This window comes from Podarcis tiliguerta (genome assembly GCF_965153285.1).
Source record: "Podarcis tiliguerta genome assembly, chromosome: 3".
Lineage (NCBI taxonomy): Eukaryota > Metazoa > Chordata > Lepidosauria > Squamata > Lacertidae > Podarcis > Podarcis tiliguerta.
The window spans coordinates 21888163-21960251 of record NC_139536.1 but is presented as its reverse complement, the minus strand read 5'-3'; the positions used below and the strand labels follow the sequence as shown (position 1 = coordinate 21960251).

The 72089-nt window shown below is 44.2% G+C and overlaps 1 long non-coding RNA gene across 1 annotated transcript; it reads right to left on the bottom strand.

Annotated features, from left to right (window-relative positions):
* Positions 1–19189: 19189 nt before the first annotated feature.
* On the bottom strand, positions 19190–61034 carry LOC310674233. The gene is made up of 3 exons (XR_014509459.1): positions 60681–61034; positions 52012–52070; positions 19190–19463 (listed from the first exon to the last, which is right to left on the bottom strand). It is a non-coding gene; the product is annotated as an uncharacterized lncRNA (long non-coding RNA).
* Positions 61035–72089: the final 11055 nt, after the last annotated feature.

Here is a 72089-nt window from a genome sequence, read left to right as displayed (position 1 = left end):
TGGGACCGAAAGACAGGAGCTCACCCCGCTGCGGGGATTCGAACCGCCGACCATATGATCGGCAAGTCCTAGGCACTGAGGTTTTACCCACAGTGCCACCCGCGTCCCAGGGGCGGGAACCTATTGGACTCCAACTCCTATCAGCTCTAGCCAGCATAGCAAATGCACATTGATGATGGGAGCTGTAGTCTAGTAACCTTTGGACCACCACAGGGTTTCCCAAGCCTGTTTTGATGCCAACTCTCATTGAATGGCTACATCTAGGATCAGGACAGCAATTCAAGATGAGCTCTGATGTTACAAAAACCACAGTGTGCCTGCCAAATATCGCATCCCAGTGTCAAGTCTGTCCCTCCCACCCCTCACAAGATGCTGGATTAGATGGGCTATTAGCCCTATCCAGCAAGTTCTTATGCTTTTATCTTACATTCCAACATGCAGAAGATGTGTTAAACTGATTCTTTTTTTAAAAAGGAGCTGCTGAAGATCCTCCCCTTTCAGATATATGACCCCTTTACGATTGATCCCCAGCTTCTTCTGTGCCAAAGTATGCTTGCACTTTCTCCTTAACCCAAAGAATTCTTGTGGGGTGGTATGAAAACCATTGTTTACATGATTAGTCATCCTTGGTCTCTTCTAAATAGTAGGACGTATCATTTTACATATTTCAGATGTGCACCATTTGTTTTCTTGCGGTCACTGATGGCTATCTCTCCCCAAACCAAGATAATTCTGTTTTCTAATAAAAATTCTCTCAAAATCCCAACAGTGTCCAAAATATGAACCAAAGAAATGTGCTCTTGATCTTATTTTAAGGGCATAGACCGGTTGTTGTAGAGTGAACTGCATTCTAGCAGAACTCCAGATTTATAATAAAGTTAAGTTATGACAAGTTCTGGGACCGAAGCCAGATTCAGACCAAATCTAAAGTTTTTACAGGGGTGAAAAGGGTTTTGCTAGGGAGTCTAAATCTCCCGCAGAACGCCTGCTTTTTTTGCATGTAAACATTCATGGAAACAAATGGCAGGGCTTCCAATAAACTATCAAACCCCAACCTACCCTTTTTCATTTGTGACAAGACCATAAAAGAAAGCTTTATAGGGGGGATAGACAAGGAGAAATGAGAATAAAAATGAATTCCATGATACTCACTTAGACCTCCCTATTATTTTGATAACCTGATATTGATTCCTAAGTGGAAAGGACTCTGGTCATGACGACCTGTTTCTGTATGTGGGATGTCTCTTGCAGTGGCTGTACTTCTTGGAGTATGGGGGATGTACTTCAGTTTATATTTAAAGATGAATGTACTTGATCTGCACCTTCTGAAACAATATGTGAAATGAAATGAACCCATTCTCTGATATCCACGCATCTCTGGGTGTTTTGCCTTGCAGTCCTCCAGGCAAATCATGCATAAGAAAAATGCATATACTAAGGTAAAGTGAGCATCCAAATTAGCATATATCAGTGGGAATAACATCCAAAATGCACGATATTACAGAAAGTGTGACTCTAAAGAGAAAAAATATGCTTTGCAAAAATGTGAATATTAGGCAGAATTGCACAGGAAGAAAATGTGTATGGTAGGAGAAATTTGCAGTAAAGTGCTGATGAATGTTCACAAGTTGTGGTCATGTGAACTGAATCTAAAATGGGAAAAGTAGAAACAGACACCCACAGTTTCACCGATCTCTATTGCACCTGCTGGGGAATGCTATTCAGTTGTCTTCCGGGCACAATTCAATGTCCAGGTTTAGGTCTATGCAGCCCTTAACAGCTTGAGTTCCTAAATACTTCTGTTCTTTTGAGATTGAACTAGGAGCTGTGCCCCTGCTCTCACCAACCCCCCAACCCCTCCCTTTCCTCCTTGTCACCCCCTCCCTTTTCTTCTTGCCAAAGCCACCCCCTTGGGATAAAGGAGGGAGAGAGGATTGCTTTCTATCATTTTAACCTCACTTAAAGGAATACGTATTCATCAGTGGCCGGATATTAAGAACCCAAGCTGAGAAGACTTGACCAAACGTCTCTATGTAAAGAAAGGAAGGATAGGTTCTGAGCAAAGGAATGCAACTGGGAGCCAGGTCATTATTCAGCACGGGACAAAATTGTGAAATACATTTTCTGTTTCTTTTGGCATTGGACACAATAAACACCAACTGGGAACTGGCCCTTCAAAAGACAACTCACTGGGATGCCAGGCTTTGTTAGTGTCATTCCAGTCTAGCACTCGCACCAGAGTATGTCATGCAAATCAACTCTCTCAGGGTAGGATTATGCCTTCTCCATGTTTCGCAAATATGTGCCTGCCAATCTTCATGAGTTCTGAAGGCACGTTTAGAGGGCAGAAGCAGTGGGTGAGAGGGAAGGGGAAAGTTGCATAGCAGGAACACGCTGATGAGAAGCCTTGAGTAGTCACAGGGTCTTCAATTGGCATCTAAACAATAACAATGTTGATGCTAGCATTGTGCACCAAGTTGTGCATCCCAGATTCCAAAATGAATTCGGCTGATATGGGATTTGCCCAGAGCAACTCAAGGCAGCCACAATTTGCCCTGGATCAGGTCCACCAGGCCTGTGAAAAATGGGGGGCAGCAAGGAGAGCTTGGAGAGGGAGACGATGCTTGGATGTCTCCTCTCTCCCCCCCCCCCTTGCCGCCAACCACATATTTAATTAGGGATTATGACTGTGCAAGCACCCCAATTCAAATTGTGGGTGGATCTGTCCGGTTCAGTTTGGAGGCTAATCGGGATCACCAAATTGGGCCCTGAACCAAATCAATGGTGCTATAGATGCCTCATGAATCTGTTTAGGGAGAATGGAAAGGCCATCTCCACAGCATACAGCGATAATCAATTGTTGCACATGCATGGGTGAACCAGTCCTGGAAGAGAGGCATTGAAAGACTCTGGGAATCTTCCAACTTTTCCTACCCTCTGCATGTGCAAGACACAACCGTGGTGGTCCAAAATTAAGGGACACCTAATCAATGATTTGTGACCCTGTTACGGCTGCCTTCCTTCCTTTTTCCTGCTCAGAGTCACCCAGCTCTTCAATAACACTGATAAAGATTTTGCAGATCCTCTGCTATTTCCTCAAATGCTTCAGTTTTTATATGGGATCCAGATTTGTTCTCTGGTGATATGGTTCTTCTAAAGAATGATGGGTGGGAGCAGTCAGAGGCTGTTTAATTTCTCCTCCTCCCATCCCATGACTACCTTGTTAGGGAGATCTTGCCTGTTGTAAACAAAAGAGCGTTGCCAAGGAATGTATCTGCCTGTTTGGAATAAGTAAAGGAAATACAAAGAACAGTTTGGATAGAGAGTAAAACACAGATCAGGGAGATCCCAAGGGGGAAAGGACCTATATCAAGTTTCATTAGCCGTGAGCTTGATTTCTGTGGAAACAATTCGCTCCCCAAGACAGGAGAAAGGAGAATTATGTCTGCACCAATAGGAACAATGAAGAAATCTGCTTCGGTTCACATTTTAACACAAACCTAACTAATCTGCACTTCCTGAAACAATGCATGAAGTGAAACACTGGTATCCTTTGAAACTTTTCCAAATTTTGTAATTTCAACCCAAGAAATGTGCTTCAAAAAACCAATATGAAGGGGAAGTGTGCACAAGGAAAACATGGGGAAAGTAACATTTTTTTAAAAGCCTTACAACAGAGGAAATTTCTTGGAAAGAACGTTTGCATTAAGAGCTAGGTGGAACATTGGTTGCTTGGTGAATGGCAACTTCCTATATTCCTTGCTATTTTAGTAAACATGAACATAATTATACTCCACAAGTTTTGTTTGCATTGTTTTCTTCAGCTGTCATTACAAGGAAGAGGGAAATCAATAACAATTTGCAAGAAAACTGTTAGGCACTTAAGACTTCTTAATATTGTACTGCATTCCTAATTGAGCATATAGTTGTGCTGTTCCTTGTAATTTGTCATTCCAGTACATGATAAACAAGCAATTACTTCAGAATTTTCCTTCTCAACATTTGTTTGGCCATATAAGCCAGAGGTTGTGAAACTGAAGCCTGCCTGGCGGATGAATGTGGTCCTCTCTCCCCCAGGCCTCATCCCTCCCGAAGCCATATTGCAAATATTAATATTATACAGCTTGAAGAGGCTGGATGTACCAATGCAAGCGTACTAGACAAGGCCTTCCAACTCTGCCATTCTAAAAATGGATCTACATATTTTGCATAAGGAAAGTCCTGCCCTTCCCCCACTTCAGCGCTATAAACTGTGCTCTTATTCATTATTCTCATGATCGATTTTTTACTGTTGTGTTTTGATCGGAGAATCCAAAGCAGCGTTTATGGAATCCACACGTTCTGCCAAGAGTTTAGCTTGTCCTCCTCCAGCTGGCAACCAGTGCTTCTATATGATTTATCAGAATAATTGCTGCACAAAGACAAGAGTTCAGTACTCTCAGGCTGTTCATGAATCGCAGCTACTATTGGCAGAGATAGTCCATGATTGCTGGATGCTATTTAAGTCTTGGCTGCGCCATAGGCCACATAGGAAGGACCACCCACGGTCATGACTAGATCCCACTCCTTCATGGATCTATGGTCAACTCCTACATTTTCTCTCACAAATGCATTGTGAAGCCAACTTTCTGGCTAGGTGGATTCATCCAGAAGACAGTCAACATAAGAAGAGACCAGAGGTCCATCTGGGCATTCATCGTGTTTTTCTTAAGTAGCCAAGCAGATGCCTGTGGGAAGCCCATAAGGAGCCAATAGTCCTTTTCCTTCCTTGTTACCAAGCAGCTGGTAGACCTACCCTCTGTTATTTTCCTTTCTTAAAACCACAGTGGCCCTTCCTGTGGATGCCATCTTATGGATCCCATGAGTTAATGGTGTGTTCTGTAACAACAAAAGCATGCAGAACACAAAACAGTGTTGTCCTGATTTAGAGAACCTGTTGTTGTCCTGGCCCTTACACCCAGGTCTGAGTGTTGCCAAAAAGAGGACTCCTATTCAGATTATTCACAGATCAATCCCCCTTAGGAGGGGAACACCCCCTTGTACATCATCCCACCTTCCTCAGACTCTGGGGGTTATGCCTTCTGCTCCACAGCCATGCAGGAGCAGGCAATTGCAGAATACGCTACAGGTCCTTTAGGGATTGCAGGCATGACACCAGGGGGTGGAGGCACTGGAAGTAAAGACCTTGCCAACCTTCTTCAACCTTCAGATTACTCTGGTCCTTTGCTGAGACAACCTCTTTCCAAGAGCAACTGGCAGAGTCTACTGGGAACTGGCCAGAGACCTGATTTGTATTTTAGGGTGGGGTTTTTGTTTTGTTTTGTTTTGTTGTATAGTATTGCATTTTCTTTCTTAGATGTAGTGTGTCCTGGGACTTCATGGTGAAGTTGAGGAACAATTAGGGGGGTTGGTTATTTTGATTTGCCTCACCTCACCTTGACTTCAAGAAGCTACCATCTCATTGCTACCAGTTCCTCAGCAAAGCTCGAGCAGAATGGGATAATTATGGACTTCCATAATTCCAGTCTGAACATGGAGCTCTGATGTCTGGAATGGCTTCCTCATTCATTCCAGTAGTGGAGTCATTCACATTTTAAGAATTAGCCAGGCTATCATTTTTATGACCTCTTTACAAGGCAGCAGTGGTTGCTCCATGATGGAGCTTGTGTTGGAAACTGTCTATTCAGCTCCAAACTCAACACTTTATTCATAAACCAAGGATGGTGAACTCCTGTATTGTCATGGGATATGCAGTTCTCCAGAAAACAGTCTGGGGATTGGAATTGTATTTTGTTGCACAATCTGACTTCTTCAAAATGTTGGGATGTGAATAGATGCTAGGAGATTATATATATTTATTAGATATTATCCTTCCTTGCTCAAATTTGTGAGTTCCCTTTGTGGTTCCCTTTGCAGTTTAAAAGGGAAGCTTAGGCTAGTTTTAGCCTTTTAGTTTCAATAATCCAGGATGCTTTAAGGCAAACTGGATTTTCCTGTTATTTCCCCCTTTTCTCCCCACAATCACACAGTCTTGTAAAAGGTAAAAAAAACATTTACTCACTCAGAATACTTGCAACAGATGCAGCAGCTTTGTTCAAGCAGACTTAAAATGGTCATTTGGTTACAAAGATGGACTGTACAGTGGTACCTCGGTTTACGAACTTAATCCATTCTGGAAGTCCATTCTTAAACCAAAGCTGTTCTTAAACCGAGGTGCGCTTTCCCTAATGAGGCCTCCTGCCACTGGTGCCCTTCCACCATTCAGCTTCCATTTGTAGACCGAGGTAAAGTTTGCTAACCCGAACACTACTTCCAGTTTTGCAGAGTTCATATACTAAATAGTTCATAAACAGGACTGTTCTTAAACTGAGGTACCACTGTACTTAAGTCTAGCTTAAATGGAGTCTTGGCTTGGCGCTCAGACTAGCAAGTGTTCTCACATTGCTGGCAGAGTGGAAAGAGAAAGTGAAAGTGATAGAAAAGTGTGTACCCAGGCTGCTGCATCCTCCCACTGTCAGAGCACAGTGGGAGTGTCTCTCACAGAGACCTCTCTAGCAAATTTACAGGAAGACTCTGTGAGCTTCCGCTCCTAGCATGTGCCTATCTAGCAAAACTTGAATTGCTGGTTTGACTGCATTTTAAATATCGCCCACAAAAATGGTACGGCAAGACTCTACTTATGAACTCAATAATAAATTGTTGCTTCATTTTGAGGGCCTTGCAGTTATGGAAGACACTTTTGTATGTTTTATGAAGCCACTGAGCTGTGAGATAGCAATGTATATGAAATGCCCATGGCATCTCATAGGTTCTCAAAATAGTTATGAGCCAGCAAATTTTGCATTGAAGAACCAGAAAGAATATTAGCATGTGGAAAAGTCCTCAATGCTATTTTCCTCTCAAGTAAAACTGAGCAGCCCTTTATTTTAACCACACAAACACACACATATGGCAGAATCCTCCAAGAACCAGACGAAGCGGCTTCTTGGCCCCTAGGCTCCTCCTGCCATAGTTTGTGGTTTAGATGCTCACCATTTCAGTCATGAATTCCCTCCCTCCCTCCCTCCTCTCTGCATCATTTCTTTTACAAATACGAAAAGTCTACGGCGAACAGCACTCGCCAGGAAAAGGGAAAAGGAAAGAATGTGTTCTTTCTTTCCTCCTCTCACTCATTTGCTTCTCCAGGAACTCACTGGACAGTGTATAACATAACATAACAAAAAGTGCATTTATTATGAAAGCATTTGATGAGAGGAAATAAGATGATATCTATCTACATCTTGAGGATCATAGGCATATACTGTTACTGACAAAGCCCTGGATGGCAGTCAAAAACCTACTCATCCCTCTCAAGGATACTGAAATGCTGCACTGCTCTGCCAAAAAGCTACAGTGATCAAAAGACATAAACAATGAGGCCTTTTAGGCTAATTATTGCATTTCAATACTTCCCTAAGTAGTTTCATTAAAGAAAATAAGCTATAACTATTAAAATGGATTTTTAATAGTGGATCAGTCACAAGCCTTCTTAAATTTATTTAAATTTAGAACTATTTGTTTCGGGGTTTGTTTGTTTTCCACGCTCTTAGCAAATTACATCGACAGCTGACCCAGTCATTCCCCCTCCATTTTCTTTAATTCAGAGAACATACATTTCTGATGTGGTTCTGATTAACATGAAAAGCAAACTGCAAGGTTTGGAATGACAGCTTCTTTTTTATTTGCCCAAATTTTAAAGCACAGCCAAACTTTGTTTTTTTTTTCAAATCAGGGAGTAGGTCATCAGCTATAGAAGGCCAAGCAAAAACACACATTTTGGGGCATCCAAACATGTTGGAGGGTATGCAAGCTCAGTCTGCTCATAGTCAGCCCCCTCCCACCACCATTCCCACCATCTTATAACCAGTTCAAGTCAGCTTCCCCCTCTTCCTTGGTCCTTGTAGAGCACAGCAGAGAGGAGGATGGGGAGGAAACTAGAATTGGGATTCAGCTATACAACTGCAAAAATAACGTTTTAAGTGTAGTGTATTATACAAATGTGACATGCCCACAAAGTTCTGTATAGTTAAAGCTATGGTTTTCCCAGTAGTGATGTATGGAAGTGAGAGCTGGACCATAAAGAAGGCTGATCGCCGAAGAATTGATGCTTTTGAACTATGGTGGAGGAGACTCTTGAGAGTCCCATGGACTGCAAGAAGATCAAACCTATCCATTCTTAAGGAAATCAGCCCTGAGTGCTCACTGGAAAGACAAATCCTGAAGCTGAGACTCCAATACTTTGGCCACCTCATGAGAAGAGAAGACTCCCTGGAAAAGACCCTGATGTTGGGAAAGAAGAAGAAGAAGAAGAGTTTGGATTTGATATCCCACCTTTCACTCCCCTTCAGGAGTCTCAAAGCGGCTAACATTCTCCTTTCCCTTCCTCCCCCACAACAAACACTCTGTGAGGTGAGTGGGGCTGAGAGACTTCAGAGAAGTGTGACTAGCCCAAGGTCACCCAGCAGCTGCATGTGGAGGAGCGGAGACGCGAACCCGGTTCCCCAGATTACGAGACTACCGCTCTTAACCACTACACCACACTGGTGTAGATGGAGGGCACAAGGAGAAGGGGACGACAGAGGACAAGATGGTTGGACAGTGTTCTTGAAGCTCCCAGCATGAGTTTGACTAAACTGTGAGAGGCAGTGGAAGACAGAAGTGCCTGGCATGCTCTGGTCCATGGGGTCACAAAGAGTCGGACACGACTAAACAACTAAACAACCACAATACAAATGTGACAGTCGATGGCGCTGGTGAGCTAATGGCAAATTCCATATATATTTTGAAACTTCTTTTTTTAAAAAGCATTTTCACAGTGTTTTTAATATATGTGTAGATTCAGCCTTGGTTGGCTCTGCCTATCATTGGCTCTGTAGCCATGGTCTGTCTCCCTGCCTTCTGCCCTATCAGGTCCAATGAGCACCAGTCACCACGGACCAGACGGACAAATACACCAACATTGTATAAGGCATTCTTACTACTTCATCAATTTTAATGTCCTCAAGGCAACTGGCAACTTTCGACTCTTGAGCATGGAAATGAATATTGCTGATGCTGAAAGAGTACCCACCCAAATACAATAGCTTCCTTTTTTCCACACACTTAGCAAAAAAGCAGCTTCTTTATGGTAACTTCTTGACACCCACTGGCCACTCTCATATATTTTCCAAGAGGTCATTGGTATAAAGCTGAAAAGTTTTCTTTCTTTTTTTATCTAGAGGAAAGAAAGTTGTTGTTGGTCCTTTTTAATATCAGCTCAAATCTGCTTTCTTGACTTCGCTGCTAGGTGTAATTATCAGTAAAATCATTGGTGACATTTGTTCATTCCCACTTCCTTAAAAAAAAAGTTCATTCCCTCCTCCTTAAAAAAATAATAATAAATGTTTGCTTTCATGCAGCCTGCTTGGGGCTGCTTTCTTTTCCAGCAGGCCCACGCCCTGCCAGCAAGTGACCCTCCGACTCTAATTGGGAGAACCAAATCCCCATTGAAGTCCTGCATACCTTTGTTACCTCAGTGGAAACTTGCTGGCGAGGGCCACATTTGACATCCGAAGTCAATAAAAGGCAGGAGAGGGGGAAAGCTTTCATGTTCTTCAAGAGGACCTCTTTCTTTTCTTTCTTTTTCCAGTCAGACTCCAGCGGTGTGGGCCCTAATTCCCCCTCAGCAACAAAGTTAAACTTGCATGTGTTTTGGAAGCAATTGGCAGGCTGTTCTGGGCTCCTTTGCTAAGCTGCGCTAATATTCCACTATGCTTCATTTACTCTCATTCTCTCTCTTTTTAAAAGCTTTCCTCAAATCTTAAACCAGCGTCTCCGTTGTTCAAAGTTTCTTTATTCAGACAAGCCTGACCTCAGATATCCTCTCTTCTTTCTTTCTCTGCACCTCAGAGTAGCCCCACTTATTCATACGGTATTTATTCATATGGTAACTACACGTATTCATTAAGTCATCTTAGTCCTCTGAACAAGGTCCATGAAGATTGAAACCTTCACTGCAATTTCTCAGGCTAGCAGTGGGGAGCTTTTTTTCAGACCAAGGGCCGCATTCTGCAACCTTCCAAGGGCCAGTCACAGGCAGGGCCAGAAGTGGTCAGAGCAACAAATGTAAGTTTAGCATTTCTAGAAGAGTCTGGTTTCTACAAACACTTACACCCCTTTCTCCGTCCTGAACCCAGGCAAGCAGGAGGCACTAGCAGAATTCCGGGAAAATCTCCAGCTAGGCAGAAACACTCCAATGGTGTGTGCAAAGCAGGGCGGCCAAGGAGTGTAGCTTAGGAATCTGTGTGGCCTGAGGAGAGTCCTGAGGGCCAGATAAAAAGAAGTGGAGGGCCACATTGGCCTCTGGGCCTGAGGGTCCTCTCCCTTTCTTAGGCCACCTAAACTCCTTGGTAGTGGCATTGATGATGACAATGGAAATGAGTAGGCCAAGAATTACCCAAGTGTCATGTTCTTTCTGGGACTTTCATTTCCGACTGACAACAATTAGGTAAAGGTAAAGGTACCCCTGCCCATACGGGCCAGGCGTGTCCGACTCTAGGGTTGTGCGCCCATCTTACTTAAGAGGCCGGGGGCCAGCGCTGTCCGGAGACACTTCCGGGTCACGTGGCCAGCGTGATGAAGCTGCTCTGGAGAGCCAGCACCAGCGCAGCACACGGAAACGCCGTTTACCTTCCCGCTATAAAGCGGTACCTATTTATCTACTTGCACTTAGGGGTGCTTTCGAACTGCTAGGTGGGCAGGAGCTGGGACTGAAAGACTGGAACTCACCCCGCCGCAGGGATTCGAACCGCCGACCATACGATCGACAAGTCCTAGGCACTGAGGTTTTACCCACAGCGCCACCCGCATGTCCCATCCCTGTCCCCCATTCTACACCATTCAGCAACAGGTGAGAATGAAGCTCCTGTAAATTAATTTATCACTATCATCATCATCATCACCATTATTAAAATTTCTACACCTGCCTTCATCCGAGGATCACAGGGCGGTTTACAATATAAAAACACAAAAATACATAACACCATAACAAACGAAAACAATAACACACCGTATTATTATTTATTAACTTTGTGTCGTTCTGCCATGTAGATATTGTAGCAACAGATCTGCACCCTTCGGGCTTCACCCTGTCTGCCACTAGCACATGACCCCCCCCAAAAAGTTGCCCAGAATGAAATGTTCCCCCTGGTTTGAAAAACATTGCCCACCCCTGACCTAGAGGTATCATGGGGAGATGGAATGATCAAACTAGCATAAATCTGCCCTTAAAGAGAGCCAGTGTGGTGTAGTGGTTAAGAGTGGTAGTCTCCTAATCTGGGGAACCGGGTTCGCGTCTCCGCTCCTCCACATGCAGCTGCTGGGTGACCTTGGGCCAGTCACACTTCTTTGAAGTCTCTCAGCCCCACTCACCTCACAGAGTGTTTGTTGTGGGGGAGGAAGGGAAAGGGAGAATGTTAGCCGCTTTGAGACTCCTTAAAGGGAGTGAAAGGCGGGATATCAAATCCAAACTCTTCTTCTAAATGGGAATAAGAAGGGAGAGCTGAACTCAGCTCCCCACTGGGAGCTCGCTGGATAGGGTGGTGCTAACATTCTCCCAGGTCTCCCCAATCCAAATTCAGTTCTACACTGCCAATGAAAATGTCCAGAATAGAAATGACTGTTTCTTAATTTTTTCATCATGCCAGAGCAGGATGAGTCTTCCCCATTAAATCTCTGTTCCTTCTTGGTTGCATTCCGTTATCTTTGAATGCAGGATATGAGATATCTAGTTTCATTTTTCATGGGTTTCATGGCTTTCAAGCACCTTTCCCATGATAAAACCCCTTGTACCTGGCAGGGAATCCAGGTGTTCAGGTGTGCCTTCCCTTGATCTCCCGCTGAATCTTATCGAAATGCTCAAGAATTTTAATTGCAGCCTCTTCCAGGAAAGGAGTTGGTTGCACAAGACCTCCCAATTACCTCTAAACCCACAACTTGCATTGACCAGTATGCCACTGAGTCCCACCTGAAAAAACACCCTGGTGATCTGGAAGTGCTGCAAGTCTGCATTCCCAATCACGAGCAAGGAAGTTGTGCTTTTAAGTCCCACTGGAGTCACGGGAACAAATTAGCTGTGATCTGAAGCCTTGATGATTTCAATTGCATTTTTCTTGACTGAGGGCCTTCCTCGAACCTTCCTTGGGAGTTTTTAAGCGGAGGTTTGGATGGCCATCTGCCATGGATGCTTTAGCTGAAATTCCTGCATTGCAGGGGGTTGGACTAGTTGGGTCCCTTCCAACTCAAAGATTCTATGAAACATTTTGACCCTCAACCCGTAGAGATCATTTAACTTGAACCGGATGCTCATCGGCTCCCATTGGTTTTTCTCCCCCAGCCATCAGTTTGAAAGCTGCTCTGCCACCTTTCTGATGTTACGCACCAGCAGTCTGGTTTTGCTAAGAGTCTGGTTTTGATCACATATGACTCACCACTGCTGTGTCAAGAGATGCAGGCAAGTGTTTCATTTTAATCAGTCTCTCTGTTTTGTTTTGCTTCTAAGAAAGTGACACCATCAGTGATGTTAACCTTTCAGCCAAGGGCTAGCATTAGCTTCTACTGGTATACAAGAATATCCTCATTCATTCCAATGCTGGGGCAGCAGGTGGGCCCAGTTCCCCGTTGCTTTGCGTACCTGTGCAGAATGTGGACGGGTCAAAAAGGCATCCAAGGGTGGTTCAGGCAATATAGACATTGGCAGATCTTGGAGTCTCAGATTTCAGCGGTGCCCTGTGCAATGCCAAAATCCAGCACCGCCCCTCACCTTCTGCCTTCCATTGGATATCATAGTTGCATAGTTGCAACAGCACCCCAGAAGCTCCGCACCCAGTGCAGCCAGCATGGCCAGTGGTCAGGGATGATGGGAGAGATCCAGCAGGATCTGGAAGGTCACGGTTCCCTATACTGCTCTAGAGCCTCAGCTCCCATGACTGATGATCAGGACACTTGGAGAGCCATGAAGGTTGTCAAAAACACAAAGTAAAACCTTTCACAGTGGTACCTCGGGTTTCGAACTTAATTCGTTCTGGAGGTCCGTTCTTAACCTGAAACTGTTCTTAACCTGAGGTACCACTTTAGCTAATGGGGCCTCCCGCTGCCGCCGCACAATTTCTGTTCTCATCCTGAAGCAAAGTTCTTAACCCGAGGTACTATTTCTGGGTTAGCGGAGTCTGTAACCTGAAGCGTCTGTAACCCGAGGTATCACTGTATATGTGATCGGATGGTGAGTTGTGTTCCAAATCAGCGAAGTCAGCATGGAAAGGAATGGACTGCAATTTGCTCCTTGTAGATCTGCCCATTATATCCATCTGATGATGGGAATTTGGAAGATACCATCATAAGGAAGTTGAGATGGGTTGCAGAAGAGGATGGGGGTGCCGCACTTTTACTCTTGAAGAAGTGGGAATTTCAGGAGGTATAGAGCAGCTCCTTATGCAAGCTGCAGCCAAGGCTGGCTCTACCATAAGACAGAGTTAGATAGTTGCCTCAGGCAGCAGTAGATTCTGGTGCTGGAAGACAGCTGTGCGCGCCATGCAGCCTATCCTGCACCCCCTAAGCTACAGCCCTCAGATGTAGTGGAGGATCCTAACCCATCACCAATATTGAACTCAGGGCCATAGCTAGAGGGTGGTGAGGTGGCCCCCCCGCCAGGGCTGCAGGCAATTGGGGGGCACAAAATCAAGTAAAAATATGTCCATAAATATAAATATCGATTATTGCCTCATAAGAAATGGTTTTAAATAGAGGGTGAATTGAATGGATGGTGGGGGTTGGAGGAGAGGCGGAAAGAAGAGCTCATTTGTCCATGGCTAGGGGGCGCAATCTGGACAGTTCTGCCAAGGGCGCATGATCACCTAGCTACAGCTCTGATTGAACTAAGAGTCAGCTGCCACCTTGGTTGGCTTTTGGAAATGGAATGGGGACACCACATTGGCCTTAGCCTCAGGCGGAAAATGTACTGGTCCGACACTGGCTACACCCGCTGAAATTCCCTCTTCTACACAACTGTTAAAGCTAGGCATGTGCCCCACCCCCAGCAGAAATGGAGGATCTTGCTGCTGCGTTTTGAGGTATACAATCTTCTCATTCTCTCCTCCACCTTTGCTATAGACAATGTGTCTCCAGATTCACACCAAGCCTGAAACCTAGTATCCCCAAACCTCTTCATCAAAAGGAAGGAAGGAAGGAAGGAAGGAAGGAAGGAAGGAAGGAAGGAGGAAGGAAGGAAGGAAGGAGGAAGGAAGGAAGGAAGGAAGGAAGGAAGGAAGGAAGGAAGGAAGGAAGGAAAGAAAGAAAGAAAGAAAGGGGGGAAGCCTGCTGATGGACCTTTCTAGACTAAAGGATTTGTCAGATTAGAAAACATGCTGTGCTTGATTGGCATGGCATTAAAGAGCTGAGCTACAGGTTTTTCCTGAAGCACTGCAAGGGAGATGCTACCTGTCCTGGGATGTGCATGCGATAAAGAGATTGGAGGGGCTGCCTCTAAGCATGCAGCATCAGCACAAGTCGGGACTTTCCCACAGACTGCGTGTGGAGTGGGTAAACCAGCCCTGAGAATAACTTTTGGCCTGAATTGGTGAAAGAATACCATGGCTGAGCATCAGCTCTGTGAAGGGGGTTGAATAATGAGGTGCATCAGGGCGATTTGGGAGTCTCCACTCACCACAAGCTGAATCGTGTCAATAAACCCCCAAGTTTGGATCAAGGGATCCCTTGCATCGCTCTATTTCTGTACTACATCTGCACTTTTATAATTCTTAGATTTTCCAATATATGGCTGCCATCTTTTCCCTTCCAAGGACACTCTGGAGCAGAGAAGCAGCCACTGGGTGAGCATTACATGAATTGCATGCATCTGAATGTGTCTAATGGATCTCAGATATTCAGAATAGTGTAGAGTAAGTTTTCATAAATCTTCAGGTTGTGTCTCAGCTCATGAAGAGCAACCTTGTGGAGCAGCAAGCATCCAAGCTCCTCATGTTTTAGAACCCTAGAAAACCTAAGCATCCTAAAGCAAGACAAAAATTAAAGTTTTACTATGTTGCTACCTGATGGCATATACCCTGACTCGGCCCAGATCTGTTAAATTAATGACCAAAGCAGAAACTAAGCTTCTACTTAGGTTTTGTTTATCATAGAGTAGTGGATCTGAGGCATTGGGGGGTGGGATTCAGTGTGTGGGGTGGGTGAGGGGTAGGAGGCTTGTGGGGAGTGTAGAGGCAAACAGAATGTGATTGTACGTGAGAGCAGCCCCATGCTGATGTGATAATAAATTCAAATTTCTCATTTCTGTAGAAAGTTGACCACAGGCACTTCATCAATCAGTATTTTGATTTGTAATGTGTTCCATATGGCCCTCAGTCATTACTTAATGGGGAACATCCCATCTGCAAACATCTGACTCCAAGCTCAGAATCGGGAGAGCTCCTCAGGTTTCAACCACGTTTTCCCAGAAACTGAACACTCAGCAGCATATTCATTTTTTTCCCCTTGACAACCGCCGCTAATGAGAAACAGCCCGGTGCCTCACCAAGACAGTTACGGCCGTGAATATTTCATATTAACAGGGAGAAAATCCCAGGCTTCGTTGAAATGATGAATATGCCTAAAGTGCACTGCCATGCCAATAACATCCTCAAAAGACCTTTCCTGCCCTGCATGAAGATTTGCGAATCTCTTATTTGATTCAATCTTGCGCTGTATTTATTTTGCATGTTTTTTCTAGTCACTTCCTCCGTCAGATGATGCTTGGCGATGACTTGAGAATTACTGTCAAGACACAATGCGATGGGGTGATATGCAACCATAGGGCTTTTCCGGGGCCCAGACTTAATTGGAATGTCAAGGACATGTGAAGCAGTAATTGAAAGTATCACTCAGCACATACAGAAGGTAGCTACCTCACTGCTGAATAACCTGGGATTGTGGCAGAGTTCAGGGCACTTGTCCTCCAGATGTTTTTGGACTTCAACTCTCGTCAGTCTCAGCCAGGACTGATGAAGGAGGAGATAGGATACAGTGGTACCTCTGGATGCGAATGGGATCCATGCCAGAGCCCTGTTCGCATCCTGAGTAGAACACAACCCGTGTCTGCGCATGCGCGGGTCGCAATTCGCCACTTCTGTGCATGATGTCATTTTGAGTGTCTGTGCATGCGTCAGTGGCAAAACCCGGAAGTAACCTGTTCCATTCCTTCCGGGTTGCCGCGGAGCGCAACCTGGAAATGCTCAACCTGAAGAGACTTTAACCCAAGGTATGACTGTATTTTCATTCTATGAACTTCATTGAGTTAACTTAGGATCCAAACCCACATCTCTATGATGTATTCTCGAGCACATTGGTTTATCTGATATGCGAGATTCACAAGGTGACTTGTCAGAACTGGGCCATTGCTAAGAAGACAGCTGATTAAGACAGTTAATGATTGCACCCGGCCCAGAGGCCGAGAATGGATCAGGATCCCTCAACTTCAATCTAACTTCAAAATGCTTATTTCTTTTGGAAAGGCCTTAAGCTCAGTGGTAGAGCACATTCTTTGCATGAAAAAGATTCCAGGTTCAGTTCCCTCTGTCTCCAAGCAAAGCTGGAAAACAGTGGTGTAGCGTGTGTTGCTGGCTCCCAGTGCTGCACGGAGGGGGTGGGAGAGAAATGGGCAGAATACGCATGTGCATTGAACTGCCTTACGGCATCCACAGCATCCCAGAGATTGCAGCTGCAGAGATAAGAAAAGAAGAGTTAATACATTGTCTGGAAAGCTCACTTCCTGGATCACATGGAAAAGCTGTTTTCAATGGAGTCCAGTGACGGAAGCACACAGCTGCATTGAAGCAGTATCAGGTGCTGAAATTTTGCACCCCCTAACAATTTTGCAACTGCCCCTGTGCATGTGCAGGGGGGCCCCATGCTTTGCCACTGCTGGGAAAGACTGCTGTCTGAAGTGCTGGAGCACTCTACGTGGGGCTACCTTTGAAGGTGACCCGGAAACTACAACTAATCCAGAATGCGGCAGCTAGACTGGTGACTGGGAGCAGCCACCGAGACCACATAAGACCAGTCTTGAAAGTCCTACATTGGCTCCCAATACATTTCTGAGCACAAAGTGTTGGTGCTGACCTTTAAAGCCCTAAACTGCCTCGGTCCAGTATACCTGAAGGAGTGTCTCCACCCACATCGTTCAGCCCGGACCCTAAGGTCCAGTGCCGAGGGCCTTCTGGCAGTTCCCTCACTGCGAGAAGCCAAGTTACAGGGAACCAGGCAGAGGGCCTTCTCGGTAGTGGCTAGTGGCGCCCTCCCTGTGGAATGCCCTCCCACCAGATGTCAAAGAGAACAACAACTACCAGACTTTTAGAAGACATCTGTAGGCAGCCCTGTTTAGGGAAGCTTTTAATGTTTGATGTATTGCAGTATTTTAATATATATTTTTGGAAACCGCCCAGAGTGGCTGGGGAAGCCCAGCCAGATGGGCGGGGTATAAATAATAAATTATTATTATTATTATTATTATTATTATTACTGGAGAGATGCTGCCGGTCAGTGTGTAGACAATCCTGAGCAAGATGGCACATGAGCTCTTACCTTTTTACCCTTTCCGGGGGAAATCCTGCACATTTAAAAAATAAATTTAGAAAGTTAGAAGCCTGTGGTCAATTGCTTGTCAATGGCCCATTTGCAATATTAAGCCCTCATCTATTTAGGATCAATATAAGATGCATTCTGAAAAGGAAATGACTTATAATGCTTCTGAAGACATTTGCAAATTCTGGAGAAGTTATTCCATTGACATGAGGACTGCATCCCTCAGCCTAACTATGTGAGATATGGTAGCACAGAGAGGGAGTGATGGGGTGGCAGAGAGAGAGGAGGAGAGAGAGAGAGAGACTTGTAATGTTGCAAACCCATGGCCCTTCTAAAACAGGCACCATTCACGGCCAGTTCCAACTCCACCCCCCCAACACATTGCTCCCAAAGGAATGCATCCATCGGGGGGGGGGGAGGTTCCTCCCGCACACTTTCAAGTTTCCCAGATCTCTCTTAATTTTCAGATATGGTGCAAGAAGAAGCATCTTTATCTGCACGTTGGCATATTGTAGTATGTGCTGCGTAACATGCTCCTGAGAATGAAAAACACATTGTGTCCAGGGAGACAGCTCCTTTTTAAAAAGAAAAAAGAAAAATGTTCTGTTAATGATAACGTGGCCAACATTGCTTTGCGTGCATAATGGGATAACATTGTGAAGGAAAGAATACTGCCTCTAATACATGCAATCCATCATGGCTCAGGGACAATGCCAAACTGTGGGTTGAGTAAAAAGTAATTGTTTGGACACTTTTCCCGCAACATTTTCCTACTCCCATGTGATTTACGATGCCCACTACCTATCTGTTTCTAACCAAACTTTTGAAAAATTCAGAGACAGGTTTTTTTAATTTAGCAATTGTTTATGAAATGAATTGTTAAATTGGCCTATTGTCCAGAGAGTATTACTCACTAAAATGATTTATCTAAGCAGATTTTTCCATGAATTAGAAACTATAACCTTCTTTTAAATTTTTGTTTTTGAAAAATAAATGTTTACATTGGGGCTAAAGCTGTGTCAGACCATTCAACTCTCACAAAATGTATGAAAGCATGAAGAAAGCCTTTGAACCAACAGTCGGGAAAAATACACCGCTGAAAACCTTGCCTGGAGAGATAATCACAGACCACTGCAGGTAGATGAAGTGATGGGTGGAGGACTATGGGGAACTTTACTCATGGCCCAGTATACCTGAAGGAGCATCTCCACTCCCATCGTTCAGCCCAGACACTGAGGTCCAGCTCCAAGGGCCTTCTGGCAGTTACCTCACTGTGAGAAGTGAGGTTACAGGGAACCAGGCAGAGGGCCTTCTCGATAGTGGTGCCTGCCCTGTAGAACACCCTCCCATCAGATGTCCAAGAAATAAACAACTATCTGACTTTTAGAAGACATCTGACGGCAGCCCTGTTTAGGGAAGTTTTTAATGTTTGAAGTTTTACTCTGTTTTAGTCCTCTGTTGGGAGCTGCCCAGAGTGGCTGGGGAAACATAGCCTGATGGGCGGGGTATAAATGTTGTTGTTGTTGTTGTTGTTGTTGTTGTTGTTGTTGTTGTAAAATATGGTCACTGACACAGCAGTTGACACTGTCCAGACTCTGTCTGTCATGGAAGAGCTGGGTGTCCCTCCCTCCCTTGATGAAATAAAGAACGCCATCAACTCCCAGGCATATGGTGAAATCTCAGGACAAGATGGAACCAGTACTGAAAGCCAGTCTCAATTCCTCCCTCATGGGACACGTCCGCAGTCTTCTCTTGCAGTGTTGGGAAACCGGATTCGTGTCACAAGACCTGTGCGACTCCAGCATTGTGACCCTCTGCAAAAAAAAAAAAAAAGGGACTGTAAGAACTATTGTGGAATCTCTCTGCTGCGTACTGTGGGGAAAGCCTCCATTCATTTGGTTCTCATAAGATTGCAGTCACTCACAGGCAGGGTCTATCCTGAGTCGAAATGCGGCTTTGGAGCTCAGAGGTCAACAGTCGACATGATTTTCCCGCTGCGCCAGCTGCAGGAGAAATGCTGAGACCTGATGAAGGCCTTGGACCTCATCCGCCGAAGAGGACTGCTCTCCAAGATAGGATGCCCACCTAAGCTCCACAAGAAGATTGTGTCCTTCCTCAAGAACATGCGTGGCACCCTCCAATATGACAGCTCATCCTTGGATGCCTTCCCTATAGAGAGTGATGTGAAATAGGGCTGTGTTCTCCCTCCAACTGTCTTTGGCATAATCTTCTCCCTATGCCCTCAGCTTAACTTAAAACAGTGTGTACATCCATTCAAGGAGTGAAAGGCGCAGCTTCATGCCAAGACAAAATGTGATAGGTCCTTCTTTAGAGTTTTCTATACCATTACCAACACCTTGAATTGGACCCTTTAGCATCCAGGCATCCAGTACAGGGCCTTAATGATTGATGTTTTACGATCACTTCTCACTGTCCCGCATAATAGCCTGGCAGAAGCATTCTCCATTAGATACAGCATCCAGGCCATTTTCGAGGATAGCCCTATGCAGAATGCATTGCAATAGTCCAATTGTGATTTGCATAGGAAAATTTCCAGAAAACCCTCATCAGACATTTCCTCTCCCCGTCCCGATCGGATTACTCTGCCCACCTGCAATTGTATAGACATGTGCCTGGACGTCAGCCCCATGGAACGCAATGAGACTTATTTCCAAGTAGATATTAATAGATGTGTACCATTAGTCGCAAACAGGTGCTTCTCCATGCTATCAAAAAAATTATATGATCCAGGATTCTTTGCGCTAATATGTGAAAGTTAAATTGGCAACAATGATCAATGTTTGTAGTGCTGACACGCTCCAGGTAATTAATCTTCTGGTGACATTTTGCACATGGGAATGTAACTTTCTGGAAGTGGGGGAAGCACCTCTGCTGTGGGACCCCCCACCAACCTGAATTTCTGGAAGGAAGTTCCATGTTAGTCTGTTGTTGCAAAAACAAAACAAAACCTTACACCATAATAAATTTGTTAAGTTGTTAAGGTGTCACAAGACCCTTTATTGATTTTCCCAGTGGCTCTAGGGATCCTAGAAAAACTTTCATGATTACGGGATAAATCATTATTATTTTCTTTCCTTTTATTTTTTATATTTTGGGGGGAAGGTCCTTGCTCATTGTGTTTGATGCAGCAAGGCTGCATCCAGTTCCCAGAGAAAAGTCTGTGTGTGATGTTGCAGAGATGTGCAGATGCTTGCGAATGGGATATCATCATAGCAGAGTGAGCACACAGCTGCCTGAGCAATGCTTTGTGGTCATCGCTCAGAAATGCTCACATGCAGGCACTTTGCTCATGGGAACTGTGAAAAGAGGCTTTCTTTGGACTGTAATTTCAACTCACGCGGCCCAGTCACCTTCCAAGTGTTGAATCCTGGCAGGAAATTGTGTCATTCTCTAATGGGAGAAAGAGAGAATCAAAGGACGCTAATTTGAGTAAGGGCTCACCAGACTTTAGCCTTAGAGCATGGGTAGGCAAACTTAGGCCCAGGGGCCAGATCCAGCCCAATCGCCTTCTCAATCCGGCCTGCGGACAGTCCAGGATTCAGTGTATTTTTACATGAGTAGAATGTATCCTTTTATTTAAAATGCTTGTCTGGGTTATTTGTGGGGCCTGCCTGGTGTTTTTACATGAGTAGAATGTGTGCTTTTATTTAAAATGCCTCTCTGGGTTATTTGTGGGGCATAGAAATCCATTCATCCCCCCCCCCCCAAATATAGTCCGCCCCCCCTACAAGGTCTGAGGGATAGTGGACCGGCCCCCTGCTGAAAAAGTGTGCTGCCTTAGAGCATGCTTGTGCTGCCAGGTGCCTCAACCCAAAGAACATGGAAAGTAGAAGACAACTGTTTTACTATGTATTTCTCCTGATAAAAGCTATTAATCACTTAGTTGTTGCCAGTGTCTCAATGTATGCCTTTCCAAATGAATTTTAGAAATGGACTTGGAAAAAAATCTTTTATAAAAAAGGCAAATAAACAAGAAGACATATTCAACCTAAATTAAGAAGACCCAGGTAATTACCAACCAGTCAGCTTAACACTGATACTAGGTCCTAGAACAGATGATGAAACAGTTGGTCTGTCAGCACTTAGAAAGGGATTATTAAGACCTAGCATGGGTTTCTCAAAAACATGTGACACCAGATGAATCTCAATTCTTTTTCTGATTGAGTTACAAGCTTGGTGGATCAGGGGAAGGCTGTGGATGTAGTGTAGCTTGATTTCAGTAGCATGTGAAAAAGGGATCTAGTGGTCTTGATAGACCACAAACTTAACATCAATCAACAGTGTGATGCAGCGGAGGGGGGGGGGAGATAATGCTATTCTAGGCTGCAGCAACAGAAGCGGGTCGCGATTCACCACTTCCGTGCATGTGTGTGACGTCATTTTGAGTGTCTGCGCACGCGCGAGTGGCGAAACCAGAAAGTAACGCGCTCCATTACTTCCAGGTCACCATGGAGCACAACCCAAAAATGCTTATCCCGAAGCTACTTCAACCCGAGGTATGACTATATAAGGAAGATATTGACAAGCTGGAACGTGTGCAGAGGAGGGCGGCCAAGATGGTCAAGGGTCTGGAAACTAAGCCTTATGAGGAATGGTTGAGGGAATTGGGTATGGATAGTAGGAGAATGAAAGGAAAAATAATAGCCATGTTCAAATATCTAAAGGGCTGTTATGTGGAGGGTGGAGCAAGCTTGTTTTCTCCTGCTCTGGAGCATAGGACCTGTAACAATGGGTTCAAGTTACAGGAAAGGAGATTCTGACTAAACATCAGGAAGAACTTTCTGATGGTAAGAGCTGTTTGACAATGGAATGGACTCTCTCGGAAGGTGGTGGACTCTCCTTCCTCAGAGGTTTTTAAGCAGAGGTTAGACAGCTATCTGTCATGGATGCTTTAGTTATGATTCATGCATTTCAATGAGTTGGACTAGATGCCCCTTGGGGTCATTTCCAACTCTACAATTCTACAGTTCTATGACATAAGCATGCTAAACTTCATTCACACCAGTGGGTGTGGTGTGACACAACAAACATCACTGGACAATGTTTTGTTGGTATTCCCCGCTGTTCCCTGACACACCTTTTCCACAAATGTGTGTTTCTGTTTTCCCTGATTCCCCTGCGAAAACAGCAAGAAATAACTGTATACAAGTACACAGCCCAAAATTAATTCACTTTACTCCCACAATTTTCCAGGTTAAGGCAGGCTGCAAATGAATTTTTCTGGAATCAAATAACGCAGAAACGTATGCTAAACATGCCCTATAGGCCATTAGTTTCCCAGAAGCGGCTTTTACATTCTGCGAAAGCTCAACTATAATGTGGAAATTTAACAAGTTAGGGAAACGACAAGGAAACGGAATAAACTGCCTCAGACTGTCACTGTATGGAACTGTGAAAAGCCTGCCACTCAACTCGCTTCTTGGCAGAATAAACAGTCTTTGTGAGTAAATGTATTTACTACAAAATAAGTCACTGGAAAGGGATTCTATTTGGAGCATAACAAATGAGAATCAACATATTTTTAGCTTTGTTACATTTTAGTGGGATGCACTGAGCAACAACGTAGACCCTGACAGTAAGGGGTTCTGTTGTAGCGATGGGGGCGGGGACTGAAGGGAAGGGGGGGTTGAACTCCAAAGACTTGATAAGGGATGCCGGGATGAATTGTGAGCTCTGTTCTCTGTTTTCCAAAGACCGGCGAGCTTCTGGTACACTGAAGACCTTTATTCCCTGCCTGTGGGAAAGTGGTGGGCGAAGGCTACATTCTCAGTTACACTCCGCGCATGCAGATTTTAATTAGCTGGGTTAAAAACAAGAGCTGTATCATGAATTTTCCTTGACTCTCCACAGCCTCTCCACGCTCCCCTACACACATACACACACAGGCCACTGGCTTCTGCAAGCTGTAAAAGAAGGCATTACTTTTTTTAAAAAAAAGATTGCAGCAGTTTGATATTAAAGGTCATTCTTGATAGGAACTTTGTGTGAGGGGAACATCATGTTTATCACAGTGATAAAGAGACGCTCTGTCTCTTCAGCAGTTGTCTGGGGAATAAGGAAACGAGTAAATACATGCAGTGGTTGGTAGTTTGACAATTATTAGCGAGCAGGTTGAAGTCTGTGGTTGATGTTGTTGTTGTTAATTACCCATCTTTCAGCCTAATTTTCCAGTATGGGACTGAATTCAACCCCCAAATAGTGAACTGTCTGGAAGTGTCCCAACTCCCACCAGCCTTGACCACCAAACTGACCAATGGGACTAGGAATCCAACAACATCCGGAGGTTCTCCATCTTTGCTGCAGATGCACGCTTTTCAATGGAACACGAACCTGAAAGCCTTTTGGAAACAGAAGGCCAAATAAGACTGACTTTCATCTGATCTGGCAAGGCAATTCTTATGTTCTGATCAAGGAATATTAAAAAGTTGTTTCTTCAGTTCCATCACACACTAATAATAATAATAATAATTTATTATTTATACCCTGCCCATCTGGCTGGGTTTCCCCAGCCACTCTGGGCGGCTTCCAACAGAACACTAAAATACAATAATCTATTAAACATTAAAAGCTTCCCTAAACAGGGCTGCCTTCAGATGTCTTCTAAAAGTTTGGTAGTTATTTTTCTCTTTGACATCTGGTGGGAGGGCGTTCCACAGGGCGGGTGACACTACTGAGAAGGCCCTCTGCCTGGTTCCCTGTAACTTGGCTTCTCGTAGGAGGGAACTGCCAGAAGGCCCTCGACGCTGGACCTCAGTGTCCAAGCAGAACGATGGGGGTGGAGACGCTCCTTCAGGTATACTAGACTGAGGCCATTTAGGGCTTTAAAGGTCAGCACCAACACTTTGAATTGTGCTCAGAAACGTACTGGGAGCCAGTGTAGGTCTTTCAAGACTGGTGTTATATGGTCTCGGCACCCGCTCCTAGTCACCAGTCTAGCTGCACCACAGCATAAAACAGAACCCTTTTTTGCAATCTGTTCAGGGAATGGCTCTTGGATGTCTATTGGACAATGTGCAGTGGGGAAAACTGTGGCCTGCTACCCCTTTCAGATCTGTCTCTACAAATATCTGAGAAATCTCCTTTAAAATAACCCGTCAATTGTTCTTGACTCTAGTCTGTCTTGCACGTGTAACTAGCATTGGTTCCCCCATGTGTTGGAGGGGATATAATGAAAGAGGAACCTATTGGCACATATGGTGGCCTTGCAAAATAAGTGAACAAAATTTGGGAAGAGGCAATAAAGGAAATTTCTGAAATGAAACCAAATTGTGTATTTTATCAATTTTTGAGGAGTTGAATACAGACTATAATATGCAAACCACTCACTATTTTTCTATTATAGCTGCTGGAAGGAGTAATTGGGTTTTTTCTTTAAATATTTGGTTCAATAAAGTATCATTTATTCTCATCTCTGAGAAATTGACATAATTAAAGAGTATCTCAGAGTGCACATAAACCTATGAATTTTGCCTTGGTTTGGTGGCCATTCGTTACTTATACGATAGGTGAATCAGGGGGATAACAAGTCCCACAGAAATATGGCTTTATTTGGTATTAATATCATTTGTTTTGTATTCTTTCTGTATCAGGTCCATATTTTTTGTAATATCTAAGTAGTAGTCTCTTGTAAATGCATATTATTTTATGAGGCTGTGAACCCTGGTGGGAGGGGGTTGCACTGTCCCCCCCTTCTTTTTATTTATTGTATTTCACATCTTCCAGATTCATATAGATTTAAAAATGAAAGGGGTGGGCGGACCAGTGTTGGTAAATGGTCCTCAGTCAAGCAGAGGTGTTACAAAACAGGCTTGAGTCAGTTTAGGTGGAGATGGTGGTCTGTTAATCAAGTGTATAATCTGTATAGCATTTCTAAAACAGAGGAGCCTGCCAATTTTATGCACTGCGCAAGCCAGGAGTTGTAATGGGCTTCACGGGCTAAAGGAGACGCTGGTATTCCCAGCTGGCAAACAAGTGAACCAAGGTTAAAAATTCCACTCTGACATTTCACCAAGGGCCTTGCAGATAATTTGCTATAGCCTGAGAAGCACTGCTCTAAATCAGTCTCTGAATTCCAAGTTGGCTAGAACCAAATCAAGCTTTTTCTGTTTGTTGCAGTGCGGTGCCAAGACTTGTTCTGAGTGAATTGTTGGTTGCTTGGTTTTGCATGTGTGTGAGTATGTGTGTGCGGGGGGGGGGGAGGATGTTACTACATTTAGCTATTTGCAAATGGCATTGGTAAGCCTGATTAGTTCAACTCACCAGAAAGTTTGTTTTCTATTGATGGTGCAATCTTTTGCTGGCTTTATTCAGTATCAGGCTTAGAATTTTGGAGTGCCCACAGAAACTCATACAAAGAGAAGCCAATGCAATTTTTTTTCCTGCTGTGGGTGATCTCCTCCCATGACACATATACTTGACTCTAGTGATATGGGGAAAATTTGATTCCATTCGTATTTAAAACTAAATCTATCAAATTCTCACTCTCCAAAACAATATACAAACAAAAACATAGCCATCCTTTGAAATTTGCACTCAGACAAATTTTGTGATATTTTCCAACCACTATTCTCCTCCCAGAGCAACAATTCCCAGAGTTCCCTGGGAAGAGGGATTATTGTGCCAATCTGGGAACCGTAGCCCTGTGATGGGAGTAGGAGTCCCCTAACAACTCTGAGCACCCTTAACAAATTACCGCTCCCAGAATATTATGGGGGAAGCCATGGCTGTTGAAAATTGTGTCCTAGTGCTTTAAAGGTATCATGTGCATGTGGTTTTAAATGTGATTTTGGTTTTAAATGCAGTGTAAGGTAGTCTCTGTGGGAGTATATTGTATTTAATTATGGGGTATCAGAGTTTTTAGGGGGTTAACCAGGCTGGGATAGCTGGGGAAGCTCGTTGGTTTTTGAATGTCTGATGTAGATTTTTTCAATTTCGTTGTTCTGTATGGGACAATACATATTTTGATTCCCTGTATCCACCTGCATTCAGGCTCAAGGCCTACAGAGACTTTCCTACTATCAAAGGCTGTAAGTTGGTTGGATGTGCAGGCAGTTTCCGCAACGAAAAACAAGGATGGCATTTGATTTCTGTCACGTTGGTGTTATAATGCAATATTTGCAAAAGGCAATGAAAAGCCAGGGAAGGGGGAACGTGACTGGATTGCAAACAGTGCTGCATTTTTTTAAAAAAAAAAATATTTTATTAAGGATTTTCTTGTTTTACAGAAGTGTAATGCCTCGTATTTTTTTCCCCATGTAACATTTTTACAAATCCATTTCATTTGTTGAGGCATTAGGGGGAGAAGAAGAAAAAAGAAAGAAAAAAGAAAGGGGGGTGGAGGGAGGGGAGATGGATGGGGGTGGGGTCGGGTGGCGATGTTTCTATTATGCTGCATTTTGAGGCTCTTGCTGAGCTTCCTCACAGGAGGCTGCCAGATCACGCTGGCAAGAGGACCTCATTCCACACGGCTTTGGTTTCTATTTGCTCCAGGTGGCAAGTGTTCTGCCACCCCTAAGTCATTCCTTGGCATACGCTGGAGATGTTTGTTCACTTTCTCTGGGAAAATGAAGCAACATTGTACTTGGCCCATGAGGCTTGTTGGAACGCTTGCATCATTAGATCAGAAACGAGTAAAAATGCCCAACGAATGAGGGCAAGGGGAAAGGGAGAGTTGAGGGGCCTTTTCTGTCCTGAGCACCACATTCCTTTCTGAAAAAACTCTTGGAGGACCACATGCCGGGGGTGGGCGGGGCCAGGGGCAAAAGTGGGCGGAGCAAACAGCAACATAAAAGCTTTCCTAACAGAGACAGAAAGATAAATCCTACCTCCCAAGATCTGATGTCTGGAGTTGGTTAAGATTGGGCAGGTGTGCTTGCACATCTGGATCCAAAGCCTCCTCTGTCACACCTCTGGCCTGACACCAAAATGCCCTGTTTGGAGCCCTAAGCCCAGCTTCTGCTGGCTGCAAACTTATCAATGGGTTTGAGTCCCATGTTGGGCAAAGGATTCCTGCATTACAGGGGGTTGTATTTGATGAACCGCCCTAAGACCTGTGGGTATAGGTAAATTTATTTAATTAATTAATTAATAATATTACTAATAATAAAAGGGATACAGGTGGCGCTGTGGTCTAAACCACTGAGCCTCTTGGGCAGGGGTCAGCAACATTTTCAGCCGTGGGCTGGTCCAACATCCCTCAGACCATGTGGTGGGCCGGACTATATTTTTTTGGGGTGGGGGGAATGAACAAATTCCTATGCCCCACAAATAACCCAGAGATGCATTTTAAATAAAAGGACACATTCTACTCATGTAAAAACACACTGATTCCTGGACCATCTGCGGGCCAGATTGAGAAGGTGATTGGGCCGCATCTGGCCCCTGGGCCTTAGGTTGCCTACCCCTGCTCTTCGGCTTGCCGGTCAGAAGGTCAGTGTTTCGAATCCCCACGATGGGGTGAGCTCCCATTGCTCTGTCCCAGCTCCTGCCAACCTAGCAGTTCGAAAGCACGCCAAAAATGCAAGTAGATAAATAGGTACCACTCCGGCGGGAAGGTAAATGTTGTTTCCGTGCAATGCTCTGGCTTAGTCATGCTGGCCACATGGCCCAGAAAAACTGTCTGTGGACAAATGCTGGCTCCCTCGGCCTGTAAAGCAAGATGAGTGCTGCAACCCCAGAGTCGTATGCGACTGGACTTAACTGTCAGGGGTCCTTTACCTTTATGTTTTAAAATAATAAATAATGGCCCTTGCTGTCTATGGTTCTATGAATGCCTGCTGAGCTTTCCTCCCCAAACTCAACTCTGCTCAGTCCTATCTCCCTCCAGCCAGCATGTCCAGAGAGTGGAAATGCTCTGCTCATCTCTCTCCACAAGGGAAAGCTTTGTGTTATTATTTTTCATCAATTTTTGTTGTTTAAGTTATTGGGTTTTTAAAGACCATGCAATAGTTTCGTTCTGCAAGTCACCTAGAAAACGGGTTCTCGGCGGTTGAAATTTAAAATGATAACAATGGTAATATTAGTACATAAATATTATTGCAATTAATTAACGTACTGCGATGATGATGATGAACAACCAGCGTGCTGAACGTGCATGAAAATTACACTGATTCTGTTTTAAAATAATTAGTCAGTCGGTCCAACCATGCAAACACTTTTGAGGGCTGGGTTTCTTTTCAGCCAACGAGTCCTTTGGCTTCCTATATTTGCTCGCTTGAGAAAGAGCAAAGGGACTGTTATGTAAAGAACCAAAGAGGCTGCAGAAACTCCCAAAGGTTTCAATGAGGGTGCCACAGTTTTAGCCTTCTGTTTGTGTGTTCCCAATAGGTGTATTTAAATGTAAATGCTACCCTTTCACCCTCCAAGCCACCTATTCTTAGAGCAGCAGAAAGAGAGCATTCATGGTATAATGTCTTTATGATCTCATACTTCATTTCTCGTGTGAACCAGGCCACTTTACAAGGCATTTCTGTGTGATTTCTTTTTAAAAAAGAAAAGAAAAGAAAAAGAATAACAACAACATGGGTCTACTTACTCAAGATCGCCAGTGCACAGTCCACTTATGATGACCCAGGTTCAAAAGGGGTAGGGGAGTTTTAGTTTCTCAAAACATTGCTAGAGCTTTTTGGCTTGAACTGATGCTGCAAAAGTTTATGAAATATGAGATGTGACTTAAACCTCCCGAATGAGAAGTTAAAGAAACCTGATACGTTTCATCCTCATCTTCATTGAGTCTGAAAAGCCTGCCTTCTCAGGAAAACGACTGGGGAGAGAAGATCAAATCTGAGGGAAAACATGCTAGTTAAGAATACCCTGCAATTCAAGCCTTTTCTTTCACTGCTAATTACAATCATCCTCCAGAATCCAAAGAACCATGTAACTAGTTGTGCACAAACCCCCAAGGGAGGCTGTGTTTGTGTTTCTCAAACAATGCACAAGCTGTGTACACGCTATAACCTTAAAGCACGTTCGAAACACATTCTTTCCCTCAAAGAATTCTGGGCCCTGTAGTTTGCCAAGGGTTGCTGGGAGATGTAACTGTGTGAGAGGTAAACTACGGTGCCCAGAATTCTTTGCAGGAAATAATTGCGTTTTGAATGTGCTTTAAAGGTATGGTGTATACACAGCCATACACACACAAGTGTGCATAGCAAATGAGTTTTGAAACTGTTACAAATGGAGTATTTTAGCATGGGGGGATCTAAAGGTGAGGTAAAGGATGCCTGGATGGTTAAGTCCAGTCACAGGTGACTATGGGGTGCAGCGCTCATCTAGCTTTTCAGGCCGAGGGAGTGGGCATTTGTCCAGAGACAAAGCTTTCTGGGTCATGCGGCCAGCATGACTAAACTGCTTGGGAATCTAAAAGGCCTAGTTCAGTCAGTAGAGCATGAGACTCTTAATATCGGAGTCGTGAGTTTGAGCCCCACGTTGGACAAAAGGATTCCTGCATTGCCGAGGGTTGGTTCCACGTGGTTCCTCCCAACTCAACAATTCTATGATTCTAACTCCAAAAGAGCACTTTGGATTCCAGCTATGGAATTTCATGCTACCTAAAAACCATTCAGTTCACACATAGTGACACACCCAAATCACAAGAGAGGACTATCATGCTACCCGCAAGTCATAAATGTAAGCTAGAGAGCAAGCACATGTGAACTCCAAGCAATCTCCAGACATCTCAAGCAAGAAAGCCAAACTAGTCAAAACCTTCTTTATGAAGGCTTTTGAGCTGTAGATAGCCGCTTCATAGTTTTGCTGTATTGGTTTCCACCTGTTGAACTGATATAGCAGAAGGTAAAACAGAGAAGCTGCTGAATGTGAGTAACAGCTGAAATCCATCAACACTTGTACTGTAATACCCCAATATTTTACAGATGAAAATAGGAACACTCTTGTCTACTATGAGTAGGTTGGGTTAGGGGTAGAGCCTAGCTGGGTAATGTCATGGCCCAGCGGGCAATTGACCAAGGAAATACAGACTGAAGTGTGTCACAAGTCTAAAACTGGAACCAAAAGTACATGAAGGTGCAGGGTTGACCTGTTTAGTTTATATCATGTACTTGGGTACCCAGATCTGGGTGGACTACAACTCCCATCATCCACAGCCAGCTTAGTGTAATGGCCAAGGCTGATGGGAGTTGTAGTCCACCCGTACCTGGGGACCCAAGGTTCAGGAATAGTGATGTAGAGGACATTGGTCCCATTGTAAAGCTGAAGTAACCCAAGAAAAGCCTTGTCACTTCCAAAGAATCAAGGTGCTTGGAGGGTGGAGTCTCCATCACCACCACTGTCAATACAAGGCTCTGAAAAGAGTAGCAGTTGCAGTTAAAATTAGGATAAAGACTCCGAGTTCAGTGGAATTCAGACACTTCTGCTACCCCAGAGCTAAAAGATTTCCAAAGAGTGTCAAAATCAAATTATCCACTCAGCAAATGGCAAGATGATGAGTCTACTCTTCCATGTGACTTTTCGAGTTCTGATCCAGGTCATTCATAAGTAAGCCTGTTTCTTCACTTCTCTGCATTAATTAATCTGTAAAAATGTGGGACCACAATATGATGGCAGCAGGGCTGCTGGATTGGGGTTGTTGCTGCCACAGAGACAACCAGCCCTATCCAGGTAAGCAGTTGTGACCAGTATCCGGGCAGTTCCACAGTTCTGCCCCACCAGACATGTCACAAGAGCTGTCAAAGGCCACATTCACACCAAACATTTAAAGTCCTATGATACCACTTTAAGCAGTCATTGTTGTTGTTGTTGTTTAGTCGTTTAGTCATGTCCAACTCTTCATGACCCCATGGACCAGAGCACGCCAGGCACTCCTGTCTTCCACTGCCTCCCACAGTTTGGTCAAACTCATGGTGGTAGCTTCGAGAACACTGTCCAACCATCTCGTCCTCTCGTCCAACCATCTCGTCCTCGTCCCTTCTCCTTGTGCCCTCAATCTTTCCCAACATCAGGGTCTTTTCCAGGCAGTCTTCTCTTCTCATGAGGTGGCCAAAGTATTGGAGCCTCAGCTTCACAATGTGTCCCTCTAGTGAGCACTCAGGGCTGATTTCCTTAAGAATGGATAGGTTTGATCGTCTTGCAGTCCATGGGACTCTCAAGAGTTAAACAGTCATGGCTTCCCCCAGAGTGTATGTTAAAGGTGCTGAGAGTTGTTCAGAGAGCCCCTATTCCCCTCACAGAGCTACAGTTCCCAGGGTTCCCTGTGAAGAGCGATTGACTGTTAAAGCACTCTGGGAACTGTAGCTTTGGTAAACGTGCCGTGTAGCCGTAGTTAAAGTATACACATTTGGATATGCTTTTTAAGCTGAGAACTTTTATCGAAAAATTCATGCAAGTGCAAAAAACTGCCTCTGAAATCTATACATTAGTCCAAAATGTATAGATCAGGTCAATTCATGTAGGGCCAATGCAGGGAACCTTTGACCTTCCAGATGTTACAGAACTACAACTCCCATCATCCTTGGGCATTGGCCATGCCTGCTGGTGCTGATGGGAGTTGTAGTTCAACAACATCTGGAGAGCTTAAGGTTCCCTACCCCAATACAGGAATCCACAAAGATCAAATCCCTCGAGCATTCCTAGTCCAGGATGAGATATATAATTCATCACTGAAAAAATACAGTTTTTGATAAGGAAGGGAGCCAGCAATAGGACCAGTGGTTGTTTTTTAACTTTCCCCTTTCCGATGCCTCGCTTGTGAACATCGTTCTCAGCACTGTCTAATGCTGCCTTTAATTCTCTCCTTTTAGGCCAAGGTGAGTTCCATATCCCAATCTTTTAAGCTCAATTCCCAAACACCCCTCGTTGATGTCCAAAACTCTCTCTCTCATGTCAAAGCAGCTGCTCCTCCCTCATTCTGCAAGCCAAAATATCCCTGTCAAGCAATCTCAATCCCTCTCCACTGGCTGTAGGCCATCTCCCCCCCCTTCCGCTGCCGCCCCACTACCATTCCGCAGCCCTTCTCTTTGGCTGCAAATGCTTTCAAATTGCAAATTCCACACTCCTCACCTGTTTCAATAGAATACATAAGAGGCCGGGCCTTGAGGCATGCTGCTCCTGCAACCACTGGAATGTCAACCAACAAAGGGCACTGCTTCCTAGCTTCAAAGTTGGTTCAGGCATTTGCGTGGAGTGTCCTGGGTGCGTGCCATAGGCTGCCTTCCATCTCAGGGAAACCTTTAAAGTCCAGTCAATTTGGGGATATAAATGGAGTTATGGAATCTTATCTGGCTTCAGGAATGAAAGGTAGAGGTTTGGTCAGCATCAATCCTTCTTTGGTCAGTATTCACCTGGTCCTGGTCTGGGCACCACAGTTAAAAAAGGATATTTATTTATTTATAATAATAATATTATCATCATCATAATTTATAAATAAATTATTTTCATTGGGTAGCTTCCAACAAAAATATAGCATCAAACATTAAAAGCTTGCTGAAACAGGGCTGCCTTCAGATGCCTACAAAAATTTATATAGTTGTTTAACTCTTTGACATCTGCCAGGATGGCATTCGCCAAAGTGGTGTGACTGCTGAGAGGGCCCTCTGCCTGGTTCCCAGTAACCTCACTTCTCACAGTGAAGGAACCGCCAAAAGGCCCCCGGAGCTGGACCTCAGTGTCTGGGCTGAACGACGGGGGTGGAGACGCTTCTTCAGGTACACAGGGCCAAAGCTGTGTAGGCCTCAGTCCAGGGAAGTTACAGGGAAGCAGGCAGAGGGCCTTCTCAGTAGTGGCATCTGTGGAATGCCCTACCACCAGATGTCAAAGAGAAAAACAACTACCAGACTTTTAGAAGACATCTGAAGGCATCATCTGAATTCCTGGTGGCTAGAACATCAGAACAGCCTGCTGCTTCAGGTCAATGGCTCACCCTTCCTGTGGTTTCCCCAAAATTCAGAAGCATTGCTGCCTCCAACTGTGGAGGGCTGTGGAGGGCATAGCCATCGTGGTTAATAATAATAATAATAATAATAATAATAATAATAATAATAATAATATGTATACCCTGCCCATCTGGCTGGGTTTCCCCAGCCACTCTGGGCAGCTTCCAACAGAATATTAAAATACAATACAGTGGTACCTCGGGTTAAGTACTTAATTCGTTCCGGAGGCCCGTACTTAACCTGAAACTGTTCTTAACCTGAAGCACCACTTTAGCATGATTTCTGTTCTCATCCTGAAGCAAAGTTCTTAACCTGAAGCGCTATTTCTGGGTTAGCGGAAACTGTAACCTGAAGCGTATGTAACCTGAAGCGTATGTAACCCGAGGTACCACTGTAGTCTATTAAACATTAAAAGCTTCCCTAAACAGGGCTTCTGACACCCAAGCTACCTGCTTCACTATCATTAGAGGTTTTTAAGCAGAAGCTGGACGGCCACTGATTAGGGACGCTGTAGGAGCACGTTCCCTGAAACTGCAAGGGGGTTGGACTACATGTCCTTTGCGGTTCTTCCAACTCTGGCCCTCTTCAGATATCTGCCTGTGCACATGAGGCTTAAAAGTGTGCAGAGGAACAGGACAAACCCTGCTTCCAGTGTCCCTGTGCATGCATGGGCTTCTCTCAGATCTCTGTGTGTTGGGACAGGGATAGAAGGACCTATAAAAGTTGGTTCTCTCGGTTTCTCATTTTTCCAGTCTTAAATTTGGTTCCCCACATTTGTGATTTTTTTTTTTTTTAAATCCTCATGAAAATTCTTCAACCTTTGAGTGCAAATTCCTCCTAACAGACACATTTTTTTGCAGGCAATTTTGATTAATGCACAGATTTTTGCAAACAATTTATCTGAATGTAATATATGTTGGTACATTATTTCCCCTAATATATTGATTTTTACACATATTTTCCCCAACTATATACATTTTTGGAAACATTGCTTGGTTGGAGAACTGTGCAGCTGTTTGGGGATAAGCGAGAATTTCAATGGATGGCTGTATTTGGGTTCTCACGTTGATTGATTATTTGATTCAGAAAGTGCAAAATTGATAAAATCTGCATTAAATGCAAACTGAAGAGAATTTCTCCTCCATCCCTAATTGTACTATGGAACTCACTGGCTATTGACATTAGGCTGGTGCCCTTACTATATTGTTTTAGATACCTGCCAAACATTTTTCTTATGATTTAGTTACCTGTATTTGTTTCAAAGTTTTATTGATTTTATCTTTGTTTTTAACAATGACGGTGTTATGCATATTTGTTTTTAATAGGTTTATGGGATGCAGTTGGATTCTATCTACATTTTTTTCCCTCATCAAGCAGGTTATGCTTTTTCAAGATAAATAAATAAATAGTGTTGCACAGATGGGAATGGTACAAAATGACTGCACAATTGTAGTTTTGTGCAATTGTCCCATGTGCTCAATGGGACATGTACTGGCCAATGCTTCAGTTGCAATGACTTATGCAAAGTATCTCAAACGTTTAAAAAGAAAAGGGGGTGGGGAGGGAACAAGGCTTCTTTAAGAGCAACCACAGGGAAATTCTGTATGGTCATGCTCTTTCAAACTGTCTTTTCGTTTGCTTTAGCAATGTGTTTCAGCTGACATGCTATTCAGGACAGGGAACAATGCCAAACTATTCTAATGGAGTTTTAAACATTTAACTCCCTTTTTTTTTTCCTCCTTCGAAGGAATGGAAGGAAGAGAAGTTTTGAGATTGAAACGGATGATTTAAACTTAACTAGATGCATCTGGCAAATAGTTTTCAAAAACAGTTTTTAACATATCGGTTGTACCAAAGATGGCCAGAACTCTAAGTTAAAAGTGGTTTTATCTACTGATAACATGCAGCAAGCAGCTTCTACTGGGGAAAAAATATCTCCCAGCTTTTTGTTCTGCTGATGCACAATAACACAATGTTTAAGCAAATTAAATTAGCAGGAAAGAATCAGGACTTGATGCTGGCATTCATTAGCTTGAACATTCAAGGGCATTCAATATTATTTTTATTTTGCCACATTTAGCAAATGCATTGTGAAAGCCTCAGAATTGCTCCTCAGTTGCTCGATCCTGCGTTGTGGCAAGTGAGTGGGCCAAGAAATATGTTTGGATGATTTTCCAAATAGTTTCAGTTGAAAGAGAAATACTGAAAGCTGAACTGATACTATGATTATTATAATTATTTGCCCTTCTCAGTAACTCAGAGCTTAGAATGACACAGAGGAAGGGGAGTAATAATGATCTGAGTTGTCTAAACTATGCAGATGTAAACATGAATTCAAATAGAGGATTAATTTTTTTAAAAAAAAGTACAGTGGCACCTCTGGATGCAAACAGGATCCGTTCCGGAGCCCCGTTCGCATCCAGAAGCGAACGAAACCCGCGTCTGCGCGTCTGCGCATGTCGCGATTTGCCACTTCTAAGCATGCGCGTGACGTCATTTTGACCGTCTGCACATGCGCAAGCGGCGAAACCCAGAAGTAACGTGCTCCATTACTTCTGGGTCGCCGCAGCGCGCAACCCAAAGATAGTTATCCCGAAGCTACTTCAACCCAAGGTATGACTGTAATAATAATGAAGGTTTAAAAGCAACCCTCCCTTTCTGCAAATGGGGAAATAAAGACAGGGACTTTCATTTCCCGCTGTTAAATACACTAAATAAAGCTCTCTCGTTTTGCTTTTATCACTCCTCCCAGAACACTTCATCAGCATAAGCAGATAAAGGAAGAAAAAGAAAAGAAACAAAACACTTAAACTTAGTTTCTATAATCTTTGGGAACTAGGTGTACCACAGATGGTCTGCAACTTATCGGTATATAAAAACCATGCCCAGGACGGAAAATTTTCCAAGGACCGTAGCAGAAGAGCAAAGAGGCAGATAGTGGGGGCACTGAGCAACTGTTGTTGTCAGAGAGATTTCCCCCTCCTCCTCCTCCTCCTCCCCACACACCATTTTTTTGGCTGCTTCCCCACATCCAATGAGTGGCCTCGGTCTCCCGGAGGCCAGACAATGGTTGCTTTGGAGAAGGAGGGAAGCCTTAGAACACCATGTAGATTTAGGCCTGGATAGGAGGGCATTGTGCTGAGGCCATGCCCATTACTCATCCGCTGGCAACGGCCTCCCTTCCTTTTGTCTGGGAAGACGGTAAACTTTCAATGCCATCCGAAAACAGAAGGCCTTTCAGAGAGTGCGAGAACTCTGCCATCGCCATCATGTGAAAATATTGTAAACAATTTCCCAGCTCGCCTGCCCAGCCCCCCCAGCTATCCGAGAAGCTGGAAAACACTGAGCAAAAGAAAAGCTGGGAGTAGCAAGAGGAGGGAACTCTTGGGATATATATATATATATATATATATATATATATATATATATATATATATGGCTGAATAGGCTATTAGGTTTACTGCTTACCACTGTTTCAGTGCTGATGGACAAAGACAGGTAGATTTATTTCTTTAAAGGTGGGGCTTGTCACATCTCAAAGGCTCAGGGTAGACTTTTTTTTAAAAAAAATGTGGCAATAAACAGGATGTGTAAAATAGTGAACATAGGACTGCACCCAGCTCTGCTGGATTGGGCCAAGAGGTCATCTAAACCAGGCTTTCCCAGACTTAGGTCTTCATGCTGCTTTTGGACTACAATTCCCATCATCCCTGACCACTGGGTCCTGCTAGCTAGAGATGATGGGAGTTGGAATCTGAAAACAGCTGGAGACCTAACTTTGGGGAACCCTGATCTAAAACTCAGTCACACCATACATTTAAAGCACTATTCTTTCACTTAACAGAGTCACGGCTTCCCCAAAAGGATTCTGGGAGCTGCAGCTGGAAAATGTTAGGAAACTCCCTACTCCCACAATGGAGCTACAATTCCCAGGTTGAGGATCCCTGCTGTAATAAACTTAGACAGCTGAGTCCTTGCTGGCTGCCCCACAATGACTTAATCATTTATTGCCGTTTCACCCAAGCCTGATGATCATTTCTCCCAAGAAACTAAATTTATTAGGTGGCATTGAGCGCATCGTTATAATTCATCTTCAATTAGCCTTTTATTAATTGGGAATATTAATGTCTTTTTTGCTGGTTTGTTATTGGCCCAAATGATGAATTAATGATTTAAAGCGCCTAGCAAAGATTTTTTATTATTATTAATCATTCAGCAGTGTTGTGACCTATAGTGTAGCCCGATTCAAACATGCCAGTTATCATCAAGGGGGCAGAAGATGGGTACTTTATATTTAAGAAACAATGAGACATTTTCTGGAGTCTGCAATACACTTGGGGCTCCCCCCCCATCCCCCTTGATCCTTCCTTTTTAAAACCAATTTTTTAAAAGAAAGACGTTACAATAAATTATAAGTTACAAGTAAAAACTTCTGCTAAGATTAAAAGCAACAAAATGGTTCAGGCATATGGAGGTTTATGAGGGGAGAGGGTGAAAAATGATCCCTATACTATGAATAAATCCATTCAATTTTTTAATGGTTTTACAGATTATGGCAAAGATCCACAAGCTACTTAAGCCAAGAAACGTGCGGCTAAAGTGTCTTGCTCTATTAGAATCCACAGGGATAAAGCCAATTAAGTAGAAATTAATTACCTTAAGTGATTTGTGGACTAGAGTCCTGAAATTACTGTTTTAAGAGCATTAAAAATTATATCTTTCGAAGTTCTTCAGCTAGATGATAGATAGATAGATGATAGATAGATATAGATAGATAGATAGATAGATAGATAGATAGATAGATAGATAGATGATAGATAGATAGATAGATAGATGATAGATAGATAGATAGATAGATAGATAGATAGATAGATGATAGATAGATATGGACAGAGTTGGACATGGGTGGCGCTGTGGTCTAAACCACTGAGCCTCTTGGGCTTGCGGATCGTAAGATTGACAGTTTGAATCCGCTCAACAGTGGTGAGCTCCCGTTGCTCTGCCCTAGCTTCAGCCAACCTAGCCGTTTGAAAGCACACCAGTGCAAGTAGATAAATAGGTACCACTGCAGCAGGAAGGTAAATGGTGTTTCCATGCTCTCTGGCACTCGTCACTGTGTCCCTTTGTGCCAGAAGTGGTTTAGTCATGCTGGCCTTATGACCCGGAAAGTTGGCTCCCTCAGCCTGAAGCGAAATGAGCACCGCAACCCCATAGTCGCCTTTGATTGGGCTTAACCATCAAGGGGTCCTTTACCTTTAACCTTATGGACAGAGTGAAAAGCAAAATAGCTTAGATGGCACAATTTATCAACTGATACTAAATACCGCCAAGGTCGCTAAGCTTTTTGGACCAGTTGGCACATTTCAAATTTAGAGCACGTGCTTGGGCAATGTCACAAAATTCACAAAATGGCTACCATGGAGGGGGAGTGGCATAACACAAAATGGCTGCCATGGAAAGTGTGGCATAACACAAATTTAGAGAAACAACCACCTCTGGCACCCGTATATCATGGAAAGTCAGCTAGTTCCTCCTGGTCATGATTATGGAGATTGTGCGCACTCCCACAAACACTTTATCCACTTTATCTGCACATGCATAATTTTAGAAACCTCAATAATGTTCTCTCATTAGCCCCAAATTTGAGAATCTTTCTTCATTGCTCCAGCTCCTTCATCGTTTTGCTTGCCCTTTTCTGCACCTTTCCCTGCACTGCAATCTCCGTCTTGAGGTGAGGTGTTCTATGAGCCTTTTTGAGAGTTTCTAGGGCAGGTGAGCATTCAAATATGTGACCACCCCCTCCTCAACTGCAGTATGAAGAAATACAGCCCACTCTATCACCTGAAAGCATGCTAAGTGAAGTTCTCTATTGTAATGTTTCTATCATCTATCTAATCTATCTATCTGTCTATCATCTATCTATCTATATCTATCATCTATCATCTATCATCTATCATCTATCATCTATCTATCTATCGATCTACCATCTATCTATATCTATCTATCCATCTATCTATCTATCTATCTATCTATCTATCTATCATCTATCTATCTATCTATATCTATCTATCTATCATCTATCTATCATCTATCTATCTATCATCTATCTATCTATCTATCATCTATCTATCTATCTATCTATCTATCTATCTATCTATCTATCTATCTATGCCTTGCAACTGTCCTTTGTGGGCCAGAGAATGAAACTATCATCCCTTTGGAGTTTGTTCTGTGACAAGTATTACCGAACATCCAAACTCCGTCCTCACACCCCGTGGTTTATGAGGTGATGAGAAAACAAAACACAGCTCCCTTCTTGTCGGTAGGACATCTCCACTCAGCCAGCAGGGGTTGGGGGAAGGGAAATGTTGAACACATGGAGGAACTCCAGTTTCTACAGACAGCTGGAGGCCAGGGGTGGCAGTGGAAAATGTTCTTTACAAACTTTCAGTGCTCAGTACAGTGCTCAGTACTTCACAAGTATCACCAAAGCCAACAACAAAAACTCCTTTGCATTCAGTGACCTACGTCCGGGATGTTTTCTGCTCCATAGCATGCTGCAGGAAGAATTTAAACAGATATATTGAACCAAAACAAAGAAATTGCAAATATTTGTTTTCTCAAACACCGGAAATTCATCCTTTACTACATATGGAAGCATTTTAAAAAATATTCTCATGCAAACCTCTCTCTCTTTCTCCCTGTCCCCCGCCACCGCCAACATATATATTTTAAAAACATATGTCTCAGGGTAGAACTATGCATCACCAAATTCCTTCCAGCGGTTTTCAACCCCTTGGGTCCCCAGATGTTGTTGGACTACAACTCCCATCATCCCTGAGCTCTGGCCTTGCTAGCTAGGGGTGATAGGAGTTGTAGTTCAGCAACATCTGGAGACCCACAGGTTGAGAAAGGCTGTGTGGATACACCCTGGCTCTGGTATAAAATAAATAAAAAATAAATCCCCCATCTCTTTTTCCTACTGCAGGTTAAAGCAACTTGGAAGATTAGAGGGGGGAGTTGCAGTGGGGGGGTGGCATTTTGGTGTATATGGAGACCCTGAGATGCCCAGATGACAAGACTCCCCTCTACGTCTCCCTGATGTGGTCCAAAGGAAAACAGAGCAATATGTTTGGCACCAGCTTGGTTGCAGTTGTGATTCGAGGACCCGCCACCCGCTTGACTCAAGGTACTACTCCTCTCCTAGCACTCTATGCACTCCAAACTCTGCTTATGGATTTACAAACGCACACATATCTCAACACATCTAAAAACAACCATATACCCTCATGGCTAATAATGGCAAGTCAGTATGTTTCAGACATCAAAAGCATACCCTCCAACGTTTCTCCGATGAAAATAGAGATGTCCCATTCCATAATGATAATTTTTCTATTTATACCCCACACATCTTATTGGGTTGCCCCAGCACTCTGGGCAGCTTCCAACATATATAAAAACATAATAAAACATTAAACATAAAAAAAACTTCCCTATACAGGATTACCTTCAGACGGCTCAGGCTTGCATAACTCCAGACGAGGGGTTGGCAAAGTTTACCCTGCCTGGGCTGGTTCACTCCAGCGGAGATCCCTCCGTGGGCCGGATCGCGCGCACCTGCGATTTCTGGCGTCAGCGTCTGTGCAGACGTGATTTCCGGCATCTGCGCATGTGCAGACGCGACGTCATCTCGCGACTAGCACTCATCTCGCTTTATTGGCTGAGGGAGCCGGCGTACAGCTTCTGGGTCATGTGGCCAGCATGACTAAGCCACTTCTGGCGAACCAGAGCAGCACACAGAAACACCGTTTGCCTTCCCGCCGGAGTGGTACCTATTTGTCTACTTGCACTGGTGTGCTTTCGAACTGCTAGGTTGGCAGGAGCAGGGACCGAGCAACGGGAGCTCACCCCATCGCGGGGATTCAAACCACCAACCTTCTGATCAGCAAGTCCTAGGCTGGAAAATAGGGATACTTGGAGGGTCTGCAAAAGCAGGGAGCTGAACTAGGGCTCAACTCTACAATTCAGGTTGTTTTTCAAAGGAAGGTGACTTTATAATTTTTAAAAAGTGCAGCACTGGCTCACTTCCTTGCTTGGGGCAAGATATGCAGGGATGAGATCTGAATGAAACAATGGAAACACTGAAAGTTTCTTTAAAAAATGAGGCCCCCAACCGTACACAAAATCTGACTTCTTTTTTACCACAGTCCTCTGCACAGTTAAAACAAAGCAAAGAACTGCATTCTGAGTTCCACTGATTTCAACGTATCACTAGCAACTCTTGTTAACTTTGGCTTAACGATGAGGAAAATTCTAAGAGAAGATGGAGTTTGTCAGTGACACTCTCCAGCATCTGTCTCATTATACATTTTTATTATTTTCTCCAAGGCCTTTAAAATAAAATCCCATCAACACAGTGCTATTCACAGCTAAGAACAGGAGGGTTTTAAGGCAATTTGCTTATTTGACTCTCCCCCCCCCCCCTTGTTTGGCTCCCCTTGAGGCTGAGGAAGGTTAAAATATATTCTCATCACTTTTTTTTTCCTTTTCACAGTATGCAACAGGACACAATTTGCAAGGCAGAATCATGGACATGCATTTCCTCCAGTGTGAGACTGTCAGATAACTCAGATCGTCACCAGAAATGTGAGCACATTTGAAATGCTTTCACACATGCAAACGCACAACTGATGCACATTCAGGCTCCCTCTGAGATGGTGCTGGTGACCACATGCGAGTGTCCAATTATTTCCCCTGGAAGGCTGGTTTGTCTCCTTCCCTGCTGATGGGGTAAACCATTTAGAAATATGGAACTTTAGGCTGTCATTCTGTGCTATAATTTCAACAGCGACAAGAACATGGTGTAAGGTGGAAGAGTTTAAGTTACATTCAGGACAGAATTAAGTGTGAACGTGTGTTTCAAATGGCCTTTTTAATTGGCATTAATGGTTATTTGTGCTCCTGTTGGTATCAGGGTGTTTATATGAGATCCCGTTTTCAATACTGTTTGTGGTAGCCAAAGATTTCAGGCAGACATACTGTTTTGTTTCTGACTGGTGCATGCCCTGTAGCTTCCGGCTGAAATTTTTCCTACCACAAAGCATTCAAGGGCGGGGTAAGGAGGTTCTTGCTTTCATTGTGCTATAGCACAAGAGTGGTCCTTCAGGCAGCAAACAATAAAGTGGTAACATTGAGGGAGCATTGTGGAACAACTAATAAAGTAGAATAATGTGTGGACCATCCAGTGTAAATCCATTGTGAATGCACTGTTATTGTATCAATGACATGTTGCAGAATACACCCACCTGCTCCCCCACCCCCTCAAAAAATAAACCATACAGTCTGGAGGGGCCATAGATCTGGGTTGGGGAGTTTCACAAAAAGCAAAAGCTCAGGAATTTGTATCAAGTATTGTCCTGTATTATAGAGCTTCACATAGTGATGTGTAACACTGAGGTATTGAAGCCAAGGTTTTATATAACATACTATGTTATTTAACAGATGGCATTCTCATAAAGCTTGGACACACACACAAAAATCTAAAAGAAGTTAAGGTGTGCAATGGAAAGGGAGGAGAGATTTTAAGATGGCTGCCAGACTCAAAAGCACAGTGGATGTCAAGTAGGGACCTAGTCAACATTCTACTACCCAGCTCCAACCAAAGAAGAGAACTGCCGAGATTCTAACCAAGGAAGGCTCCTTATACCAAAAGACCAGAAGGGGTCAGCCCTTGGAAAATGTTCCAGGTCAGATCTGCTGGCTGAGCTGCAAACTTCATTTCTCTTCATTCGGGTCCATGCAATATGTATAGGAACCAAGCCCTTATTGTGGTGGCATCTAACCCTTTGGAATCTCTACAGCGGTACAGTACCTTGGTTCTCAAACACCTTGGTTCCCAAACGCCAATACCCAGAAGTAAGTGCTCCAGTTTTCAAATGTTTTTCAGAAGCCAAACGTCTGATGTGGCTGTCGGTTATTGTTTCCGGGTCGCCTGCACCAATCAGAAGCTGTGCCTTGGTTTTTGAACCTTTTGGAAGTCAAATGGACTTCCGGAACGGATTAAGTTTGGTGCTTTTGTTTTTGTTATTTATTTTGCTTTTTTGTTTTTGAGGCTTTTTCGGTTAGTTGGTTTTTGTGACTGTGTGGAACCCAGTTCAGCTACTGGTTGATTGATTGATTGATTGATTGATTGTGTGACTGCGGAAATGGATAAAAGCCCCCCATCCAAACAATGACTATCAGTGCAGGTAAAAAAAAAAAAAAAATTAAATTAATCATCTGTCTTATTTATTTTTTAGTACAGTACATTGATTATTGCTTTATTGCTTATTGCTTTATTGATTATTCCTCCTCGGGAAAAGCCCCCAAGAGCTGCACACACGCTCCACGCGTCTCTTTAAAGGGAGCGCTGACAGAGCCTCCCACCTGCATTCGCTCCGTAAGACACACACACATCCCCCCTTACTTTTTAGGAGGGGAAAAGTGCGTCTTATAGAGCAAAAAATACGGTACTCCCAGCATGAGAATAATCAGCGCAGGCAATGTGAGATTTAAGAAGCTGATTTAAGAAGCAAGACAGCTGCTAATCCACTGGGTTCTTCTGCCGATGTCAAATTAGAGAAAATATTAAAAGTGGCAATGTCCAAAATCAAACCAGCAAGCATTATGGTGCCCGTCTGACCTCCCCTCTCTCCTGCTCCCTGGGGGGAAAAATGGGACCAAGGTTGACAAGTCTATGGGCATTCAGCAGTTTATCCCTATTTATCCCTCTTTAAATCGCTTAATCCTATAAGGAACTTGTGCAGTCTTCTTCCAGTTTAGATTTTCAACACTCTTAAGGGAAGGGGTTATAATTAGAAGCAATGTAATTTATCAGACAACACAGCCATCCATCCTAATTGGAAAAGTCCCGGTGGCATAACTGTGTGCTGCCACAATCTATGCTTCATCCTCTAGAAATATGAGCTCCCGGCTGAAAAGTTTCTTTCAGTCCTGGCTCTGGCAGTGGCAATTTTCAGTCTGGGATTCCATGCCCTTCTTCCTGTCATTATCAGGGCTGTATGCGAGGGACCCATTTCCAGATGAAGTTGGAGAATGCTCTTGGCTGCTCGGATGGAAGCAGCCAGCTAGTTTATACAGGTCTTCCATTCTGAAATATGCAGTTCATTTGGCCAGATAGGCTTGATAAGAATCAATGGCCTGTTTCTCGGTTAATAAACAGCATGCAAAGAGGAGGAGGTTCTGCCAGCGTATCTTGTTTACGAGAGAGAGAGAGAAATGTTTGGCGTCATATGTGAAATCGGAAATGAGCTCATCCTTTGATTGTTTGATTGTTTTCACATCAAGGAATTAGCTCTTGTTGTTGAGGGACTGGGCAGGGAAGCTTGTCTTCAAAAGTCCTTGGTATGACGGAGTGATTTGGTTATATAATATATAGGGTGAATGTAAAAAGTGCTTTCATTTTCACAATAAAACCGATTGTAATTCCAAATCTGAACAAACTGTTGGGAAGAAAAGTTTCCCTTGCTTGGTTTGAACGTTTTTGGAAAGAAACCCTGAATGATTAACAGAGGCCCTGTATCACTGACCACACAGCAGCACTTTAGGATTCATTTGCTATCCTGAAGGGCACATCTGTAGGGTAGAAAGTGGAACTTTCAACAAATCCTTCTGAACCATGCTGCCCTCTGAAAAGTCTTCCCACTAGCGATAGTGACACCCATCAGAAATGGCTCAGGAACCAATGCCTCAGAATTCCCTTAGTCACTCCTGAGTGAATTCTGGACTAGCCTTCTAGAGTATCAGTTTCCTTTCTCCATCCCTTTATAACTTTTGCCCAAACCTACAAATTTATTAGAAGAATTGTGAGGGATGGGGGGTAGACAGAAGCAGCCAAGGGAGCTGTTTCTAAAATTTCTCTGTTATGTTTGTTTATTATGTCATTTCTAGACTGCACCATTCCTCCAGGATAGGAGCACAGAATGGTTCACCACATGGAATCTGGAACATAAAACAAAATATTATATATTTGGAGTAAACTTGAAGAAGAATTTCCTAATGGTACAAGCTGTTCCACAGAGTAGCAGCAAATGTTGTCTTGGAAGATGGTGCCCTATTACGATGCAGTGCTCGTGAATTTTCTGCTATCTCCACATGCATTCACCTTATTTCCTGCATTGGCAGGATTTGGCCTAGATCAGGGTTTCCCAAGCTTGGGCCTCCAGCTGTTTTGGACTACAATTCCTATAATCCCTGACCACTAGTCTTGCTAGCTAGGGATGATGGGAGTTGTAGTCCAAAAACTGTTGGAGACCCAAGTTTGGGAAACCCTGGCCGAGACTCTCAGATCGTCAAATGAGGTCCTTCTCTGTGTGTTCCTCTACCCTTGGCCTATACAATTTCTAAATGCATACAGACTCTACAAATCATATATACAGGAGACGGTACAGTTGATTGAGTGAATAGCAGAATGATCCTGTTCTCTCTATATGCACTCACCATATGCATGATGTTTAAATCAACAAGACTTGTCATGATGACCACTTCATACCCTTCAACATTTATCCAATGAAAATAGGGATGTCCTATTCAATAATGACGCGGGTGGCGCTGTGGGTTAAACCACAGAGCCTAGGACTTGCCGATCAGAAGGTCGACGGTTCAAATCCCCACGACGGGGTGAGCTCCCGTTGCTCGATCCCTGCTCCTGCCAACCTAGCAGTTCGAAAGCACATCAAAGTGCAAGTAGATAAATAGGTACCGCTTCGGCAGGAAGGTAAACAGTGTTTCCATGTGCTGCTCTGGTTCGCCAGAAGCGGCTTAGTCATGCTGGCCACATGACCCGGAAGCTGTATGCCAGCTCCCTCAGCCAATAAAGCGAGATGAGCGCCGCAACCCCAGAGTTGGTCACGACTGGACCTAATGGTCAGGGGTCCCGTTACCTTTTTATTCAATTATGATTATGATTATGATTTCCACCCATCTTGGCTTCCAACATATATAAAAACATAATAAAATGTTAAACGTTAAAAAACTTCCCTATACAGGTCTGCCTTCAGATGTCTTCTAGAGGTTGTATAGTTACTTATCTCCTTGGCTTGGGGAGTCACATAACTCCATACCCTCCAACATTTCTCCAATGAAAATAGAGACCTCCTAAGGAAAATCAGAACATTTGTGGAGCAAATCAAAAACCAGGATGGCTTCCATAAATCCAGGACTGTCCCTGGAAAATAGGGCCACTTGGAGAATCTGTCACCAATATTCTGGAACACTCTGGGAGTAGAAAGGCTAGACACTAGTCTTATCGTATTCACATAAGAAAACAGGAATAAAGGCTTTTCCTGACTCCTCGACCTCATAATATTTCTCATAGGCCCATTTCTTATTACAGCAGAAAAGCGATTGCCACCAAAACAATTAAGTGTGGTTTCTTCTCCAAGTTTCCATGTGACCGAGACACATCTAATCACACTAGCAAAGTATTGCATTACTGGTACTGGATAGCACTAAGGTTATGTAAACATAGTGCTAAGGATAAAATCTAGGTGTTCTGGGTTTTTCTGGAAGAAAAATCATCTGGAAAGGTTCTTAATGCAAGTGAAAGCAAGGAATAACAAGCTTAGGAGACTTTTCTGCTGTCTTTGGACTATTCATGCACGTACATTTTGATGTGGTGTCTTTAATGTGGCCCAGTCCTTCTGTGGTGAGCGCAGCAAATCAGTTTCACGTGGGGAGGCATCTGAATCGACCCCCGTATGAAAATGGCAGAATGTATACCCAGAAAATAAGTTCGAAAAGTTGCTTATGCGTCTTACAAGAATGAACATTTGTAGTCATGCATATCCTGCCCAATTTGAATATCAGCAAGCAGAGTAGCTCAGTGATTCGAGTGTTGGACTAGTGAGCCAGGTTCAGAATAAAAATAAAGGTCAAGGCAGGCTTACCTAAACCCCAACTTTAGCAGGAGTCATAAACAGTACAAGAGAATTGATTCTGCCATGCTAAGAGAATGACTTCTCACAAGCGCCCCCTCCCCCATGGTGATAAAAACCATTTCTAGTCCTGCTTAATGGTAGGCCTGGGAGAAGCTCCCAGCTCTCCATAGATTAGTGAAACTGCACACCTAAATAATATACACATTAAGAAAACACCAGATTGCTTTCGTCCTATGGACTGATATGTCGAGATTTCAGGCGCTGTGGCATATTCGAAGTTTCCTCTCTCACTCGCATTCTATGGAGTTCCTATAAACTGCTTTCCTTCCTTTTTGACAGCCAGTCTAAACCCAGGAACTGGCCGGTCCGGATGGCTGTGTTTGTATTGCCCAGAGGCTCCCCGCCCTGGCAAACTGCCACTCACTCACTCCTGAGGAAATTTGCCTCACCCCGCCTGTAGAGAAACACTGAGCTTTCCCTCGTCTGAATTGTTTGCTCTTTGATTTCCTATCTGATGCTGCGTCAGCACTCAGCTACACAACCAAACAATATTTCCAAAATGTTTCTGAAAAATTCGCTTTCCACGCCACCCCATCACAACCCAAAAGTGTGTCACGAGGCCCCGATGTCACATCCCAGTCTGTCATAAGTTTAGTGGGAGCTTTATTAGCCCCTTGACAGCGACTTCACTCTTTCAATGTTATAAACCACAGAGCTGGCTTTCAAATGGGTCATGTGTGGGGTTTTTTTGGGGGGAGGGTACAATAAACCCAGAAGCTGGTTAACTGAGGTATTAAATTAACAGTTCAGAAAACTGGACAACAGAATGGGCTGCCAAGGTTTGCTTTCCTCCAAGGACCAGAGGGAGGGAAAATCCCTGCTTGCCAATACTGCAGGGATAACTAATATGGGGCCTTCCAGGTAGTTTTTTTTTTACTGCAGCTCCCATCAGTCCCAGCTAGCATGGGCTATAGTCATGGATTCCAGGAGCTGAATCCATGCAACATACTGTTCCCTTTCTAAATCATCCCACTTAGATCCATTACTCATTATATACCCACCACCAACCATCCCACTCACTGAATATATGAAGGGGGTCATTTAACTATCTCATGAAATTGCTTTTTTTAAAAAATGAAAACAGATTACAGAGAAGTTTCAGGATTCCAGAATAATAATAATAATTTATTATTTATAGCCCGCCCATCTGGCTGGGCCTCCCCAGCCACTCTGGGCAGCTTCCATAGAAACCAAAAATACAGTAAAATATCACACGTTAAAAACTTCCCTGAACAGGGCTGCCTTAAGATGTCTTCTGAATGTCAGGTAGTTGTTTATCGCTTTGGCATCTGCTGGAAGGGCGTTCCACAGGGTGGGCGCCACTACCGAGAAGGCCCTCTGCCTGGTCCCCTGTAGCTTTGCTTCTCGCAATGAGGGAACCGCCAGAAGGCCCCGGCATTGGACCTCAGCGTCCAGGCAGAATGATGGGGGTGGAGACGCTCCTTCAGGTATACTGGACCGAGGCCGTTTAGGGCTTTAAAGGTCAGCAGCCGCACTTTGAATTGTGCTCGGAAACGTACTAGGAGCCAATGAAGCTTTTCCTTGTTTGGGGGTAAATAATTGGCTAAGGAGCCATTAAAAGGGGGGGAAAGTAGGAAACGTAACCACATGCAAGCTTCACCAAAGAGGGGCGAAATACATGAAATCTGGACTGAACCAATAAATAGTAACTAAGAAGGCCATAATACTGGCAGTGGGCAATTGGCTGCCAACAAGGCCTATATTTTAAAAACAATGAATCTTGTGGTGTCTTTGCCACCACTTGTTGCCTAAAACTGGTCATGCAAATGAACCCGTTATCTTGAAATCTGAAGGTTTGCTTGTTTCCTTTTATAGCCATGATCAAACAGGGCTGCCAAGATTGCATTTACATTTATATTAATGAATTGTTCTCTGTGTTTGCAGTCATTCTTAGAAAGCCTCGCAAGTGACAGCTGCCAGAAATACGAGACTATACCAACCCCATTGTATTCCAAGCAAGCTCCCTGCATGGTATCACACCTTTCAACACCTGCAACCACACTTAAGGTTTTATCTCAGTAAGAAAACAGGCAAAGCGCAGTTAACAACTTTTCCTGACGGTGACACTGGGCAGTTGTGCTTGAGCTGTTAAGTCTAGAGAGCTGTAGAGCTGTAGAGGCAAACGGCCTGTTTCCAAAACATCTCCCAGGAAAATGAAGCCAGAGTCTGGTACAAAATTATTTCACCTGTCTTTCCATGCTCAGTCTGTGTTTTAGAATACTGGTGCCATGCTAGCCCTGGCAACTGGACCATTTTTTGTAGGTAGCAGCAGTCAGACACATTAGCTGTGTTCACATGTACAGTGGTACCTTGGGTTACATACGCTTCAGGTTACATACGCTTCAGGTTACAGACTCTGCTAACCCAGAAATAGTACCTCGGGTTAAGAACTTTGCTTCAGGATGAGAACAAAAATCATGCTCCGGTGGCACGGTGGCAGCAGGAGGCCCCATTAGCTAAAGTGGTGCTTCAGGTTGAGAACAGTTTCAGATTAAGAACGGACCTCCGGAATGAATTAAGTACTTAACCCGAGGTACCACTGTACTGCTAAACCATGGTTTAGCATTACGACAGTTACTGCAGCTAACACGCTCCCTTCTCCTTTTCCTGCATGGTCACAAGGAAGAGTTTGGAAGCTTCCCTTACCCATATTTATTTATTGATTGATTATTATTTTTTTGTTAACCTTAACTATGGTCTGTTGAAACAAGACAGGTTTGTAAGCGGGCTTGCTTCAAAAAACCATGGTTAACAATAACCAAAAATTGGCCAGGCTCAGACATAGCAACAAATTGTGGTTAATTTAAAACTGAAGGGAAATCTTCCAAACTCTCAGATTCCCATGCAGGAGGGGCCTGGAGAGGGCGAAGGACAGGAGTTGAAGGCTCACTTCAGCTCATCCTCGAAATGCTAAACCATAACAGCATTTTGTATAAATGAGGCCATTGTCACACACAGAAAGAGAGACAGCTGACTTAAATGTTTATGATAAAGGTAGGTATCTCAGCATTTTCAGAGTTGAAGTACATTTGAAATACGGGGGGGGGGGGACACTTCAATTCATTCACACTTTCTGAAATAATATGTGAACCAGAACACAACCAACCTTGAAAATTCACAGTTCTCTGAATATTGCAATGCAGAACACAACCAACCTTGAAAATTCACAGTTCTCTGAATATTGCAATGCAGTTCTATAGCCAATCATATGTACAAAAATGTATATGCTAGGGTTGCTATATTTCAAAAATAAACAACCAGGACACCCTGAAAGTTGTTATGTTTTTTTAAAAAAACAACAACCACAACAACAACACTAAATTTTTTTTTTTAATTGACTTAATATATTCATATTCCACCTTTCTTCCAAATTGGGATTCAAAGTGGCTTACAACATATTTTTAAGTTGCAGAAAAATTAGTGAACATGTACATAGTATATTAGGAGGAAATGCTCTGCAAAAATGAAGCAGATTCATAGAATTGTAGAGACCACAAGATTCATCTAGTCCAACCCCCGAAAATGCAGGACTGACAGCTAATACCCATTAAAATGTGTATGTTGGACAAGCTTGCATACAAAAATGTATGCATTAGGAGAAATTCGTGTGAAAATGCTGATGAATTTTCATGGGAACATGAAAGCAAACTGGTGTGAAAATGTGGAGAACTGTAATTTAAAATTATTTTATATTGCAAACATAAACAATTACAAGCAAACATAACCCGAAATCACTCAATAAAATAAACCCAGCTGCATTTTGACCTTATGGTCTTTCTCCGTGATCTCTAATGCACACAGTTTGGCATGTACACAGTACATAAATGCAAAGTATTTCAGACAATTGGAACAAACAATGAAAAAAATATATCCATAAGCCAAAAGTAGCAACACCAAACAAAGGCTAGTTCTCATAGTCCATAGTGCTAACGAGTCAATATTGATTTTGGGGGGATACAATACTTCCTTGTGGTTCTTTACCAGGGCCACTTTTAGATACATGTTCCAATTTGAAGGGCAACTTATGGCTTTGCTTGAGTTCCAGTTCTGGTTTACAAACACACATAGGTGGCACTCCATGCCATCTTTGCCTAAATGCCGTCTTATACCATCTTTGAATAAACACCACTTTCTAGCTTTCAAGTTTTGCTTGGTGCCTTCCTTAAGCAGCTGTCCCGCTGTCAAACTGGCAGGGGCTGCAAAGGCTGAAGCCAACAGGAGTGAAATTAACAAACCCAGAGTGAAATGAAGAATGGCAAGCTGAAATGAACATGCTCCTTGACAAGATGACAGCTAATTACCCGGTCTCAGCAGTAACCAAAGCAGGCAGAACCCAAAAACAACCATAGAAAAGGAAGAAGTGCAGCTGAAAAACAGCTCCTTTGGCTGAAGAGGGTGGAAAACAAACAGCCTTTAAACAACACTTAGTAACCGACCTGAGCTTCGAAGGAGGTGGGGAACAAAATCACAGGAACATTTAGGCAGGAACAACCAGCTGCACAAATATAAAATGGGGGAAACCTTGTATACATGTGAAAAGGATCTAGGGGTCTCAGTAGACCACAAGCTTAGCACGAGTCAACAGTGTGATGCAGCATAAAAAAACCAACCTAATGCTAGTCTAGGATGCATCAACAGAAGTACAGTGGTACCTCGGGATAAGTACTTAATTCGTTCCGGAGGTCCGTACTTAACCTGAAACTGTTCTTAGCCTGAAACACCATTTTAGCTAATGAGGTCTCCTGCTGCCGCCGTGCCGCCAGAGCACGATTTCTGTTCTCATCCTGAAGCAAAGTTCTTAACCCGAGGTACTATTTCTGGGTTAGCGGAGTCTGTAACCTGAAGCGTCTGTAACCTGAAGCATATGTAACCCGAGGTACCACTGTATAGTGTCCCGATCAAGGGAACTAGCAGTACCACTCTATTCTGCCTTGGCCAGACCATACCTCGACTACTGTGTCCAATTCTGGGCACCACAATTTAAGAAAGATGCTGACAAGCTGGAATGTATGCAGAGGAGGGTGACCCAGACAATCAAGGGTCTGGAAACTAAACCTTATGAGGAACGGTTGAAGGAACTGGGTATGTTTAGCCTGGAAAAGAGGAGACTGAGAGGAGATATGACAGCCATCTTCAAAATATCTGAAGGGCTGTCACGTGGAAGATGGAGCAAGCTTGTTTTCTCCTGCTCTGGAGGGTAGGATTCAAACAAAAGGATCAAGGTTACAAAAAGGAGATTCCAACTAAACATCAGGAAGAGCTGTTTGACAGTGGAACAGACCCTCTTGGAAGGTGGTGGACTCTCCTTCCTTGGAGGTTTTTAAGCAGAGGTTGGATAGCCATCTGTCATGGATGCATTAGTTGAGATTCCTGCATTGCAGGGCTTGGACTAGATGAAACTCGGGGTCCTTTCCAAATCTACAATTCTATGATTTTATGAGCTCTCCAGGATTTCAAGCAATGGTCTTTCCCGGACCCGGCTGGAAATGTCAAGGATCAAAGCCAGCACCACTGAGCTACTGAGAGCTTCATGCTTGTGTGTGGCCATCTCACGGAGACAACCAAATGTTAGCCCCATGCCATGGGATCATACCCTGCTGAAGCAACTCCCATGCTGCTGGGTATGTGTGTGAAGATCATCTTACTTGTATAACAAACTGAATGCTGGGGACTTGTGTTCGGTGTATCTTCTACTGGCTGTGGCCATGAGCAATAAGAACATGCTTTAAACTATGGATGCTTGAGGAAGTCAGTCTTTGCAGATTCCAAGACAAACTGACCTGATCTGAACCATTCGGGCTTCATCCTGTCTGCCACTAGCACATGACCCCCAAAGAGTTGCCCAGAATGGAATGTTCCCCTAGTTTGAAAAACATTGCCCACCCCTAGAGGTATCATGGGGAGATGGAATGATCAAACTAGCATAAATCTGCCCTTAAATGGGAATAAGAAGGGAGAGCTGAACTCAGCTCCCCACTGGGAGCTTGCTGGGTAGTGTGGTGCTAACATTCTCCCAGGTCTCCCCAATCCAAATCCAGTTCTACACTGTCAATGAAAATGACCAGAATGGAAATGAGCATTTCTTAATTTTTCCATTGTGGGATGAGTCTTCCCCATTAAATCTCTGTTCCTTCTTGGTTGCATTCCGTTATCTTTGAATGCAGGATATGAGATATCTAGTTCCATTTTTCATGGGTTTCATGGCTTTCAAGCAGCTTTCCCATGATAAAACCCCTTGTACCTGGCAGGGAATCCAGGTGTTCAGGTGTGCCTTACCTTGATCTCCCGCTGAATCTTATTGAAATGCTCAAGAATTTTAATTGCAGCCTCTTCCAGGAAAGGAGTTGGTTGCACAAGACCTCCCAATTAACTCTAATCCCACAACTTGCATTGACCAGTATGCCACTGAGTCCCACCTGAAAAAAACCTGGTGATATGGAAGTGCTGCAAGTCTGCATTCCCAAACCCGAGCAAGGAAGTTGTGCTTTTAAGTCCCACTGGATTCACGGGAACAAATTAGCTGTTATCTCCTGATGTCTTGATGATTTCAGTTGTGTTTTTCTGGACTGAGGGCCTAAGAAGTTTCAGCAACTCTACTGCTTACAAAATTGCAGTCATTGTCTGTAGGGAGAAAAGGGGTCTTTGGGGATTTAGCACTTTGATAAGACCTTTTTGGATTTCAGCTCTACAATTAGACTGTCTAAATCTGCAATGCCATATAGCATATCAAGTGCCATTTCAGAGTAATTCCCCCTCCTGTCCTCTAAAAAAAGACAGATCCAGCATTGGTGCACAATAAAACCTAGCCAGCAGCACTGACCTTAACATGTATCAATGTTGTTATTATAGTACAGGTAAAAAAGAGAAAGGATTGTATTTCCCTCACGTATCACATCCATTTATAAGAGATTTGTTTGGGACTGAAGACAACTGTGCTTTCCACATATACACTGTAAAAGGCTTCTAATTTCAGACTTCCAGCCAACACTCCTTTTGTGTACCATTCACATGCTGAAATTTAAGATTTGATTAGGGACCACTACACTAAAGGCCTATTTTACAAATGCTGTTGAACAGTATTTGTCGGATGGGAAATCTCTGCTTCATCTCATTTGGAGAAAAGCATATTAAAAAGCAAGCAGTTGTTTTCGGCTGAGCTGAAATGAATGTGGAAAGCACTGCGGCATCACTCTTTGCGGTTGTAAGTTGCCCAAGGCTCACTTCCATAAAGCAGCCTGCTAGACCTTCGTTTTGGTCTTGGACGTTAGCATCACATTCTCCCATACCCTTTTGGAGAGGTGAGCCATTGCCACAGCTTCCTTGTCAATACACTTGTCCAGCTCAGCATCAATGGAGAGATTCTGGCGGTGGTGGAACCCAGGTGGACAAAAATGTCTACCACCTCTAGCATATGGTCACCAATACTGATGCATGGAGTGCTGGCGACGTCCTGACCCAAGCTATTGAATCATAGAATAGAATCATAGAATCACAGAGTTGGAAGAGACCACAAGGACCGTCGAGTCCAACCCCCTGCCAAGCAGGAAACACCATCAGAGCACTCCTGACATATGGTTGTCAAGCCTCTGCTTAAAGACCTCCAAAGAAGGAGACTCCACCACACTCCTTGGCAGCAAATTCCACTGTCGAACAGCTCTTACTGTCAGGAAGTTCTTCCTAATGTTTAGGTGGAATCTTCTTTCTTGTAGTTTGGATCCATTGCTCCGTGTCCGCTTCTCTGGAGCAGCAGAAAACAACCTTTCTCCCTCCTCTTTTATATATTTGAACATGACTATCATATCACCCCTTAACCTCTTCTTCTCCTTGGTTCTTCTCTTCTCCTCTTCTCCTTAACCTTGGTCCTCGTCAGGCTGATGGTAAGGCCAAATTCCATCAGAACTAGGCAATAATTGCCCAGCATCCAACTTTAGGAGTCACCGGCCAGCTCCATGCAGTTCTAGATGGAGCTGGTTGCCTGCTTTCCATGTGTGTTATGCCTCAGTATCAAACCAAACCTGTCACCAGAATGCACACAGATCTCTCCATGGGATCGCGGGTCTCCCAGCTGGTAGTATGTACGAAGCCGAATACAAGAGCTTGCCTGCAATCATACCTTGCTAGTTAGTATAATACTGTCTGCCTGGGTGTCTTGGAACAAGATCACACACTTTTGCTAATGTACATTGCATTTTGAAATTCTAGAAATGTTAGCATATTCAGAGTGAAATATTGGGTAGCATAAAACTGTGCAGAGCTAAGACCGCTAAATGTGAAAATGTCGTTTCTAGAGAATAAGGAAAGCATATAGTTTTAAGACCATCTTGCAATAATTCCTTGGCAGGACATAGCTCAATACCCTGTGGAAATGGTTTGTCCATATGGCTTTTTCAGTGCCGTGTGATAAACCCCTTGTTCACTTAATGTAAAACAAATGTACCTATTTTCTTCCATCATTCTTCACTTCTGCTGTGCAGACAATGTGCTTCACATGCTGTACTAAACAATCCCAGTGCCTATCACCATATACCAAATTTATGTAAATTGACCATGTTTTCCTTCCAGTTGCATCTACTTATTTGAATTGCAGGTTTGCGAAATTCTTGCTGGATTACTGCCTCTTGTGTCTCAACAACAAACGAAGAAAACACAACAAGCCCATGCCCAGCTGCAGCTGCTTGGGAAATTGTGGATTTTCCACTGAATAGTCACACCTCAAAATTCAAAATTGATACAGTTGTACCTCGGAAGTCGAACAGAATCTATTCCGGAAGTCTGTTCGACTTCCAAAACGTTCGGAAACCAAGGTGCAGCTTCCGATTGGCTGCAGGAAGCTCCTGCAGCCAATCAGAAGCCGCAGAAGCCCCATCAGACTTTCGGGTTCCAAAGAACGTTCACAAACCGTAACACTCACTTCCAGGTTTGCAGCATTTGAGAGCCAAAACGTTCGACTCACAAGACGTTCAATTTACAAGGTACGACTGTATTGTATAGTCAAATTATTCAAATATGTTAGCTGCTTTGAACACTCTGTCATTGATGACAGGCAGGACATAAAATCTGTAAGCAGATAAAGTTAATTAATCATTTAAATGTTAATATTTAGATGTAATCCAGGTAAGATGGAAATGCTGCAGGGATGAAATCTGCTGATCTGGGAGGAAAGGTATGACTGGTGCTGTTTGGGGCTGCACTTCACAGAATCACTTTAATATCTGCAGATAGTATAAGTTGTTTTGAGACTTCTGGTGAAGAGTGGGGTATAAATTCCTAAAATGAATAAATATCAGAGCTAAAGTGCACCACTTTTGGCTAGATTAGTGTTTCCTTCAACACTCATGTAAGAAAGTAGTCTAGAGAGCCACTATTTAGGGACATTCTTCAGTTTAGCACAAAGTATTTTTCTTTAAGTAAGGATGGCAAATGCTTTTAAACTATACCCTGCCTTTTGAGCAATATATATATATATATATATATGCAGGTTTTGGTGTCCTCGGGTGTCTTCCCGTGTAAAAGTTGGGGTGTCTAGGCGACGTTTCGACGAGGTCTCACTCGTCATCTTCAGGCTGGTGCTTTCGGCTTCTTGTTACTGGAACAGAGCAGGATCTCAGTGTTTGAGTTCCTATAAATACTGTTGAGGAGGTGTGGTGTATAGCCTCCAATGTTCTGGGCAGAGAGGAGGTTCCCAGGCTAGTGTGCCTTTTCTTCTTTTGTTCCTTAATTACTTGAGGGATATCTTGAGTGATTTCTTGAGTGATTTCCTGAATCCCACTTAGGTGGGTCATTAGGTGTGGATTAGTTGCTAAAGCCTTCGTGTCTTGAACTCTTGAACTTTGTGAAGAGTTTTTCTGAGAAGATGGCTGTACTGCACTTGGTTGTGCTCTGGCTTGGCTTCGTGTATAGGGGCGAGCTGTGGTTTTGTGGCCTGTGCCAGCCAGATCTGTGTAGGGATTGCAGGGGGGTGCAGCATCCGGAGGTGCCACCCTGGTTTGGCTACTGGATGGTGTCTGTAGTTTATCTGTGGAGAGGGTCTGGGTTTGGGTCTGGTGTGGTTGATTGGTGATGGCGTTCTGTGTGCCTCTGGATCTGGTGTCAGATTTTGTGGGGAGGGCTAATTTCCAGATGTCTGGCAAGCGGGATGTGTCGTCACGCTTGTTCATGTTGTGAGGGTGTTTCTCTATCTCGATGGCTTCCATGATTATTCTCTTGTGGTGATGTTCCATGTTAAAGAGCAATTTGGAATCTGCAAAATTAATTTCGTGTCCTGTTTCTTTCATGTGTTGGAAAAGAGAGGAAGTTTTTTCTTCTTTTTTGACGGCATTCTTGTGTTCTGCGATACGTGCATTTATTCGTCTGTTTGTTTGTCCAATGTACGTGGCTGGGCAGACTTTGCAGGGTATTTCATAGACCCCTTGGTTTTCCAACTGAATTTTATCCTTGGGGTTTCTGAGGATATTGGCTATTTTTTGGTTGGTGCAAAAGGCTGTTTTGATATTGTGTTTATGGAGGATTTTGCTAATTTTATCTGTAGTGCCCTTGATATAAGGAAGGAGGGCTATGCCATTGTTTTCTTCTGTGTCTTGGTTTTTGGGGGGTGTTTCTTTTTGGATTAGCTTCGTAACCCTGTTTTGCTGGTATCCATTGGCAATTAACACATTTGAGAGATTCTGTAACTCAGTTGTCAAGTGGTCTTCGTCAGCCAGGCGTTTGGTTCTGGAGATGAGAGTCTTGGCTACGGAGTTTATTTGTGCAGGGTGGTGGTGTGATTGTGCATGTAAGTAGCGGTTGGTGTGTGTTTTTTTCCGGTAGATAGTGTGTCCTAGGGAGCCATCAGGTTTTTTGTAGATTAGGACGTCAAGGAAGGGAAGTTGGTTGTTGGCTTCTATTTCCATAGTGAATTGTATTTTGGGGTGTAGGCTGTTGAGATGTGTGAGGAAGCTATCCAGTTTTTCCTTCCCGTGTGGCCAAATTACAAAGGTGTCGTCAACATATCTGAGCCAAAGTTTGGGTTTGTGTTCTGACTTGTCTAAAGCATTGGTTTCAAAGTGTTCCATGTACAGGTTAGCGATGACCGGTGAGAGGGGTGATCCCATAGGTGCTCCTTCTATCTGTTTGTATCTTTGTCCATTGTGGATGAAGTACGTGTTGGTTAGGCAGTGGTTGGTCAGGTCCAAGATGTATTCGGGGGGATTGTATTTGTTTTGAATGGCTGTCAAGGCTTCATTAATGGGCACTTGTGTGAAGAGAGATACAACATCGAAGCTCACAAGTAGGTCATTGGGTTGTAGGTTTTGCTTCTTTATTGTTTCTATGAACTGGAAGGAGTTTGGAATGTGTGAAGAGATGGATTCTGCATAGGGCTGAAGTTGCTTGGCGAGAAATTTAGCGAGATTTTGTAGAGGTGAGCCTATGGAGCTGACTATTGGTCTGAGTGGTGTTCCTTCTTTGTGTATCTTGGGGAGGCCGTAGAGTTTGGGGCATCTGGATGATTTTTCTCTGGGGATGATTCTTAGCTGGATTTCTTCACTGATAGGAGAGGCTTTTATTTTGGATTTGGTGGTTTTTTCCAGATAGGTGGTGGGATCTGTTTTTATAGGTTGGTAGGTAGGGTCTTGGAGTAGATTTGATAGTCTTGCTTGGTAGTCCGATGTGTTCATCACAACAGTGGCATTACCTTTGTCTGCTGGGAGAATGATTATGTTGTTGTCTTTCCTCAGGTTGGTGAGTGCTTTCTGTTCTTCTTTGTGTAAATTGCTTCTGGGTGGTTTGCTGGAGCAGAGGATGTTGGTGACTTCAAGTCTGATTTTATTGGCTTCATCTGGATTGATTAATAAATGAATAAATGCACGTATCGCAGAACACAAGAATGCCGTCAAAAAAGAAGAAAAAACTTCCTCTCTTTTCCAACACATGAAAGAAACAGGACACGAAATTAATTTTGCAGATTCCAAATTGCTCTTTAACATGGAACATCACCACAAGAGAATAATCATGGAAGCCATCGAGATAGAGAAACACCCTCACAACATGAACAAGCGTGACGACACATCCCGCTTGCCAGACATCTGGAAATTAGCCCTCCCCACAAAATCTGACACCAGATCCAGAGGCACACAGAACGCCATCACCAATCAACCACACCAGACCCAAACCCAGACCCTCTCCACAGATAAACTACAGACACCATCCAGTAGCCAAACCAGGGTGGCACCTCCGGATGCTGCACCCCCCTGCAATCCCTACACAGATCTGGCTGGCACAGGCCACAAAACCACAGCTCGCCCCTATACACGAAGCCAAGCCAGAGCACAACCAAGTGCAGTACAGCCATCTTCTCAGAAAAACTCTTCACAAAGTTCAAGAGTTCAAGACACGAAGGCTTTAGCAACTAATCCACACCTAATGACCCACCTAAGTGGGATTCAGGAAATCACTCAAGAAATCACTCAAGATATCCCTCAAGTAATTAAGGAACAAAAGAAGAAAAGGCACACTAGCCTGGGAACCTCCTCTCTGCCCAGAACATTGGAGGCTATACACCACACCTCCTCAACAGTATTTATAGGAACTCAAACACTGAGATCCTGCTCTGTTCCAGTAACAAGAAGCCGAAAGCACCAGCCTGAAGATGACGAGTGAGACCTCGTCGAAACGTCGCCTAGACACCCCAACTTTTACACGGGAAGACACCCGAGGACACCAAAACCTGCATTCCTGTACCCGTGAAAATCTACGAAAGCATATATATATATATATATATACACACACACACACACACACACACACACACACAGGAACAGCAGACTTTAAACTTGTTGTGATTGCTTCTTCCACACCTGTCCTGGAAGGCTTAGGAGACACTCTTCAGGAAGCTAGACAAAAACTTTATTGTTTTCTCAAACAAGAACAGCAACAGGACACTCCTGACTTCACTGAGATTCCACAAAGTAAAGTGCCATCTAGTGACCAAACCAGATAATGACACTATCCACACAACCCCCTAAACCTGAAATGTTACTCTTGTATTGCAAACTCCTGTGATGTGATAAGTTATTGCTGCACGGAACATTGGATATCTATTACTTTTTTCCAGACACTAGTAACTTACCTCACTAGGGTGCGTTCACAAGACTCACTTTAACCACACAGAAAATGAGAACACCGTGGTGACTTTCTTTGAAATAAATTCAGAAATCATGTGAACGGGTGATTTCTAGGATTTGTTTCTTTGTTTCCGGAGAGCTTGTGAAGATTGGTGCAGCCTTCCAGGAATCTGGGGCAGGCGTGCGATAATTCATTGCTCTCACGTCCTGGTCTGTAGCTTCCTTCCAAATGAGATTTCCGGGATGGAAAGTTAGCAGCTCCAGTGTGTGACAAGTTTGTAACCCTAGCTCCTCCCTCAGCTGTAATTGTCTAATGCCAGAGTGGGCCGCTGAGCAATAGCAAGAGCTGCCTGCGTATCATCTTTAAATGTGGGGTGTGAAACAGTTGGAAGGCCTGTTTTTAAATGTGTAACCTGAAACACTGGAAACCAGAACTCACAGTGGGGCTTAGCAACAAAATCAACAATATAGAGATAGTTTATGACATGTGATCACCAGAGCAGCAACAAGGTTGCTTAAATATAGATCTAGTAGGTATTAGAATATTTCTGAGAAGTGCACATCAAGCCTGAGACAGATGCTGCTAATAAGTTGAGAGCTTTAGACATTTATTTTTACTTTTAACTGCTCGGCTATATTTATCTGAAAGATTTACCGCTACATTCTTGACATATAGGTATGCTAGTCACTTTCTGCTGTCTAGACGGGACAATATATATAAAACCAGAGAAGATAAGAGGTTAGGGAGTGGAGGAGAGAGGAGAGAGGCGCTCTTTAGGTCTCTTCCTCAACAAACAAACATAAGGAAGGGGATGACGTGATTTTCCTCTCTTTCGATTTTAATAGCTTTTTTTGTGACTCCCTCAAGTTCTGATACATACACATGGCCTGCCAAGATGGGGATGAATCATATGCTCACTTCAGCTTGCTATATGTGCTTGAGGCTGTGCGCATGACAGCATTCCGACAGCCTGGAGACAATGTTGTGAAGTTCTCATTTCCCATGGTACAAGTGTAGTCAAGGTTACAGTATTGTAAAGCATTGCACATGGGGCTGCCCTTGAAGGCAGCTTGGAGACATCACATTGGTACCAAATGCTGCTGCCTAACTGTTGACACGTGAAAGTCAGCAGAGCCATTATCATGCCTTCTGATAGTGAACTCAAAGAAGTCCTCAGAGAAGATAGGGAAGTCCTCCAGTGGGACTGGGGCTACAAGTGGACCACAGAGAAACAAGAGGGAGGTATCAGCATGCCTGGGCAAATCTCAGGCTATGTGGAAGTACCAAAAAAAAGGGGGGGGGGAGAAACCCCAAGGGAGGAAAACCCCTGTACATGAAGATTGAGGACTGTGTATGAATTGTCTTCAGAAGCTAGGGGGAGTTGATTGTCAGTTGGAAAGCCCAGCCTGGGTGGGAGGAGAGAAGAGTGAACTGGTTAAATAAACATTTACAATTTTATTTACAGAAAATAAGAAGTATAACAATGTGATAGCATAGTATTATATACAGACAGCAGAATGTATCATTTGATTTAATAAACCAGAAATGAGGGAAATTGATGAGGGAAATTGATGAGGGAAGTCAACAGGGAGGGGGGAAACTAAAAAATTAATGTTTAATAATGATATTGGATATTTGTTATGAGAAAAGAAAATCAATAAAAATTGTTTCTTTTTTAAAAAAGAAGAGTGAACTGGCTTATTGCAGCCTGTCACAGCTAATAGTATACAAGATGAAGGCATGGAAAGCTGGCTGGCTGAAACCCTGAACAGGAACATTCCAGTTAGGGGGTAATGATATACTACAACATTTTGTTGCAGCTCTCCCTTTTGTTACTTTTATTCTAAAACAAGTAAATTGGCTGCCAGTGTATTTTCAAGCCCAATACAAGGAGTTGGTGTTCACCTACAAAACACTAAATATGATACAAATTGTATTGTATTGTATTGTATTGGCCCATCTAGTCCAACCATGGGAAAACCACAAGTGGCTACCAAGCACTTCAGTACCCTCCGTCCTATGGGTTCCAGCAACTGTTAATGGGCATTATTGTTTTGAAACCTGGAAGTTTCAGGGAGGTTGACAATGACACACAAAAACACGGATCCAATTCATAGCAGAATGTTGGACCAGGTGATCTTAGAGGTCCCTCCCAACTCTTTAAAAAAAAGTCCCGTAATAATTATTTATAATTTACATCAAGCTTTCTTTTTCCTTGTCTTCCGAATTTAGCTAATCCCTCTCATACATAATAAGTGAAACCCAACCCAGCTCAAACTGACACTTTGCTGGGACACTTTGTGCTCGCCTGGCAAAATTACAAACTTTTTTTTTCAGAATGTCTGCTCGTTGAATATGAGGTGCGACATGAGTGCGCATTTATCTGTGTCACCTATGCCTCCCGCCTTGGTATATTATAAAGGCGCATATTGTAATGGAGAGAAGATGCCAAGAATATAGTCATGAAAGCAGAGGGAAAGCCAAAGTGGATAGCCCTTCTGGGAACGTCACTGTCCATGGGGTAGACAGCAAGATGGCTTAGATCCACCTTCCATTCTCTTCACCTCATCTGTGCCAACCATTAACTCAGTTCTTGGCTCTTATTCACGAGAGCTGTTCAGTTTGCTTTTCTATTCATCTCCGTGTGCCATGACTCTCTCCTGGGTCAACTCCAGTGTAAATCAGGCCTAAGCATGTTTGTATCACTTGAGTAATTGCTATACCATACTCATGCCGTTCTGCATCCAGCCCTCCGGCATCTTAGCAGGCCTTCCAGACAAAAGTCAAGGCGTTGTTTATGATCTAGAAAGGCTTTCGTGCTTTGGCCTAAGTTCTCTCTGCCATCGTTCTGTCACTCCAGCTCAATTCTCCGACTGCCACACTTACGTTGCTAAAATGGCATTTCCCACACATAAGAGGGAGACTCAGGAGCAGTGGCGTAGCACAGGTTGCCAGTGACTAGCGCTGTACAGAGGGAGGGGGTTGGAGGGAGGGAAATGGACAGAGTACGCGTGCGCATTCAGCTGTCTAAAGGCATCCACATCACCCATGAGATCGCAGCTGCAGAGATAAGAAGAGTCATTCCATTGTCTGGAGAAGTCACTTCCTGGTCCGCATAGAGCATGGGTAGCCAAACTAAGGCCCTGGGGCTGGATCCGGCCCAATCGCCTTCTGAATCCGGCCCGTGGATGGTCCAGGTATCAGCTTGTTTTTACATGAGTAGAATGTGTCCTTTTATTTAAAATGCATCTCTGGGTTATTTGTGGGGCATAGGAATTTGTTCATTATTTTTTTCAAAATATAGTCCGGCCCCCCACAAGGTCTGAGGGACAGTGGACCGGCCCCCTGCTGAAAAAGTTTGCTGACCCTTAGCATAGAGAGACCACTTTCAAAAGAGACAGTGGCAGAAGCACACAGCTGTACTGAGGCAGCACCGGGTGTTGAAGTTTTGTGCCCCTAACAATTTTGCACCCAGGGCAATCACTCCTGTGCCCCCCACTCAGCAGTTGGTTAACCCCAAGGTCTGTAAAAGTATATATAAAAATATATTTTGTGGCAAGAGGGAACCCTAAGGGGAGGGAATCCCCTTGCAAAGCAGCCCAGTGAGAACTCATGGACTACCCAGACATTTAAGAGGCTGGGGGAGCTGAAAATCTGATGGGATAGGGCAGTGGTGGCACACATAGCCCTCACAGCGCGCCATCAGCCCATCCACACTCTTCCTGTTTTTTTTCCATTTGTTCTCCCGCTCTCCCTCATGCTACAGCTTGCATCTGCTATTAAAACCCAGAACCTTCCCCCCCCCTTTTTTTCTGCCAGTAGCCAAGATTGTGTTCCGCGATTGGGCTGTTTTTCAATTTGCTGTGTCAGTGGCTGTTTCTGATTGGGTGTGACAGCATTTGTTTCTTAACCCTTTCTGTGCTCATTTTTTTGGCGCTTTGGCAGACGACGATGTCGGTGCTGCGTATTAGTTCCAGTGAAGGTATTATTCGTCATTTATTTCTGTTCTCTCTCCCCATCCCCCCAAAAAGCTCAGCAGCTTTGGGGCATCCCCACCAAAAAGCAAAGCAACTTTTGTGACCCCCCCCAAAAAAAGCTCCAAAACTTTGGTCAGCAACTCCCCCCCAAAAAGCTCAACCACTCTGGGCACTTTGCGATAAATAAGTGGGTTTTGGTTTGCAGTTTGGGCACTCGGTCTCTAAAAGGTTTGCCATCACTGGGATAGGGAATAGAACGGAGAGACTGGAAAAGGAGGAAGAAGCACATTGATAGAAGAACAGTACAGAGAATCACCTCATTTTCTACATAGGTCGCTTGTTAGCAGCCCCAGCACCAATGACTGGCCTGGTCAGGCACTGGTTAAGGACCCAGGACTCAGAAGGGGCCCTCATGGTCCAGTGGGTCAAACACCCGCTGCCTGCACCTTCCACCTTCCTGTCCCTGCCTTGTCTGGATTCTGAAGATACAGTGGTACCTCGGGTTACAGATGCTTCAGGTTACAGACGCTTCAGGTTACAGACTGTGCTAACCAAGAAATAGTACCTCAGGTTAAGAACTTTGCTTCAGGGTGAGAACAGAAATCGCACGGCGGCAGCGGGAGGCCCCATTAGCTGAAGTGGTACCTCAGGTTAAGAACAATATCAGGTTAAGAACGGGTCTCCAGAACGAATTAAGTTCTTAACCCAAGGTACCACTGTAATGACCAAGGCGGTCTTTTTTTCTCAGACTCTGGCATTTTAAAGGCTTTTTTAAAAGCTTTCTATCCACCACAGCAACCCATCTAGTCCAGCATCCTGTTTTCACAGTGGTCAGCCAGATGCCCGTGAACCCAAGCGCAAGAGCACTCTCTCTTCCTGCTGCTTCCAGCAGCTGGAATCTGCAAGCCTCCAGCAGAGCACAGCCATCCTGGCTAGTAGGACATTGATAGTCTTTTTGCCTCCCAGGAAACAATAGTGTTACAAAAGTCGGGTGCCGCCATCTCCACTCTTTGCAAAGCGGTAGCAGGATTCCAGGGGATTCCAGGCACTCACCCACACATATTTACACTGTGAGTCTGCATGGAGGGAGTCCAGATCTTATAACAGGGGCATCTCAAGAAGGGCTTGTTCCCCACACCAGTGCAGCACTAGAAACCAAGGCATCTCTCCCAGCCAGTCTGCCCAAGATGTATCTCAGTCTTTGTTCTCTCCCTTGCTAAAGACACTCCTTTCCTGTCACCTCCCACCCAGTTATCCTGGCAACCTTCTGTCTGCTCAAGCCCAATAATTCCTCTCAGATGGACCATCAACACCTTTGGTCTTGTTAATGCCTCCATCCCAGGTGAGGCCTTGGCTTGGAAAGGAAGCTTTGCCTGTATTTTTCCACTGGCCTGCAATCTTCTTTTCAATATTCCAAATAACATAAATCCTATCAGTTATTAATTTGTAGGGTCTCCCCCCCCCATCCATAGCACCATGATAAGGGTCACACAATGGCATTTCCATGTGCTCTGGTTTCCGTCACAGTGTCCCATTGCACCCGAAGCCGTTTAGTCATGCTGGCCACACGACCTGGAAAGCTGTCTATGGACAAACGCCGGCTCCCTTGGCCTGAAAGCAAGATGAGCGCTGCACTCCATAGTCACCTTTGACTGGATTTAACCATCCAGAGGGGTCATTTACCTATTAACCTTTGCAGGCAAGACTCAGAAAACAGAGGAGCTCTTTAAGGATTTTCTCACACACACACACACACACACACACACACACACTGAGCTGATTCCAAATGGAGCCTTGTGGCGTTCACCCACAACTCTTCCAATATTATGAATCACTGGGGAGGGTGGAGGGGACCTTTACTAACTATGCAATTCCACATGTTATTGAATCAGTTACACTTTTCCAGATCACACTGAAACCATTTATATAGTTGCTGACTTTCCATTCTTCTGATCTTGTCAAGAGGTCAGATACATGGTGTTGGAAACATTCTTGATTTGATTCAGTTGTGCTCTGGCTTCTTGGGGTTTCTTTTGTTTTTTCAAGTACCAGTTGCTATCATTTCCATACATATATCTTGGGTGCAGGGGCTCTCACATCCTTACAAGAAAATGAGGGAAACGTTGCATTAACTACTGCAAGGCCTTTAATGGAAGCCCCAGGCAGAGTAGTTAAAAGCATGTAGAAGGGGGGGAAGCCAACTTTGGGGGAGGGCATTTAAAGTATCCCTTTAAAATTTAAAAGTACTTTTTTAAAAAGTCAGAGTGAGGCAGGAGCCTCAAGTGGCAGATGTTGAGGTGTGGGGAGTGAACAGAGCTATGAGTGCCACGTGGCCTGCCCTGTATCATCAAAGCTAGCCTGCTGCCCTCAATTGCAGTGGAGGTTACTGTCCTTTCACCAGCGTGGGAGTAAGATTCAATTACTGGTCCAATGAGCTTTTGTATGTGTCGCGAATTCCTCACGGCGCTTTAGCAGAAATGCTCAGAGTCCCAGGTTCTTCAGTGCAGTATTATTTATTGTGAGCTCTATATACAAATATCTACAGAAGCAGTTCATACAGTCAGAGAGAGTACCTGGCTGTACTTTGAGGCAAATAGGAAGATTCTTTCTCTCTGACCACACTCCTCTACATCACCACCATTACTGCTGGACAGGTTTCCCTTTTAAACCGATGACAGCCAATCAGCTGTCAGCACATTCCTGCTGAGTCATTCTGACCCAGCACCTCCATAGAAAGTATTGCGTCAGCCTGTTGCATCAACTAGCAAACTCAAGTCTGCAGACTTACTTAAACAGCATTCTGTGAATCCCAACAGTATGTGCCTAAGGGGAGGCCACTATCTTGTCTTTCACCTCAGGCAGCAAAATATCTTGCACCAGACCTGACTCCACCTATCCAGCTGGCTCTCAAACAATCTCACAGATCACACACACCTCACCCCAAATCTCACAACAAAGAGGGTGGCTAGAATCTGCTGGCATCACCCTAGTCTCTCATTCTAGGCTTGCTTTTATGGGCAAGTTGATGCAGTGGTGTTGCTGGTAAATTATGCATATTAGGCAAAGTTGCTGTCAGGGGTTCAGGAGCAGAGTCACAGGAGAGGGAGGAAGTGGAGAGCGAGGGGGAGGAGTCCGAAGGAAATGTCAGCGAGGACAGCAGTCCGAGGTCTCTGAGTCTCTCCAGTGACTCGGAAGATTCACAGAAAGGGGCCCCCATAGTCAGGGCAAGGGGAGTGCCCAGGGGGGCACCTCGAGAAGAAGGGGCCAGAGGGGACTCAGAGAGTAGCAGCTGGAAATCCGGACCAGCGTCCCCCCCAGAGCGCAGTAGGGGGGAGGAGTCCCAGGCATCGGGATCAGGGAGCGCGCAGGCAGAGGGAGAACGTGAGGCAGGAGTGACCACACCCTCGTCAGGGAGCGAGGAAACGGTCATCAGGAAAGTTAAACGCGCGCGCGCGCCAAGTTCAAATGTACAGGAGGGCGGCAAGGTGGGCAGCCCGGGTAGGGAGCCAGGTCCTAAAGCCCGCCGAAGAGAGGGGGAGGAGTCAGAGGGGTCAACGTCTGCGTCAGAAGAGTCCAGGAGGGAGGAGACCCCGGGGGGTAGTAGGACCCAGAGGAAGAGAGAGAGAAGGAAGAGGTGGAGTAAGATTAGAGTCTTAAACTGGTGCACAGGGGGCGGAGACTCAGACGGAGCTTCGCCGGTCTAGAGTCCAGATGTAGAGCTGGGACGCTGAGGCTTTGAAATGGAAACTATTCTTCAATAAAGACTTTGATATGTTACTACCGGCTAGCGTTGGTCCTTGGTGAGCTGGGACCCGGAGCCAGCCCTGACAGTTGCCTACAAAAATGTTTACTATCAGGAGAAATACGCACTAAAATGCTGACAAATTTTTGTAAGGGGTTTTTTTGCAAAGAAAAGAAAAGTGACATGGAAATGCAGAGAACCAAATTTAAGGTTGGAAAAATGAGAAATAGCAAGAAAATGGGATTGACAGATTTGTCCATCACTACCAAGACTTTCTGGACTCATGTTCTGCACCAGCTTTCAACGCATAGTCATTATGTTCAATGTTCCATTTCTAGAATGAGAAGAGCGATGGCTCAGTTGAAACTCCTCCTTGTGTCCCTGTGTTTGATCATCCTCACAATATATGGCCCATGGAACCAGCCACTATAATAGTTTCGGGGGTTATAAGGTAATGTCACCCACCTTCAGAGCAAAAACAGCTAGGATTGAGGCCTACATGGTGCTTATGGGGCTGTCTCATTTCAGTTCCACTTTAAGACCCTGGGTGTGTTTTTTCTCCAGGGCTCTCTGTAGGCCAGGCCCTGGTTATCACATGTACTATCTTGCCTGACAGCTAACCATGACCCAGCATGACAGCTGGAATCGTCAACGTGCAGAGCCAAGAATGAAGCTCAGAGGAGTGGGTGGAGGGGAAAATCAGGCCTCTTTGGCGGGTGGCCGACATCCCTGAAACACTCTCTTAACAGGCATCTGACTGAAAACAGAGCGTTGTGTTTTCCCAAGTCAAATGAAGACTTTTCTCTTTGCAAAACCTCTCAGTGCAGCACAAGTTCCTGGTTACTTCTCTCCCCACCACCCACCCAAGGAACAAGAAATAAACAAGGAAGAAAGAGGGGGACAAAGATTTTAGGTCCCTTACCCTCCCACCCCAACCCACCAAATCCAAAAATGCAGCCGTTCAAATGCCACATTTCTAAATTCGCCTCAGAGCTAAGGTACCATGGTGATCCAGGAGGCAGGGAAAGCAGGCACCTTGGAGAAGGAAAACAGATGAATGTTTGCCATGAAAACATAAGGTCGTGAAAGGAAGACACCTAAACTTTCGTTGTGGCCTCCTTCAAACAGTGTGTGGAGGCACAGCTCTTTTTTAATAATATTTGCGTCCATATTGCTGCAATCCTTTGGGGCAAAGTTTGTTCTTCGTAGTTGCAGATACCCACGTGCACTCTCTGAGTTGCAATTCTCATCCCCCAAGAAAATTCCAAAGGGCTTCAAAATGGGAGTCGCATTTGCGTGTTCAGACCCAAAAACCTCCCCCCTAAATAAATTCACACTTGACTCAATTTTTTTGTTTGGTTTTTGGTAGAATTTAGGCCACAACTTTATCGATTACAGAAAGTGACTGGCTGCATAGGCTCTGGTTTGACTAGCTCCCTGCCTTGCAGTTAGCACTGACCCAGGGTTCCAGCATAGGTCAGCCAAGGGTGAACACCTGGATAAGTGGAAAGCTGGGCACAGGCTAACTCCGCCACCCAAATGTCCCCCTGGACTCAGGCACGGGCACAACCCCCTCTCAGGGGTTGACCAAACCATCGAGTCCCTGGATTCCTTTAACAGAATACCCTTCACATAGGGATGGCGAGAGCGTTCTCCCATCCCTATCACCTGAACCAGAGCTTATCCGCAACCTTACAATTTGCTACGCGGCAGGCGAAACCCAAATGGCAACAGCCAATCAGCCAAGTGGGGAAAATTCCTGCCGTGCCCCTCTCCGAACAACAGGCGGTGGCATTGCAAGGTCAATCACAAAAATGCCCTAAAATTAGGGAGAGGTGGGCAAGTGTTCCGAATGCACGCGCCAAAAGAGGAAGCTCTGGGACACATGCATGGGCATAAATTGGTCCCTTGAACCATTTGGACTGCGTCCCATTGGCCAGATTGAGGGACCTACCAATCGGGTGTTGTGGCTGACCAAATGTCCCCACCCACAACACAGGGTGTTGGTTGTCCAGGTCTCAATGCAATATGTGCCCTCTTTAAGGGAGGACCCGATTTCCAGTAACTCTGAGACAGGCTGGGAGAAAAAGTGTCTGAGGCAATGGGTAAGGTAGGAAGGATTCAGCTCCTCTTATTAATAACATAAGAAGAGGCCAATGGCCCACCATGCTGTTCTCACAGTGGCCCACCAGACGCCTGTGGGACGCCTGCAATAAGTCTAACTGAACTCTGCCTACTTGCAATTCCTCTGGTTTTCAGGCGCATATTGCCTCCAATGCTGGAGGCAGCACATAGCCATTGTGGCTAGTAGCCACTGATAGCCTCCAACTGACACGGGACCACGCAACACATTGCACCGAATCCAGAAGTGACTTTTGAAATTGCAAAAACAGCCCTAGAAGACCCCAGAAAAAACAAGAAAACAGTACCTAGCAATCCCACAATCCCAGGAGCCCTTGCACTGATTGTTGAGGCATGTGGAGAGTTGGAGTCTGAGAAAGGTGTTTTTTTTTTGTTTTTTTGTTTTTTTTTTGGAGGGGAAGCAATTGTGATGGAGTTTGCCACCATTTGTCTGTTAAGTGCTGGTGGTTTTTAAAGAGTTTTTCGAGAGTTTCCAGAGGTTTGGAGGGTTCCCAGGCCAGAGTAGCTGGGGAAACCCAGCCAGATGGGTGGGGTATAAATAATAAATTATTATTATTATTATTATTATTATTATTATTATTATTATTATTATTTTCCAATGGTGTTTCGAATCGATGCGATTTCACTGGTGTGCACAGTGCCTTGAAACGTAACCCCCCACATAAATTGGGAGTTGCCTGCAAACAGGTATTATATGTCTGTATATAACAGATACACACAGGCTGCATAGACACCATGCATTTAAAGCATATGACTTCCCCCAAATAATCCTGGGACTTGTGGTTTTGTTAAGAGTGCTGGAAACTATAGCTATGTGCGGGTAAACTACAGTACCCATGATGCTTTGTGGGAAGCCACATGATTTCAATGTGCTTTAAATGGATGTTGTTTACACAGCCACACAATCGAAACGCAAACACACCCACACCGATAAACTCAGAAATGCCATTCTTATTTAATTGCGAGTTAATTGGAGTGTTTTGCTTTTAATTCCATCACCGCCAGTCCCTCTGTTGGGATGAAGCGAGCTACAAACACATGGACACACCAAAAAGAGAAGGGGGGTGGAATTGCAAGGAAAGGAGGGCTGTGAGAAGTGGAGTAAAATGACAGACAGTTCAGTTTATTAATCTGTGATGAAAACCAGGCTCCTGTTGGTGCAGCGGGGAGGGCAAGGAAAAGATAGGCCGGTCTGTTTCATGCTTGGCTCGGATTTAAAAGCGGGGAGAAAGAAAGCAGCTGAGCGCCCTGCTCCTGGCCTACGTTCCTGGTTGCCGGTGCTCACAAAGAGTGTGTTATGTAATGCACTCCTATCAGGAATCCAAGTTCAAAAACATTTCGCAGAGTCTCATGCTGTGCCTGCCGAAGTAATTGTTTCAGATAATGAAAAGTCTTTATCAGCGCCTTTCAGCTGCCTAAACTCTCGGCATGCGAGAGAAGGGCCTCGCCTCCCCTCGGCCAGGTCTCCAGGTTGCAATCGCAACTTTTGTTCCCGGAGGGTAAAGATTTCTCCTGAAAAGACCTCTGAGGAGGAAGGTGGCCAAGATCATAC